This window comes from Lonchura striata, chromosome 3, assembly GCF_046129695.1.
Source record: "Lonchura striata isolate bLonStr1 chromosome 3, bLonStr1.mat, whole genome shotgun sequence".
Lineage (NCBI taxonomy): Eukaryota > Metazoa > Chordata > Aves > Passeriformes > Estrildidae > Lonchura > Lonchura striata.
The window spans coordinates 79,034,793-79,106,881 of record NC_134605.1 but is presented as its reverse complement, the minus strand read 5'-3'; the positions used below and the strand labels follow the sequence as shown (position 1 = coordinate 79,106,881).

General features: G+C 42.0%; 1 protein-coding gene across 1 annotated transcript; it reads left to right on the top strand.

The window, feature by feature from the left end:
• Positions 1 to 35,793: 35,793 nt before the first annotated feature.
• On the top strand, positions 35,794 to 70,344 carry HTR1E (5-hydroxytryptamine receptor 1E). The gene is made up of 2 exons (XM_021546269.3): positions 35,794 to 35,939; positions 68,758 to 70,344. Exon 2 carries the CDS (start codon positions 68,842 to 68,844, stop codon positions 69,934 to 69,936), a length of 1,095 nt encoding a protein of 364 aa, XP_021401944.1. The 5' UTR covers positions 35,794 to 35,939; positions 68,758 to 68,841; the 3' UTR covers positions 69,937 to 70,344.
• The last annotated feature ends 1,745 nt before the right edge of the window (positions 70,345 to 72,089 follow it).

Here is a 72,089-nt window from a genome sequence, read left to right as displayed (position 1 = left end):
GCTCTGATGTATGTGACCCAGAAAATGACATGGAACCACAGAGGTTAGTCTCTTAGTCCTGAAGAGTTAACAACCTAATCCAAGGTAAAGACTTGACAATTCACAGCAGCAAAGCACATAGGAATAAGGATGCCAGGGTTGGCTGTGATAAATAGTTTCAGAAAAAGTTTGTAAAGCTAGAAGTCATTCAAATTTTTTCTTGCTTGTTTTCGGATGTAAATAAATGCAGGCATGTTCCCCTGGCTATGCTGCAACTTTTCTTCACTAACACAGTCAACACGAATCTCAAAGACAGTCATGAAGAAACAAGGGGTGACTTCAGAGCTTAACACGGGGACAGATTTTCGTTTGAAGAAAGCAGAAACAGGAGCAAAGAAATTGTTGCTCTGATGGCAGAAGGAACAGCAAATATGTTATTTGCACACAGCCCCATGTGGGACAGGAGTAGCACAAAAGACAGCAAAATTTTAAACACACAAAATAATTAAGAATCAGAAACTTAGCATACTTTCCCCATTCTTGGTAGGGCTTTCATTCTACACCACACTGAAGCTATGCTTTTTCCCACAATCATTTGTGATTGGTGCTATTGTTTTAGTGGCTGTGAGGAGCTGAGAGCTCCCCTCAAGCTCTGTGCCAGCCACAGTCTCAGAGGCTGAGAACTCTCAGCATATGCACCACTATGGGTGCCCCCAGCGCCCAACCCAAATAGCAATTTGCAAAATAACAGATCAGCCTGGGAAACAGTGCTGGGGGAAAGTTCAAGCTATCCAGAATTATGGCGCTTAACTCCCCCCACAATCAGGATTAATATGTCACTTCAGCACAAATGCAGTCCGATCTGAGAGTGGCACTCCTGAGACATGCCTCTACCTGGGACAATGACCTCTGCTGTCAATCAGCACAAATCTACAGGCAGGACTGAGCTGCATGGTTTATCCAGTCCATGGGTCATCATTTGAATCTATACTCTTGAAAAAAGTGGAGCTGAAGTCAATAATGGCTGTAGTAGATCTCTTAGGTGATTGGATTTTCTAAGTCATTGTTGTGGGGCTGACACAGCAGGGTCTTGGTTTTGGCTGGGGTCTCTGAACATCACCTTAAAAGAGAGAGAAAGTCAGATAGTAATACTTCAAAGTTGTAGGTCTTAGCAGAGAGGGGCTGAGGGTTCTGTGCTTGTTTGCAGTTAGTAGTACAGAAGGCTGTTCTTGCTGTCAGCAACAAAATTATTCAGGCTGAGGGTAAGTGTTGATTCAGAGGATGCCTGGAAGTTAGCTGGAGCAGAGCTCATCATCAGCCATTTCTGCCAGGTAAGGTATTGCCTTTATTTTAATATTTATGAAGAGGCTAGTCAACACAGGGGTATCTGATAGGTGAAACATGCCAAACAAATAACAGGTTACAGCAAATTAAAAAGTGATGTCTCACTTTTATGTTTTAAGGCAGACTGGATTAGACAACAACTGAATAGGAGACTGACACTTTGATGACAGAGCAGAACTCAGGAAAAACAAGTCATCTGGAAACCAGAGAGATGTGAAAGATCTGGTGATGCTGAACATGTGATACTTAGTGAAGCTGCCACAAGGCAAGTTTTGTTGTCTGATGGGGCTTCTCTGCTTACCATCAATTACTTTTCCACAAGAATCTCTGCATGTGCGAATTTATTTAATCCCATGCTATAAGCAAGAACTACCACTGTCAGGGTTGAGCAGTACCACAGCAGCTTTCACTGTGTGACCTTTCAGAGTGATATGGAGGTTAGAAATGTGGCAAAGATTAAAAAAACAAACAAATGTATTTTGTTACTAAATTCATTATTTATATTTTCTGTCTCCCCTCCTAAAATTTTCCAGTAGAAAGTTAACTTATGACTAACACTTGTGGGATTTTTCTTTTTCAAATAAATCCTTTCTTTGGGTATATCATTAAAGGATGTGTTGCTGTCAGGTCTGGTGAAACTGTAATTACAGTGAGTGCAATAAATAAAAGCATAATGGCTCCACTGCATAAATAATGGCTCATTATCCCAGTTTTATTGGTGTTTAGTTTGCCGAGCCAAAAAGTCCTCCTGCATTTGCAAAGAAACTGTTCAGATCTGAACAATTCTGCTACATTAAGTGAAAGAAACAAGGAGACAGTTTTTATATAGAGAGGACATTTGGTCCCACTGGTAGTCCCTTGCATGGGCTTGCACTGCTGCTTCCCAGCTGAAGAGGCATGTCAGCATCCCACCTTGCCATGGTGCTTTTCCACCATGTGTGGTACCAGCACAGCAATGCACTGACTTGACAGGGTGTGCCCAGCCTGCATGGCCCCCCAAAATTCGTTCTGGGATCAGCCTGGGGGATAATGCTTTGGGCCCGGTTCCATTGCTTTGTGCCATGAGTATTGATGGGAGATTTGCCCCAGTCTGAGCCTCAGTCAGCTTTGCCACCACTGTCACTCCACATCCTGTCCTCCCAGCTCCTCTGGGACCCTTTCATGTTTCCATTTACTGAGTCTTTCCCTTCAGTTCTCTTGAATACCTGTTTCAGTAACCTTGAATGAGATTATTAAGACATCAATGCTAGTTTGAAATCTGCCAGCCTTCTCATTCCTCTTGCCTGCTGTGGGGAGGGTGTTAGTGCCTGTGTTTGCACCCTGGTATGTATTGGCATACACCAAATCAGTAAGTCCAAATAAAGCTAATATTTAAGACAGAAATCTGCATGGCAGAGTCTGAAGGTGAGGTTTTCTCAAGCTTCCAGCTCACTTGCCCTGCTCTCCAGAGCAGGTGTGGTTTAGTCCTGTAAGGCAGGCAGAAGCCATGTTCTGAATGTTGGTCCCTCTGTCCTCATGGCAAGACATCAGGCTCTGAAAAGGTTGGAGGTTACTCTGCATTTTTGTCACTTGAATAATAACAAAAAATGATGCAGAAACCTCCAGTTCATTGTTTCAGCATTCAGGCAAGGAAGAATCAGGAAATTCTCATCCGAGATTCGCTTGGATGAGAGCTGGTGCTCATACGGGCTGTTTCTGACATCTGAGTTCATGCCAAGTGTTTGTTCCCTGCATCAAACCCCCCCCATGGGACCACTTACACCACCAGGGGGACAAAACTGTGTTCCAGATGATTATCCATTACTCTTTCAGGCAATGGTCTGCCTGAGGGGACATGTCAATCAGCTCATCTTAAATGCAAGGCATTGAGAGGTAACAGATGCATCTTCAGGCGAGACATGTAACCAAATTACCAAGGCATAATGAGTTACTGGATGTCACCCAAGTCACGGTCACAGCCTGTGCCTGTGCTCCTTTCCCATGGTGAATGGAGCACTTCTCATTTGCCGTGAGTCAGAAGTGCCTGTGGACATTTTCCCTGGCCCAGCCAAGCACAGTGACCCAGTGGCTGCAGCACCTCCATCAGGGCTGAGCCACCTGCTTGCTGAAGGAGGTTACAGACTCTCCATCAAGGGCTGGAGCTTCCACATTTTAGATGCTGGGCCTCCAAATGCCAGATTTACTTAACAATTGACACTTTTCTATAAATGGTGATTCCTTTTACCGACACACTCAGTGATTCTTGCTGACGTGGGTAGCTAGCTTTTCGTTTCAGATAAGGCTTTTCACTGGGTTGCATGCACCCTAATCCTCAAGTCACTGCATGGGCATTAATGAGAGATGAATTATCAGCACAGAGTTGCTCATTGCCCTTCCCTGGTGCCGTGTCTCCATTTCCAGTCATCCCACACTCATACCATGTACTTCTCCCTGGAGCCTGGCAGGTTGGCTCAGTTTAGCATACTGTCAGCACTCTTGTCCTGAGTGGATGGATGGATGGATGTTGCTCACACAGCTGGATCCCTGACTTTCAGGCATTGCCATGGAGAGTGGCACAAAGCCCTTTCTGGCTCCCTTTTGGGTCCTACCTGCTGGCTTGCATCCTGGAGAAGCTGCATAGGAATCAACACGCTTCACCACACTCCTCCTTTCTTTCCTCCTGTGGCATCCAGATTCTTTATTTTCATCCTACCTGTCCAATTGTGGATTCACCTTCCAGAGCTTACTTAAGCTTAAGGGTAATTATTTTCCTTATAATTGCATTTTGCACTGAGGACGTGCCAGTTCTTTCCCAGTGCAAAGCAACTAGGTTTAATACATTGCATTAATTTGTTTTCCAAGTAGTTAGATTTGCTGTAATTGCCTGAATCCCCCTGAATGACCCTCATTTGGGGCTTTAAAGAAGAATTGCTGAAATGCTCTTCTGAACTCTGTGTATTTTCTTTCATGTATGCTCCCTTAATAAGAGTCCCTTCATCTGCAGGGACAGCATTTGTCACCGGTGTTTTACAGAGAAGCCGAAATAATAAATTGCCTTAAACTGTTACTCAGAACATTTATTTTAGATTATATTGTCATGTATCTTAGTAAGTTTTTCACTCAAGTCTGTAAATTATGGTGCAGAGAAAACATAATCCCTATCTTTCAATTATAGTCTATCTCAGAGCTAGAAAAACCCTTTATAGAAGTCTGGGCCACGCCTGGCAAGTCATGTGCACACTGCAAAGTAATATATAAACAAATAATAAATATTGGGCTACAATAACTTCTTTACTCTTGGGAACTACTGTATTCTTGGGCAATTACTGTGTTTCACCGGAGTTTTCAACATGTTGTGAACATTTACATAATTATCTCAAAAGGAACTGTAGATCTTGCCTTCAACACATATATCTGATATATGTATTCCCTAGATTGAAAATTGAGTGCCTTAAGTTGTTTTTTTTTTCCTTTTTTGAACAGAAATACATGTAGCGAAAGAATAAGACTTCTGTTATCATTAAAGCATTTAAAAAGCAGTGCTTATATAACTGCTATTATATAGTTCCATTATAATTTTTTGAATAGCGCATTACCCATAATTGGTTTGAACATTACAGCCATATCTATCTCACATCTGTTATCAAAGCAGATTCACAGAGTGCTGGCAATGTGGAAAGACAAACAGAACTAATTGAATGCATACAGTCTTGTAAACTGAGTTTTCAAGAAATTGACCTAGTGCAAAAGTCAGTTTGACTCTGTCAAACACTGTTCCATTGAACCACCATTCTGGGGTGTAGGTGCCCTGCTGCTGCAGCACAAGGACACAATGAACTTGATTAATGGTAGTTTGCATGACTGAGCACTTGCTCAAAACTAAATAAAAAATGAGCAAGGGCTCAGGAATTATATGTAATGAGTTAATATTTCTGACTGTACAAGATTTTAATGACTGATTATAATTCTCTTCAAATGTATTCCAGTTAAGATTGCTGTCTTTTGAGAAAAATATATGGGGATATTGACATAAACCCAGGACTAACAATCAATGCAGGCTGGTGGTGACCAAGAGAGACAAACAATTCACTATTCTTTTTTCAGTAACAAGCATTAGATGATACTTAGATTCCCTTATGAAGATGTCATTATATGCAAATATTAGTCTGGAGCTTTGTCAGTGTAGCAGACCCAACAGCCTTGAGCCTCCTTCTCAGGATGTGACTTTAAATGCAATAGATTTTAGCTAATTTTGTAAAAGAAGGCTTTAAACCTTTAGGAGGAATAATTTTCTCTTCCTAACTGAGGATTCTTCAGATGACCTTGCTGCTTCCTTGACTGACAGAACAGACACAGGTCCCTGGAGTTTCTGCTCTGCACCACCAGGGCTCCAACATTCTCTGTAGGTACAGTAACAGCAGTGGCAGATCCCAAAAGCTCTTTATCTGCATGCCACATGTTATTCTGAGCCAGTGAAAAATAACCATTAGCATTGTCACCACTGCAAACTAGTTGAATCAATGTGTAGTAGAGGTTTGTTTGCACCATGAGCTTCTTCAAACACAGTTTTTGTGGGGGTAAAACTTCTTTAAACCACAGACAAATTGCTATGGCTCCCTGTGAGGCAGGGAAGCAGCAAGTAAGGTTTGGAGGCCTCTTTGCTGTTTCTTTCCTCCACTGAATCTTACAGAACCGAGCACTACCTTCACTGAAGTAAGAAAATTGTCAGATTTCTATAGCTCATTCCGGACACCAATTGTGGTGTTAACTTCTAACCATCTCACAGACATGCAGTGCCCCTAGCATGGTGATCTAGAATCATAGAATATCCTGGACCCAGGAGGATCATTGAATCCAACTCCTGACAAGGTAACATAAAAATTAAACCTTGTATCTAAGAGCATTGGGCAAACACCTGATGAGCACCAACAAGGTTGACCTTGTCCCTGAGGATCTTGTTCTAGTGCCTGACCACCCCCTCTGTAAAGACCTTTCTCCTAATGTCCAAGCTGAACTTCCTGTGGTGCAGCTGTAAGCCATTCCCTCACATCCTATCAGACACCAGAGAGAAGAGATCAGCACACCCCTCTACACTCCCCTTTAGAGAAAGTTGTAGACAGCCCTGAAGTCATCCTATTTACTCCCCTCTAAGTTAAACAAACAAAATATACTCAGTCATCCCTCATAAGTCATGCCCTCTAGTCCTTTCACCATATTCTTCTCCCTCCTTTGGACATGTCCTAATGTTAAAACATCCTTCTTACACTGTGGAGCCCCAAACTGTGCACAGTACTTGAGGTGAGGCTGCACCAACGCTGAGAATTGTAGGACAACCACTTCTTTATCCAGTTGGCTATGCAGAGCTTAATGCACACCAAGATAATCAAAAACCAGGGATTGATCTGTACCCAAATAGAGATATTGGTACCATTGAAAGTAGGTAAGAGGAATCAAAACCCATCCTGACTTGTTATTTCTTGGTATTATTACTAGAAATGAGAAGAGACAAACACAAAAAAAAGTAAAATTTCACCTCTGACAACAACGTAGCATCTGAGAAAGAAGAAACAAGACCTACACAACTCGCCACCACTACCCTCCTTTGCTATTTCCACATGGTATCTTCAGCCTTCCTCACCTTTGCTGCAGGATTGGGTTTTATACCAGGAGGTGAAGAAGACAATTAAGAGCTGCTGGTGGGACTGCCATGATCACTGCATGCCTAGGCACTATTTTGTGGTGGAGATACTTTCAGTGATATAGAAAAGAGAAGCTACTCAGATTCAATAATGATGAAAAAACTACACTCTGTATTTCCTGGGTCCCTCCAGGATAAGCTGGCACTTCATAATGTCATTTCTAGAAAGGCAACTCCAGGTCCTAAAATTATCTGTTATTAAATAATTGTAAAGTAATTTATAAAAGGGAAGATATTTTAAAAGAGCATTAATAATGCCTTTGCTTCTGCTGAAGTCTCCTGAATGCTACCCTGAGTTACAACTCATTCCTCTAGAGTACTCTGAGCATTATATATTTCTCTCTGGAATATGTATTGCCTTTACTTTAACTAAAATGATATGTAAAGCTAGATATTTTTAGTGTAATTCTCTACACTAATTCATTTTTTTTTTCTTTACTCATTTCTCCTTCATTCCAGGAAAATATGATCCTTCCTTGAGAACATGGTTTTATTAATGGCATTTATTCCTCTGACTGATGAGGCTGATTGTGCTTTTATGTGGGTGAGGAGCATTTACCTGAAATTAGCTACTTGTAAATCTCCATATTAGAGATATTCTTTGCCTCAAGTAAATTTCCTGGAGGAAAGAGTGACTAATGCTTGGAAAGATTAAGGGATAGGAGGAGAGAGAGAGAGAGATAGGAAGAAAATATAAGACCAATATCACACTTAGATTTTTTTCATGAAGCACACATACAGCACTCAGAAAGGGACCCAGTTTGGGCTGCTCATCACAACAGAAGGAGAGAGTTGATTCAGTGCATCCTGGTGCAAAAAGTAAATCTAATGTCTTGAAAACAATAAACATTTTTACTGCCTCAAAGAGAACTTTACATATATTCAGAGTTTTAGTAATGTGCTCTGCATGTAATCAGAGCTGTCTAATCTTGTCAAACATTTGCCCTCTGGGAAACAGGTATTTCCAAGGAGTGCATCTGACAGGCAGTTCCATTTTGGAGACTGGCAGCAGAAACACCTGTAAGAGCTGCACCAGGATCCTCCTTCCAGCAACAGTGACATTTAAGGTGTTTTTGATCCTCAGGCAATTTTGGCTTCCAAGCACAGGGCATTCTTTTCCCCTTCCATTATGGAAAGTAATCATTTGTACCCCTGTGAGTTTTGTAAAACCCAAATCATGTTCACTTTTTGTGGGGATTTTTTTCCTTCCATGAATAACCAATGTGAAGCTACTTTTCCTGTGAGGCATTTTCTTTGCAGTTTCCAAATGCTATCTCACCTGAATAAGCTGTAATTCCTGTACCCCTTGTCACAAGGCTCTTCCATTTACCCTCCAGGAAGTTCCCTCTGCTGAAGAATGCAAAACCCTCCAGCAAAAATGAGACAAACCAGAGAAGATGGAAGCATTTTACATAGCTTGAAGCATCAGGGCCATATCACAGCTGGAAGAGTTATATACTTTTTGCTTATCCCAGTGTGGGCAGATCCTAAAATACACCATGGAAGTCAGAGGAAAGCACACTCCCAGTGAGCTGTCTGAAGTTCAATTCACTGACTCTGTCATGTAACCTCACTTGTGACCTCCTCCTGTGTCCTCCTGGCCTGCCCTCCCTGTTCAGCATCACCACCAGCCTTCACCCCCAATGTCCAGCTGCCAGTGTAAGGAGCTGTAAAGCTCCCTTTCCTGTGTTTTCCCAGGGCTGGGACTGATGCCTCAGACTGGTCCACAGCCCAGCAGCTCTCCCAGAGCCCATCACTCCTTAGGAGCTGCCAGGAAAATTGTCAATTGCTAATGGGCAGACAGCGGGACCGCCGGGAATAGCAGCATCATTAACCAGCACACGCTGGCTTGCGGCCTCAAAAGGAAGATCTGAGCTCTGCCTATTCTCTGCACTCCATAGGCACCGTTTTCCATCACTGTTGACATTCTTTTCCCTCCTACACTCTTTCTGCTTGCTCTGCCAGCTGCTTGCCTTGCCCCAGAGATCCTATGGACAGGGGCCATTCCTGCCCTGTGGCTCGGGAAGGCTCAGACTGGAGCTCAGCCTCTGCAGCTCAGGCCCGTGAACTCACGATGTGGGAGGTAAATAACACACATCATAACTGCCACCTCTGAATAGCACAAAAAAAAATGATTGCACTCGATGCCCACAGGTTATCATTTCTGTGGCAAAGCTGAAAACATGGAACTTATAGATAAAGGAGAGATACACTTATAAAAATTGATGATGTTTTTCTTTAGATCAGCTTGTGACTTCGTAGTCAGCTGTAAAAGAGCCATGGGGGAAAGGTCAAAGGAGGGCAGATTTGGGTGAATTGCCAAGCCAGTTCCTGTCCTTCCCATGCCTCATAAAATGAAATAATGATACAGTAAAGTGCTGTTGCAGCCTCACTAGGAGATGTCATAGCTGCAATAGCCTAATGAGCTTGAAATGACTGAAGAGTGTCAATAGAGAAAATCTATTGTGGGAAAATTGCTAATGCTCAGCACAGCAGGGAAACACTTTCTGAAATCCTAGAACATTCATCAGTGGCATTTCAGACTGTAAATTCATGCAATGTAAAGACATATTCAGTACTCTAATACATAATTAATTAAAACAAGTACTAAACAATGTCATAATGTAAAGAGTTATAAAGGAAAATGTATTCCAGAAAGTTGAATTTTTGAAGGTTTGGGGTTTTTTTTAGCATTCTTCTTTGAAACATAGGATATTAGAATAATTAAGTCCTCAGAAGAGCATCAAGCAACTTCCTCTAATTCAGACACATGGCCAAGCTTTATATGTTAAAACAAACAGTTTTGCTGCTCCTTAAATAAACTGAAAAGCATCCTACATCTCAGTAGCAGTCCTTGTGAATAGGGGTGAAGGAGAAGGTATCATGGCTTGATTTTATTAAAGTTTCTTGTGTCGATTAAATTGCTTTCTCATACAGAATCTAAGGAAAATACATTTAAGACTGTTAAGGGACTAGGTGCAGACCCTGATCCAGGGGGCATGCAATCCAAATGAAGGGTTGGGAATTTACTGTTCTGCCTCTAGCACTGCTGAATTTACTGAGCTGGTAGGAGGCAGGCAGGACACAAGGAACAACTGACAATCTATCACAAGCCCTCTGTCACTTCTTGCTACCATGAAAGACAGTAACATTACTGAATGCACAGACCCAAGTTCAGCACATGAGACTGTCTTAAGCTCTGCTTGGCACTGGTATGGTCCCATTTGATGTATCAGACTGGTATGAGACCCTGTGCCCAGCAAAGGCTTGGGTGGCTTGAAAAAAACCAAGAAGATACCAATGAGTACGGCAGGAAGTCCAGAAACCCTGTTTGTAAAGATTTAGAAAAATGAATTGAAGAAAGATGGGAATTGTACCAAACACAGTTCAGATACCAATAAGAACCCAGGAGGAGGGTAGACAAGCATTGCCAGGGATTGGCATTAATGCAGCTGAACCAGGGTGGAGGCAAAAGTAAGGATCAAGGAGCCCTGATGATCCCCCAAATCTAAGGTACCACAGAGTGGAGTACCACAAAGGGCAGGACATCTGCTTGTTCACAGATCTGTTGGCCAAAAGGCCAGACCAACCCTTGTCCAGAGCTATGAGCAGGTTGTCCCTGATGAGAAGGACAAGGGCATGAGACAGTGGTGCTTTCCAAAGATCAAAGCAAAACCATACCATCCATAGTCTCAGTGCAGAAAAGTCAGTGCCATCCACCTGGGGGCTGGTACTCTGGATTTGCCACTTGATTTTATTGAAACTAAGAGCACAATACAAAGGCACTAAGAAATTACTAAAAACCCATTACTGCTCTTTTGGTGTAAGCAAGGAGAAGAATTCAAATTAGATTCTGAGAACTGGGTCTTTTTAAATATCACAAATACACACAGGTTTCCTTCATATGGCTGCTTCACTTGCAGAGCTGTGTCTGACAAAAAAGCTGGTCTCCTTGACAACAGCATGAAGCCTTTTAGACAGAGTGATCGTGCTGTATGGCTCATCACAACTTCCAAGACACTGCTACTGGACAAAGAGTACTCACTCAAAATAGGCAGATTTCATTTGCATGGTTCGTGGTAACAATTTCCTTTGCAGCTTTCCCTGGGCAGTGATATGTGCTAGAAACCAGGGGAATGTCAGGACAGTGAGTTAAATATTTTTATTCAGGATCAAATAAAGTGCAGTGATGCACTGCTGCTTTTTTTTTTTTTTTTAACCTAAGGTGCTTACCTGTTTTTTGTTCTAACTAGGAGTGAGAAGTTATATAAATACATTGTAAGAATTCTTTCATATTCATCTTTTACTAGCAATGATCTGTGAGATTCAGAATATCATATGACACTGAGGTTCCAGCTCTTGGATTTTTTTCAGGCAGTTAACTCCTTTTTCCTGCTTTTTATTCTGATGTAAAGAACAAGCATAAATCTTGGCAATTGGGAATACAGAAAACTACTGAGAGCTCTAATCTGAATCTTTTAATTTCTGTCACCCGGCTTTGCTATGTGTGTACTACAACAATATTGATATGCAACAGTGGAAGTAGGATAAATTTAATTAACACTTTAACAGTGGAAAAAGAATAAATTAATTAACACTTTTCTAATTTTTGAGTGCAAAAAGCTCTAGAAAGGAATATTGTCATTCGTGAGTTTAATTGCATTATTCAATTTTATTAACATGACAGCGTACTTACACTCAGAAAACTAACTAGGTATTCAACTGTTTCCAAATTTTTCAGCTTTTTCTGAAATGCTTTTATATTAGTGTAAAACAGAACAGAATAATAAAAAAAAATCTGTATTTTGCTGGGTTTGCTCTGAGAAGAAACCAGCTTTATAAGCCATAAGTAATTAGATCTCATTTTTAATAACTTGCTAACTTCAATATAGTCATCACAATTTTTGCCTAATTCTGAAAACTGCATTTGACATCAGGACTCAAAAGGTTTTGGAAACCAGCAACTCCAAGCAGCAACAACCCAGATGGTACAGGCAAGCAGAACATTCAACCTCTGCCTTCAAGGCAGAGACACATATTTAGAAGGCCACAGAAAGGCTGCTCCCATTTGGTCAACCTTGTGCTGCTGCTTAACTCTTTCTTCTGTCATCTCTGGTCTCTCAGGGATGAATAGATATGCAAAACAGAAAAATTGTTTTTAAAACAAGTGTGTCATACATCCTTGTATCAATTCCATCAGGACCGAACATTAGAGACGGGATCAGGGCAACTATTTTCCTTCAGTTACTCTCTGGTCTGGACGTTGTTACTAAAACAGAAATTGGGTCAAAGAAATAGGAGAATTAGCCAGTAGAATAATTTGATGGACTGGGAAATATATGTAAATTAAATGGTTTGTGGAGGAAACAACACATTTAAGAAAAGAGTATCTGAAATTTGCTCAAGGTTAACATCTGCTATGTTGGCTGGTCATTTTCTTCTCCCAAGCCAAGAAGGTGATGAATGCAAAGAGGATAAGAAAACATTTGCGAGATTTAACTTCAAAAGACCTTGTTTTATATTTAAAAAAAAAAAAAAAAATCTTCAAAACTCATCCCTCAATTTCTGCCCTGGTGAGCCTGGGACATGCTTTTAACAATAATTAGTCAGATCCTGTGAATATAATGATTAAGTTCTATCTCATCTCAATCCAAACTCACAGTCAACACTGGAAAGAACTTGATCCTGACAACACAAAGTCCCTCCCAGGTTTCCATGCGCAGCACAATGCAGTGCCTGAAGCAGCCCAGTCAAATAATCACAAATAATCAGCCCATATCAAAGGAGATCCATTCAACACAAACTGACAAAATAATTGCATGCCTCTGTTTTCATCACTGGTGCTCACAGTCTCCCCTGCACTCCATGGGGCTCTTTTAGCCCTGCAGGTCTGCTCTCAGCTCCTTTCCTCTGTGGAACTGTGTGAGACATCCTGTGCTTTACAATAAGCAAACGAGTCTCTAAATGAAGAGGCACTACAGTGATGCTGGAAGCAGTGGTGGCTGGAAGCTCATTTGCTTCAGAAACTTGTGAAGGTGCATTTAAATGTGGTCCAGAGACAGTAAGAAAAAAAATCTCATCATCCAAATTATGGGGAGAAATAGCATACTGCAGTGGAGACAATGAAAGCCTGGCATGTGCACCCAAAACACACAGCCCTACCTTGCCCTGAATCTCCCTTGTGGGGGAATGATCTGTACATACTCCTTTCTTTGATCTGAAGAGTACAGATCCAAGAGCATTCCCATTCTTCCTGCATCCCACTGTTTCTGCTGTCACATCTCTTCTTCTGTCACTGCCCTGAAACTGATACCATGCTGCACTCACTGCAGCAATCACAATTGTTATTTTACTCTGAGAGCTGTATTCATCAAAAGTTAAGAAGTTTCAGCACCGAATGTTCAGCTTGGCAGAGGCAAATAAACCAATATCTCTGTTTCCATGCTTTTAGATAGAGCTCCTGTTAATGAGAATGCAGAAGTACTGTTGTGATTTTCTCCACATCGTTTTGTTGCTAAAGGAGTTGGGTCTTTTTTCTGCCCTCTCTGCTCTCTTGCTTCCCAGAGGAGAGAAAAGCAAATATACAGATTCCACATGCTCCCTATGGGATGGGGAACCCCTGAATAGAGAGCAGAGGAGTCAATGACAGCAGTTTCCAGACACTATGGCCCACGCACAGATGTCAAGCTGGACAGTTTCCCATAGATCTTTCTGCACTTACACTATTTAATCTGTGAGAGAAAAAAACAGTCAAAATGATCCAGAGGATTATTACCTGTCCTCACCAGTACAACATGAATCAGAGTTTGGAAGGCATCACCTGAAGGATAACACTGAAAATCTGAAGCACTAGTGAGCACGTGTCCGAGTACAGCTTCTCCGTGTACTGCAAGGGCTTCAGCAAAAACTTCAAGGCATTTATTTTTATAATCTCAGCACTTACAGACACACCTGAGATATTCAGGCATATGGGATATGACTATGGGCTGGATATCCAGTTGAGAAAGTGGAAGGTGAAAGATGGTGGAGCCACTGGGTGCACCAGGACATAAACACAAAGAGCAGCTCTCAGGAAGACCAGGAACTGACCCCTGCAGAGGGAGGATATAGGAATAGATGTGGTGATGGGGACAGCTTTGTTTTCCATCTCCATGTGCTGGAATCCTTCCTTTCCACTACATCACTCTGTTCCTTCCAGTGGTTTGAAGTATTTCTACTCACTGTTTTCTGGCACCTTTATAATTTGTCTTTTTTTTTCTGTTGTACACAGCATGGATTTTCTTTGTTTCATCTGTTCTTCTCCTTTTTTGGCCCAGCTTTGTTCCCTGCCTGTTCCTGCATAAATTTACCCTGGTGGCTGGCCATTATATAAAATATTGTAGGAACAGGATGTTCCTTTGAAACATAATTAAGGATAGAATGTGAACAGCTGATATTCTGGCATTTCCACCAGGAAGAAAAAAAACGGGGGAAAGCTCTTTCATTGCCTGTCTATTTTAGATGAAAATTGTGCTGGACAGAAGCCAAGTGGTGCAGTGACCCCATGTATCCCGCAAAGACTTCATTCTTCACAGGCTACAACAAGAAGCATTCTCAAAGTCACCTTCTCACATGAGTGAGGGCAGAAATCAGTCTGCTTTAGTAAGGTCTTTCAATCTTTCAGTGAAAAATGACATGCACTGGTGGGTCCACTGCAGCAACCTGGCTTCTTTTGGGATTTAAACTCATTCTCCCACCAATCCTGTAGCCCCCAGGGCAGTTATGGTGTGCATGGGGGAAGCTGTACACACACAGAAATTTCCTATGAGCATGACTTTGACAAAGGTGGGTGGATGGTGGTGTCATCAGCCACCTGCATGTGAAGTCTCAGGATTAGGCAAAACCAAATATGCAACCTTTGGATCTACAGATGGAAAAGAAGGATGAAAAATTGGACCAGGCCCACAATTAATTATGAGCAGTTTGGAAGACATTCCCAGGTTATTAAACAGAGGTTAAGCACTATGTCACAAGCTAATCTTACCTACACAGAGAAGAGAGACTCAAAATAAGCAGCTATTTTTAACCTAATTGCAGTCAAATAGAAAATAAATATTTACAAGTTTATTGCGAAGAGAAGCTAAGCACTACAACATTTTCCTAGTGTTAATGGTGACTGCTCCAGGACCAGTATTTTTTAAGAAGAAATTAAGTGCCTTTCTATGTGCTGCTGAATGTTTCAAACAGTGATTCATCTAGGATTGCTCTTCAGCCTGTGCAGAGCAGCACCATAGGAGAGGTGATCGCTGCAATCCTTTTAGGTTTATAACAGACCACATCTGCTGGAGCTCACCCTAAGTCAGGGTGGCTCCGTGTGGTGGAAAATTTCTCCTCCAGCCCGTGCTTCCAGAGAAAGGCTGAGCAGTCTCTTGTTGTCCGGTCTCAAGGCAGTTTATTGCAAGTTATCTAAAGATTTTCTTCTCGGGCTGCTGTGGTTTGCTCAGCAGCTCAGGCAGATGCACACACACACCCTGACATCCTCTCTGTCTCTTGTCTTCTTCTCCCGTGTTACATGTTTAGAGTTTTTCCCCAATGCCTATTACCTATATTAAATGGTGCCTTTCTACTCAAAACCAATCTGTGAGTGCCAACATCACCAAGAACATGGAGGTAAGGAAGAAGAAAGAGGGAGGACAGGACAGGCCCAAATCCCTCCATCTTAAAACCTCTGATCCCCATGTACAAAACTAAAACCCCCCTGTACAAGACTTAAAACCCCCCTGTACAGCACTAAATAATTCTTCCCTCTACTTTGTGACTACTTCTACTATAATATCTAAACTTTTGTGACTTCTTGTTCTTCCTGCAAGGTTGGTAAATCATTCCATGGTTCAAATCCAAAATCACAGCTGTTTCCAGCTGCCTGCCAGGGTCTCAAATGCTTATGACATGGACCTGGAACATCCAAAAATGTCTGAGGGACATTTTGAGTTCCGAAACACATCTGCTGAATAAAATTATATTCTCAGGCTGCCTGGCACGGGGTTGCACATGGTGGATGTGTCTTCACATGGTGTGCAATATGTCTCTGATTTTCAGTGGGTGGGATCTGAATCAGAAAGAATCTGACTTGGAATTCCTGGGGCTGAGGAACAGTTTGAAAGCCCCCACAGGCATTAACACGTAAAACAGGGGGAAAGGCACAAGAGCCATGGACTGAAACATGCTGCTCAAATGCTTCCCCCAATGGAGCAGTGAGAGCCACTCTGAGGCACCACTGGAGCCAGGCTGGCATTTGGGATCCTAGCAGGCTGAAGCCTCACTGCAATTCACTGCCACTGCTTTGCCCAAGCATCATGTGAGCAACCTGATTAATGGATGGCAAAAAGCAATTAGGCTGGGAGATAAATCGGGTTTTATTCTTTATCAGAGCATTCACACTCTTTGCTGTGTTTCCCTTGACTTGTTAAGTATTTCATACTGTATGTTAAACAGGGATATTAGAAACCAGAGATGCTCTGGTCTATCTTTATAGAAAATATATTAGTCACGAGGAACACAAGCAATTGTCATCATCCACTCCACTCTTGCAAGTTCACCCATTGTGAAAATGTCAGGGTAGGCTAATTTTATGCTGCATAATGTATTTGACCTACTCCTTTCACTCAGATGCACTTGAAACCATTCAGCTGATCCTAAGAAAATCTTGCAATGAGCACTAAATATCCAGTGTTATTGATTTATGGTTTTATTGCTCTATATATGATTATAACTGTTGAACATTGTTCAATAGGTCAAGTACCCTCTTTGCTAAATTAATTTTTGCCATAACCAGTAACCTGAAGGAACGTTGGTAGAAAAAACATATAGAAATATGCGGGCTGCAAATTTCATGGAGCTAAGAAGGTATTTGCACTTCCTTTACATCCTGCATTAATCTCCCATCATATCCTGAGACATATACATTGAATGTCTTCCTTTGGTTGGGGAGATGCACAGAATTGGAATGTTACTAAAAATTTGGTTACTTTGTCAACTACAAATAATCAGTTGTTTAATCATAGATACACACGCACCACACAAGACACTCGTGGTGTCATTCCCTCGGTGCAACCATCTACCCTCCACCTTCAGGCAGCTCTGTTCTCTTTGCCCATGACAGCAGTCAGTCATGCTGTATCCAGCCACGTGCATGCTTCCAAAAATGCAGCATCAGGCTGCAGCTTCAGTGAGGAAGATCTGAGAGATTTTGCCCTAAGTACACACCTGGGCTTCCCTTAAATTAATTTTAACAAATATTGTAGCTTTGACCAGAAGACAATGGATAACACCACAAGCAGGGATCCCATTCCTGAAGCATGGCACCTCTGGCAACAAGGTGTCAAGGTCTGTAACAACTCCTGTGAGTCACATAATGCACCGTGCAATGCCTCACAGAAATAGCAATACCCAGCCCTGTGGGCATGTCTGAAAGAATGGATTATGTACAGACATCAATTTCAGTGTGTTGGAGGATTGATTAGCATCCTGCTGGGGTCCAGTCCCAATAAAGCTGCCCCCATGCTCACACAGACAGGGCTCCACTGGTGGGAAAAGCTGATCCGTGTCAACCCCCTTATGCCAAAAGCAGCGTGCCTCTCAGTGTGCACAGGACAATTTTCACATGGCAAACCCAAAACAGTCAGGTTAACAGTAAACTTATACATCTCTGCTCTTTTGGGAGTTTCTCAAACACAGTTTTTACAGTTTTTTTTGCTCTGTAAGGCTGCAGTGAAATTGCTCCACCAGTGAAAAGTGAAATGGCATCTTTGTTACATTCTGCAGCAGAACACACTTTGCATGCTTGCTGTTATTTATTTTCACAGATAAATTATTGGCTTTTCTATCTCTCAGGCACTATTCAACTTTAACTCTTCTGCTACATTTGCAGTCACCCAGCAAATTCCACTGCATTCTTTTCTTATTTATCCTTACTTGATTCTCCCTTGAATGAATGTTTAACAATTGGCCCTGAGGGGAATACCTTTCTTCTCTTTCTTCCAGAAAGGGAATGGGAATTGAACAACATGGAAGGAAAGAGAAATGTGGAGATATTCCCTTTTGTAGGTAAGGTCACTGTGACATATTGAGATTTGCCTCTTGTTTTATACTCTCCTTGGACAGACAATTCTTGCAAATCTGTAAATCCTCACAAGCTGATGTTTCTTCCTGCACTCTGGCTGTGTTGTTTCAAGCAGATACCACACCATCCCCATAAAAAATATGTTGGTGACTTTCAGCTTCAGGGATTTGCCTGCCAATGGCAAATCCTACAGCAGTTTCTGCAAGTCCCTCTAACCCAGGCTCTTGCACCTACTGTTCCCTCTGCCTGCCATGTCCTGACCATAGTGATGCAGCTAGAGCTATAATGCTGTCCTCCTCCTGCCCTACATGGATTTTTTTCATTTTCTGATGCACAGATCTCAACCTCAAATCCCATTGCCCCTTCTATCCTTGTTCCAGGGTGCCCTCTCTCTACTCAGATCTCTAAGCATCTTGGTTTCCCCTTGCCCCTTCGATTACTCTCCTAAAATGTCCAACCTGCCCAATTTTCTATTCTCTCATGCTGGGAATCTTTTTTTTCACCTTCACCTGTTCCTGAAACATTTCTTTCCTCACATAGGGTCACCTACTTTCTTCTCCCTTGCCCTTCTTTAGCCTGGTTCTGATGGTTGCAGCAGTAAATCTCACATTGATCCTTTGCCTCTCCAGCCATTCTGCATCTTTTATGCTTCTTTTTCTGTATCTGGCATCTCTGCATATTGGAGGCATGGCCCTCCACAGCTTGCTTTCCAATAGATAATAGACTTCAGTCAGTCAACATTTTTCTGTAAATGCTCAGTGCTGCCTCTGAATGAGCCTCTTTATATAACTTAATTCTGACTAATTTCTTCAGAAGATTTCCTTCAAGCAAGTACTTCAGCTTCAGGCTGCATCATGTTTGCTCCTGGTTCATGTCTCAGACAATTTATTTTCAATGAAGATGCTGGATTTCAAGATATTGCATTTCTCAACAGGTCACCAGGCTTTTTTTCACCCTCATATTTTTACTGAATTGAATTGAATTTCTACTGAATTACTGAATTTCTACTGAATAGAATCAACAATTGGTATTGTTGATGTATTAGTCAAAAAAAAGGCATTAATAAAACCTCCTAAGGTAATTATTCTGCAAGAAGCTCGTCCTTGCCATGAGAGGAGTTTGTTGCAACCCTGATATCTTTCTCTGGTCTGTTACAAAATATACATATTATGAAGATCCTGTAATGAACACAAATATTATTTTTTTTTTACTTTGTAACAAACACTTCTTTTTTCTGTAGCTCTTGTATTTCTATGCACCTGTGAGTGACTCTGAGCCCTCATCTACTCCTAACTGCAATGGGCATGTTGTGAAAATACATCAGCATGTGCCTATTAAGGCTGAAAGCAGGAGGTGGCATTTATCCCTGCACTTTCTAACAAAACCAGAACTCTAGCCCAAAAACATCATGTCAGGGAAAAATAACATAGCTCTTCTAGCTGTGTTACTTGTTAAAACTTTTCAGCTAAAGATGCAGCTGTAAACAGACAGAGACTTTGAAAACCTCATGACAAAAAACTTTCTGAAAGTCAAAGGGAAGACTAGATAAAATATCACTAATATTTTAAGACTTTGGAGTCAGTAATACTTGCTACAGTATGTTTACTTCCAGAAAGAAAATGGATATTACTGTGACTTAAATAAAGTTGTTTAATATACTGTTTAAAAGTATAGACAATAAGTCACAGGAAAAAAAAAAAAAACAAAACACCTCAGACTCAGGAAAATATTCAGAGAGCACCAGTTTTCCTATGGCAACAAAGTGTGCACAGGAAGTCAGCAGAGTGTGACCAAAATGTGTAGCTTTGTCTTTACTTTACTAAATGCAGGGGTAGAACAAGTGGAAAATGATGATTCTTGGGGGATAAATTATATTAAAAGAAAGAAAAAAAGAACTCAACTACTTGAGGTTCTTTGGACTTCCAGTTTATTTTATTCTGGCTTTCTCTTGTCCTGAGTGTTATGAGAAAGGTTGGATCCTGTTCAAGCACCAATTGCAGAGAAAAATGCAGAGATCAGGAGAAACTCTTTGAGCAAGACCATGAAGAACACAGGTGCCTGGTCCATGGATATCATTAGGATGCCTGAGTTCTGTCAAAAAGGAAGCAGTGGAAAGGGACCTGCACCCAGCTCTGGAATTTGGAGATTTTCTCATGAGGCTATGAAGTGAAAACCTCCAGTTTTCTGGGTGCTCATTTGCTAGGAGGCCTGGTTTGGTTGAAGGAACAACAAAACACCTTTCCTCGAAACTTTTCAAGGCAGGCCAGCAAAATATTTTATTGCAGAGATTAAGAACTTTTTGGCCACAGGGGACGCCAGATTTTGTCCACCTTTTATTAAGCCTTTGAAAGTCTGACTTCACTTTTCCTGAATGGGCTTTTACCCTGGAGGTACTGCAGCTTCTGCAGGACAGGCTGGAGCACACCCCACAACATTCTGTCTCCCATTGGTCATGGCTCCAGGAAGATTCAAGGGGATGATTACTGGAAATGGGGCTTCAGGGGGCCCACTGGTCCATGTGTCATTGGAGAAGGATGTCCAGGAGTGATGTCCAGGAGTTGGGGCTGCCTGAGCCTTGCTGCTGTTCAGCCACCCAGCACCACAGAGGGTAATCTCCCCACAGATGACAGCAGATGCCATGCTGGCAGTATGCAGAATTGGGGTGATGGAGGATTGTGATGCCTGTGAGTCTGGAAATCAGTCATCACTTTGATCCACACTCATGCAGACAGCACAGCTGCACCAAAGGCTCTGCTGCTCTGCATGTTCAAGAAGCACATGCCATCTTCTGTAGTCCTCTGTTAAAAACTTAAGGACCTATTTGCTAATTAACTTAAAATGCTGTAATCTTTCACCCCATTTAACAAACAGTAATGCAGAGGGACTGGTTTTCTCTGAGTGCCTAGAAACACCAGCTGCTGTATGTCTCAGGTGGCAAGGGGTGCTCCACCTTTGCACTCTATCACTATTAGCAGTGGACAAAGGATGGCACTGCTGAAATGGGAACTCTAAAAAAATCACCAGTATATTAAATGGAGGAAGAGAAAGGACTATGAAGATTGACATATTTTTTTCTATTCTGTTGGGCTTATCCAGAAATATCACAGAAACCACCAAGTAACAATGGTAACTTGTGTCCAATGGCAAGTCCACACCTTCCCACTATGGACAGGAAAAGGGATCAAGGGGGCCAGAACAAACCCAGCATTGGCAGCAGACAGGGAAGTGGTGAGAAAGACTTTACCTACAGGTTGACTGTAGTTCTTTTATTTGATATTTCCCCCCATTTTCCTTCATCTGGCCTCTGATTTTCTCCTCAGTTGGACCTGAAGTGACCTGTCATTTCCAGGCTGCAAAGACAAGAAAATGTACACTGCTTAATCACACTTCTAAATGGACCTTGTCACTTTGCTGAATTGCATGCACTGAAGATGTCTCACCATTGTAGCTAATTCTCTGCACAGCCCAAACAGCTCTGGCCAGCTGGCCAATGTTCATAACTACCTAACATTTATCCCATCTAATTCCCAAAATGCAAGCAACTTTGCAGTTCATGCAGATCACTACCAGTTAATTTCTAGCAGAACAGCTCATCTAAGTGTTAATAGAAGCTGTCTTTGATTACCAGTATAGTCATGGAGATTTAGACTCCAGTTGAAGTAATTATTTCCTTGACTAGCATAGACAAAATGAAATGGTGCTAAAGATTAAAAATGCATGGAAGAATATTTTCATTAAAAACAGAATATAGACATTTACTAATTTTAATTAGAGTGGCATCATTTGCATTGCTCTAGTTAAATCTTTAATGGTATTTCTGGTATAAACAGACTTCCATTTATCATAAAATCTCCATATACATTTGCAGTGGTGAGATAAATCTTGACAGGATGCATTAGCTTGGTTTTAAATTTTTTTTAATGCTAATTTAATACATATTCAGTGTAAGTAGAAATTTAAACCCAGCTTTGTGGGGAATTAAATGTCCCTCCTCTAGAGCTGTTCTGTATTAGAGAATCTTTTTAACATTAACCAAAGGAGTTTCTTGCCCTGAAAAATATTTTCTGAGTTTTTAGGGTTTTCCCTACTTTCTATATTATGATGACATCAAGATCATGCCGAACTTATTGACAAAAACAAATATCAGCAGAAAAATTAGCTTTGCCTTAAACAAGCTGTAAATGCCAGCATCTGATTCTCTCTTTTGATAATGGCAAAAAACATATCTCTGATCCTCTGCATCTGTAGTCCATGGCTCACTACAGTATTTGGGGCTCTGTCCTCAGAACTTCTTGCCCTTGATGACTTCCATACCAATCCCCCCAGGGTCTCTTCTCCAGATATGTGCATAAATTTTGCCTGTGAACCGAGACCTTTTCCTGGCCCATGGGCATTTGCCACCAGCTATAATCCAGCTGCAGCAGCCATAGTCCACTCTCTTCACCAAGGAGCTCTTTACTTCATCACAGTCCTCTGCACACTCCTGGAGGTTCTCACATACACTTTTTGGGGAAACACCTCTCTCCAAGTGACCTTCCAAAGGGATAAACAAATTCCTATGGCACTGTCATTCTGCTTCTTTTTGTTCACTCACACATGCTGTCTTGGCATCTCTTTTACTTTTTACAAGCTCTAACAAGAGGTAGTAACTATTTCTGAGCACTGCTATGCCAGATCGTTTGGCAGTGTCCCAGGCTTCAGTGTGCTTGTGAGCAGAGGCTGTGCAGGTTCACCTATGAACTAAAGACCAAATTTTTTGTGCAAGCATGGTGATGGGCAACCCCATTTCTGCTGCACAAAGCTAGTGGCTGCACAGGTGTTGTCAGCTGCAGGTGGAGAGTAGAAACTGGTCTCCATGGAGTAAAACTACATGTGCCTTGTCTTCACTGAGCTTTGTGCAGAAGGATAGGAAGAGAGCTTGCAGAGAAACTGTCCCAGTGTAGAAACATTTCTGAGCTGAGGAAGGTGATGTTCAAGGAGAGACAGGAGAGAAAGATTGAAGAAGGGCAGGCTGGTCAGAAAAAAATATCTCTTCTTCCTTTCACACATCTTGGCAACCAGTATCTTCTGAGCTTGCATTTAAAGAACACCTTGTTTGAGATTTTTCTATATATTTATTAGGAAAAGAAAAAACTTCAGAATTATGGCAAAAGCTCTCCTTTCATCAGACACCATAGAGTGAATGAAAATATTTTGCTCAGCTCTCCCAGTTTCTTTTCTTTGCCAGTAGTAGTGAAATAACTCTCACAGACTCAAAAGGGATGCCTATGCTCGCCTGAAGATCTGAACCAGTTCCAGAGATTCCACTTAGATTTCATCTAGGTCCTCCCCTTTTTCTTGTAGATGAGAAAAAAGGTGATTAAGTACAGGTTCTGTGTGCACAGAACCCCAAAGGCAAGCAAATTTCACTACTTAGCTGTGTGCATCCCTTTCAGGCAGAGGGATGTTTCTGAATTTTAAAGTTTCTGAACTTTATCTCACTCCAGAGATACAGCTGTGACACTGCCAATACAGAGCAGCTTTCTCTTATCCATACTGTCAGAGAGACAAGCCTCACTTATTATCCATGTCCACACTATGGTTACATATTCCAGCACTAGGTGCTGGAAGATTATTGTGACATATTTTTGATTTCCTAAGTAGTACTGCATTAGTGATCCTAGAAAGTGCCCAATAGATAATTGTGGGACAACTGCCCTTCTGCCACCAACTCCAGGTACTTAAGCTATTTTTGCCTGACTACATTGCCAGACTTGTCAGCCCTGGACATCAGTGTGTCCTTGTGGTGGCAGCTGAATTTTGGGGGCTGCCATTTGCTGAGAATATCACCCAACAGGGGTGCAGGGAGGAGCCAGACAAGGCGGGCTTGGGTGTTGCTCACAATTTGTGACATCCCCCTTCCTTTTTGCTTCCTTAGGACTGACTCAACATCTCAGGAGGACCAAGGTCCTCCCAAAATAACATCTTCACCCACTGCTCAGCACTTTCCCAGAAGTGTTGTACCTGTTGTTCATGAGGCAGTAACAGCTAGACAAACAGCTCCTCTCTTTGTTGAAAAGTTCCCTCCTATGTTGCCATGGATATGATGATCTCTTTGCAAACTCTTTTTTTTTCCCTTTTAATGTGAGATCTCTACTATGATCCCTACATTTAGATCATACTAAATAATTTTTTTAATTAATTAATTACTATTCTGCATGTATCTTGTGATCACCAAACTGTTCTGCAATTTAGTTACTTCTGATTCACCTTCTGCCAGTCTTCCAACCAAATCATCACGTTAAAAGCAAGGAGAAGGAAAAGCTGATTTGGCTGAGTGGGTTTTTCACTTGTTTCCTGTTTCCTTGAGAGATATTTTGGGCTACAACAACAGAGTTGAAATGTATGTTGTGAACATAATTTACAAACATGTTCCCACATGCAAGTAAAAGAGATTCAGAACTTCATCAGCAATGCTGGAGAAAACGATCCATGTTAACTCTCCAACTTATTTATTCATCATCTGTGCTTGCTTACACAATGTATGGAAGGAACAAATTCTGAGAGCAATAAAAAATACATTCAGGTAAGAAAATGAAGCCTGAATTCCAAGTATCTAAGAAGAAGTCATTATGTGAGGGGATTATTTCTACTTTTTTGATGACTATGATAGGTGTGTATGTACAGACCTCCTTTAGATATTTTTCCTTTAGAAAATATCATCTAAGAGCAGTGTTCTCTCTCTGTTATTTGTTCTTGAGAGTCACTTTTCTCTGACAGACAGCTGCTTTTTAGGCAAGCAATATGTAACATCTGTGGGTGGATCTGAAGATTGAGCACATCTGCATTAGTGTCAGAGTGGCCAAAGACCACAGCAGAGCCACACTCACTTCTGCCTCTGTTGTGCTGCAGTCCCTGAAATGTTCTGCTTTGCTCTCACCCAAGGACTTGCTCCATTTCAAACTTTGCCTTTAAGATGCACCACACTGCAGTGGCAAACACCTTTACTCGTGACGTAAGGAGTAATTTGTTCACCATCTTCCTAGATAGAAGACTAAAGCTGGATTCCCTATTGTTCCTATCTGGTTGAGCAGGGAGAGAAGATAAACTTGGGTTTACAATACCTTTGTCATCAACAGGGAAGATGAGGAGAGACATATTTTATTTTAGAAATAGTTTGTGGGTTTGTACCCCAGATGCCGCCATCCACTCCCCCTGGGCTTTGGCACCAGGAGGAAACACCCCAGCCCGGCAGTCCTGTTGCTCTCCATGCAGGACAGGGCATCCAGAGGACATGGTGAGGGTCATTTGGCTCCAAACAAACACCAGGACATGGGAAGTCTGAGCTGAGCAGTCAGATGACTCAAATTGGTGTTTCTGTAACAAAAAACTGAACAAAGAGCAGAAGTGTGTGTGGGGGGGCAAGGGAGGGGGGCAGTTTTTAAAATACTGCTGTAACTTAAAAGAAAGTAAATGGTTACGGCGCTTTGTGCACTGCTATTTGCAGCATCATTAAACCTCCCCTGAAGCCTTGCTATTGGAAACTAAATTTAGCCAGGGCCCATTATGAACTCAGACAACTGTACAAAATTGCCTGCTTTTTTCATATAATGATGCCTAAAATATATAGACCTAGGTGCCTCAAATCAGGCATCTCCCTATTTACATTCCTAAATTAGAGTCCATGTGTTATTCATGGCTTGCTTACCTGTGACAAATAGATTAGGTTGTTCATACAACCCATCTTGTCCTTTCTCAAAGGAATTTATTGTCATTAAATATTCCTAATTCCCTTGCAGCACACTGAACTTTCTGGAATGTAAATCCATTCCAGAGGTTTTGACATTTCTACTTGTCTATCTCAGGTGGCACCTAAATATGAGAAAGGCAATAGCAAGAGTTGAGTTTTAAAAGTCCTACTAAATATTTATCCAAATTTAATCAATTGCTTTTCATGTTTCTATAAAAACTCAATATTGGAATCAGTAGGTGGTGTTAGCAGAAGGTCAAGTTATGAGTTTGCTGAGGGATTACCTGACTGCATCCAAAGAGCACAGTAAAGGAAAATGGGAAACATGTAAAAGTATTGGAAACACAGTGCAAGTATTTAAAATATATTTCAGAGATGAGGTGCCAGGATTTCTCCCTGCTACAGTCAGTCACCACTGAAAATGCACCTATAGCAAAATTTGATCTGCTTCAGCCACTTTGTTGGTAACTAAATTTTTGTTGTTCACTAAATAATGATGTAGCTTTGAGGTAGGAATACATGTTTTTTGGAAGAGAGGATATATTCTATCTTCCATGGTTTCTGGTGCTCCCCACTGTCCTGTGTGTCCCGGAGAACTCAGGTGAGCCATGCTGGTGGTCATCTGGATGCTTTTCCTTCACACCAGCATGGCTAAACAATGCACAACTGGGAAATGCATCTTTGGGCCCCCAGAGATAATAAGGGATGGAGGCTTTGCAGGGATAGCTCTACTGTGCTGCTTCTGGGATCTGCAAATTCCCTCCTTTGTGTTTGGATAGAATAAAATCCTTCCTAAATCTCAGTATTTCTTCCCTGACCTGTGATGTTGGACATTGGGACACAGATATGCTGATCATAAGGTCATGACCAGCTCCTATTGCTAGGGGCTTCCTGCCAGGTACATCTCTCCCTCTTTTTGGGATGGGATGTCTGCGTGCATTCTGTTCTGCAGGACTGGGGAAGCCTTCCATCTCCTCCCGGATGGACAACCCTATCTGAATTTCCTCCTCCCCATCAGTCCTCTCATTGCAACATCCATACCCAAATCTAGTATTTCTGATACAGTTGATGTAGGCAAGCTCAGCTTTATATACACTTACTGGTGGTGTGACTGAGGTGCTGTAGGGCTTCCAAGGCTGTGCTCCCAAAAAGTCCCCAGAATTCTCCTTTCACTTACCTGAGAATTTCAACCACTTCCCAGGTAATTCTCATCTCAACCACCTGCAAAACCCAGCCTTCTCTTGGGGCATCATCTGTGACTTGAGTCAGGTGCCTGTGCCACATCCACCATGTTCTCTGCCATTCCCAGCAGTGTCCCCAGTGCTGTTCACTCAGCCAGGACTGAGCTGGAACCCCATGGCTCCCTGCAGCACTGCAGGGAGAGGGTTAGATCTGTTCTTCCTTCCAGTTGGAGCAGGGCAGCAAAGCTTAGGGTGGGAAGGAAAAAAGAGATCATATAAATCCAGAAAAACATTACTATTCCATAAAATGAATGACACATTCCTTCACTTGCAACAGCTGACAGCAGCAGTTTGCACAGCAGGAGCAACTCCAGGCTGCAGCACACGACCAAACATAGAGGGCCAGTTGTTTCTCTTCTTGGTCAAGTACATGCTACTCTTCATACAGGAGGCTTGTTCTCCCCTCTTTGCAGCTACACACTGCTGAAACAGAAAGTATGGGCTTATAAATATTGTGTAATTGAACCTTACTCTGTGTACTGTATGCTGTCAGTGGCCTTTTCTCCCAGCCACACATCTTTCAGCACTTGCTGCTGTGATTCCACATTAATACCTCCAACTGCTGCTGGAATGTGCACTCACATCGGCAGCGCCTTCCAGCAATAGCACTATTAAAAATAATGAAATGTCAGGTTGTGCTACTGTGCATCTAGATCCATTATGGAAATGTGCTGCAGGACAGCAGCAGCCTGAGTTAGTCTTCCATTCAGCTTTCAGAGGGGAAGATTCAGAGAAAGACATCTGTGGTTTTAAACAGTGCCTGGTTCCTGTCCATGGCTGACCTTGCCTGAGCAGTGTTTCTCCCAAAAGATGTACAGGGCAACACTTTAGTGAAAGAGGTGCCAAACAAATCTTGCTTTTCTTACAGTCCTTCTGTTCTGTTGGTAGACAGAACCCCTGCTATTTTTATCCACCAGAAGTGTGTGAATTAAAATGAAATGAGAGGTTGTAGGCTCTAGAAGGAGCAGACTGGCATAAGATTTCAGGAGATTGGGATAAACAGAACTAATAATGTAGGAAATTAAAATGTAATGGACACTGTACAGTCAGTTTTAACTACTATTCACTATACTGCCAAACAGATCAATAATATTCTGTCATTACTGTTTTCCACTGCAGATAGATGGATTGTTGGGGAAGAAGCAACTAAATTATGTAAAAAATGCAAGGAGCACGAAGAGCCAGGTATCTGGAATTTCCATGCAACATATGTGCTTGAATTCTCTTAAAACAGACTAGCCTGATTGCACAGACAAGTTCATTTCCATCTATATTAATCCTCCCACTGGGAATTCTCCACCTGCTTCCTCTAAATAATCACAAGCTAAATGAGATGAGCCTCAAGGAATGCAGACTAGGCAAAGGAAACGCTGCTTGGTAGTGACGGGGTGTGAAATATCTCCAGAATTACATGCAGAAATGTTCTACCCATCCCATTTGATTTGAGTCGGTGCTGGTGTCACATGGAAAACAAACCTGGCTGTCCCTCTGCTATCCCGCAGCATCTCTTGTGACAAGGATGCCTGGGCTGTGTCACTTACCTGTGTGTTGCATCAATTACTCACACACACACACAGGTGGACAATAGGACCTAGCAGTGGCATATAAAAGACATAAATGGCATAAACAGTGGCACATAAAGTTATTTCTGAGCAATCTGGGATTCCAAAGAGAACCACCTTCAGATGTTTTTGTAGCTCCAGGACCATGACCCCCTTACTGAATAGGGCTGACTCATTGCCCATTCACTATGTCTGTGTGTGCAGAAGCAGAACATCAGAGCTGCATTGCTCTGCAAACACACTCTGTATTCCCTAGCCATAGCCATGAGCAAAACAAACTGATCACATGAGGGCCATGAGAAGGAAGCAAAGCTGTCAACTTGTCAGGGATTTTGACTGAGCAACGGCCCTCAGCAGCTGGGATGCACCTGGTAGCCCATGCAGATAATCAGGCAACCACCAGCAACAAACACAGCGCAAAGCAAACGTTCCCTGTGTGCTTGAGAAACTCGTGATCCATAAAAAGCCCCATTCCCAACAGTGATGTAGCTAAGCTGGGCTCTGTCATGTCAGAAAGTTTATAGAGGAGTCAGCTCAGCTAAGGGGGTCAGTGCTGTCATAAAGAACAGCAGAATTGCAGCAGGTAAGTAACTTCTTGCATTATCTGATGGTGATGGGAGTACTTATTTGCCCAACCCCACCTGGAAACATGAGAAGGATATAATTTCTTGATTACTTGCAGCTGCTGTTCTGAAAACAATTAGTACATATGTGTTCTCAAAAACTCTGTATATCTCCTTGGCCATACATTTTTCTACACTGTCAGGTCCTAATATATCTTCAAGTTTTGGTGACGAAACCCTGAAATACAGTAACCCTCTAACTGGGCATTGCCACCTTTGTTATGTTTTAGGTAATGTGAAACATTACATAAATATTTGTTACAGAAAAGACAGGAATAGAACACATGATGCCTGAATGGAAATGGTCTTTGCACAACTTGTTCCAAGTGTGTGATCCACAACCCCTCAAACTAAGCAAGTTTTTTTAAAAATTTCAGCAGGCTTTGGGTGCAACTTGCCATAAAAGCACATGAAATTAAATTAATTCAACTCAGGCAACTATATCAGATGTCAGATTGAAACATAATTATAGCCATTGAATGCCACCTTCATTTTATCTTTTAAACACATAGTGAAATACATCCCTATTGGAGGATCATATTATCCCTTCCTCTATGTATCACCCCTCAACATCACCAGTTAATCCTTTGATACTGGCAGTTTTCAAACAGCATCCCAAATCCCCATTACAATCAGCCTAAGAACCATGCAACATCCCTAGCTAACAGCAACCTAAGCTAAAGTTACAGCACCGACACAAAAACACACTGTCATAAAATTTACAGTGATCACAGGCACACCCCCAGGAAGCAGGATAGATATAATTAAAGAACTGCTGTGGGATATGATAGCAAAAATAAGTCAAAATTTGGGGAAGTTCTCTGGGGAAAGAGTAACACAATGACTTTACTCATAAGGATTTTATCAACAATAGCTATTGCCTGCAGACAACTTGAAATATGAGCTGCTTTGTGTTCTGAGTGTGAAACTGATTTTGCTTTTCACCACTTCAGACACATTTTTTCTTTTCTGTGTAATTTCTATGTGTTCCTATTTTGAATCATAACAGAATACTATTATTTGCTTGATGTCTCCACAAATATTTGTTATTTCCAAGGTTTTAAGATACTGTTTCAGTTATTTCTTATCTAGAAATATGAAAATGATTTATGTGCATTTCTTTGTGGTTTGTCAGAATAACACTAAATTACAGAAAAATAAAAGCAGGGGAGATCATCCAGTCACTGTACAATAAGGGACTAAATTGCATATTTCAGTGCACTCCTGTTTTAGCAGGGAAATTCTGAGTGTGTTCAGATATACTGACTGCTGTACTGGACTCTCCCCATACATACAAAATCACTAAATAACTGATAAATTTGAATGAATTCTTAACAAACTTGGAGTTTAAATATTGACTGGATAGTCATAAGCAAAGGGTTTGTCGGAGACATCCTCTTCTGTTCACTCTATTGTAAATAAAAAAAAAGATCCCGTAATTAATTTTGGGTGGCATCTAAACAAGAAGTACTTAGTTCTCTGTCAAGAACAGTCTGTGGTTTGTGTTTGATCACAGTTTAATCAACACTGGGGTCTTTTATCCAGTCCAAACAGGAGCCCACACAACTCCCGTGCCAATAGTGAGTATAATATTGAAAATCAAAATTACAGGTACATTTTATGAAAGTTTGAAACCCCTTTACCATATTTACATGTTTTAACATCTTCTTCCAAATATATATATGCCAGAAAAACTTACATAATGGTTCACCAACTTCCCATCTCTTTTAAGAAACACTCTAAAACAAACAGCAGAAGTGAACGCATCTTCACGCAGCCTCTTTGGGTAATCTGAACCCTCTGCCCTGTGAAAGAAGTGGGGTCCTCAGGCAGTGCCTGGCAAAGAGGCACTGCAGCACCATTGCCCCAGGGAAGCTGGGCTGAGGCAAGTTGTGACAGACGGCTTGCAGAGACCACATCTCAGAAGTGAGATTCAGGGGAGTTGAAGCTTGCATGCTGTAGAGCACAATACCAACCAGACAGGCTCTAATCAAGTCAAAAGCCTGTGACAAACACCAGCCTTGGTGGAGCATTGGTTGGGTTATATCATACTAAGATGCCGCTAAAGCATTAAGCAAAGCAGATTCCATACAAGCTGTGAGCAGTAAGAGAACTGCCTGTACAGGAACGAGCTACTGAAGTTTGGGAGGTGCTACAAGACAGCATCCTGCTAAATATGCCTGCAAAATAACCAAGGGAGAGTGATGGAGTAAGTGGGGCATTTGCTGAACACTTACTAGTGCCACTGAGAGAGATGGCAAGAACATACCCTAAGTAAGGCACACACATAGGATAATAGATTATTATTTTGAGCATTGTACAAATAAAAAAGTCACAAACAGACTTTGCTCCAGCACAGCAGAGCCAGAACGTGCTGTGCCCGTAGCATGCCACAGACATTAACACTTTGTCTGCTGGATGTGAGTGGGTTGGTGCTCTGTCCTCTGGCCTGTGCTCCCAGACTGGCCTTTGCTGCTGAGCTGAGGCTGCAGTTGCTCCGCTTGGAGCAAGAAGACATCACTGACAGCACCAAGCAGCACATCACAGCTCCAGGGTGTCTGAGGCTGCAGTACTGACATGTAGACAAGGAAGGACCAGAGAAAAACAGCAAACTAACGATCAATTGACACTTTCTCGCTGAGGAGTATGATTCTGCCAAGTTCTGAATTTCAGTAGATTCATTAGGACAGCATTTCTGAAAGGGCAGCTCTGCTTTTCCCTACAGAAATAGTATCTGTTTATACCTCAGGCTCCTACTAACAGCCAGGGACCACCCAAGAATAACATAAGCCTGAGAATATTTCTGAGAAGTTTAAATATAAAATTACACATTATTTACACTAGTATTTTTGGTATCATCTGTCAACTGTTAACTGCAGAAATTAATCCAAATAAATGAGGATGCTGTTTTGTTAATTTGCTTATGAGAAGTAATTGCAGTGCAGTGGATTACTGGTTACTGACAGCACAACAGATCATCTTTTCAGAGGGAATTATCTCCTTAGGAAGGCAACAGGGTGTCATGCAGGGCTCAGAAAAAGGCAGTTTTGAGAAAAGGACTAAAAATGACTATGGTGAATCTGCTGAGTCTCTCTTAGAGTATCTCATCATACCCAGCACAAGGTGCTTCAGAGAGAGCTGCAAGAGCCCTTAAAATTGGATTTGAATCACTCTAGTGCTGAACAAGAACCTGTTTTAGAGTGGTTCTGTTGACACCTGTTTCTGAGCAGTCAGCCACCACATAAAGATGGACAAGTGGGTGGGAGCAGCCACCTGCCAGTACAAAACAGCACCTCTGGAACCTGCTTGAACAACATTTCTCTATTCCCTCCTAGATTAGCATCATTCTGCTGCCCTGGGATTAAGCACTGCGTTTGTTTGCTAGAAAACTGCAAAACAACTCAGATTTGCCCCCAGCTAGGGTTGTATAGGTTAGGCAGGAAAGTCTCAAGAGGTTCTTGATCTCCACTAGGTCATGGCTACCAGAATTACTCAAAAGAAGTGAGATTCATTTCACTTCACTGTACATATCTAAACGTTAATCATCTTTACCTAAGCAAGTCACCCTGGGCTCCCTTCTGACTCAGTGGAGAGAAATGGGCCCCTCCAAAAGGCAGCTCATTTCATCTTCCCCTAGAGGATGCCTAAGATGGATGAGATGAGTTGCCTTCTGGAGGTGTCTATTTCTCTCCATTAGCTATACAGAAAGCCTGAGGTGGTGTGCTTGCACTCTGATGATTAACTCACAATGTCAGAAGCTAAAGGCAGATGAATCCCACGTGCACTGCATCAGCATTTGAGCAGCCAGCCCTGCAGACAGAAGGGATGGGGTTACAGAGCACACTGTTGATAGCCACTCTGGTGGCTCCTTCCAGCCCTGCAGAGACATGCCTGGTGACATGTCCAATGACCACCTAGGAAGGAAATAGCAACCTAAATGCAAAGAATGGATCAGGAAATGAGAAGGGCAATATATTAAAGAAAGAAAAAGACATGTGCAGATAGCAAACAGTCCGTTATTCCCTGCTGGGTGTCTCCTATCCAAAACATCATGGCTCAGCATGACCAGTTATATCTGAATGATCCAGAACTGAAGTATGACTGTCTTGTGGTTAGCCCACAAGATGGTCCACACTACTTTTCCCAGTACATCCACAGTTCTGCCATGATGGAAATTTGGTAGACTGAACAGATGTATGCACACATACCTCAATGCATATTGTCTTGTCTGAAAGGCACATTTCTTTCCATGGCAAGACATTTGTGATATCTGATAGGAAGCAACTCAGCAGGCTTTACATCTACCTAGAAACACACCCAAGAAATCACTGATCAGGTTGGAGGAGTATTGCTGGGATGCAGTAAGAGATGGTCCAGTTATGGTGATTTCTCCCCACCATGCAAGCTGAGTACTTGTCCCCAGTACCACTTAGTAGAAATTAAAGAGTCCTCTTATCACTGCTCAGAGCTGGGCAGATAAGACACAAAACTCTCTTGAGTACCAGCCTGGTGCCATAATTACTGACTAATGCTGTCTCTGTAGCCTGTCACAAGAACAGTTTTTGGCAGTCATTTCAGCTCCTTTCACAGTCACATGAAATTAATTTAATTAGTTTTTAAAATCTAAGGAATAATGGGATTTAATTGACTTAATGTGAAACTTTCTGGGCTGTCACTCCACCCAGCTTCCGATCAACTTGAAATCATTCAGCTGTGAGTGACTGATGTTTGTGCTTTTCATTGAGAACACTTTGTTTCAGTTAAAATCCTTCATTCCATGCTTAATTTTTGCATAAAATTATTTTTATTTTGCAGTCTGTGTTTTCATTGTCTGGTACCGTGGATGAAGGGCTCTCCATGTGGTATTGATACAGCCAGCTCCTACTGCTGGAAGTTTGTTTTACCAGTAGCTGCAGTATTTTAGGGGAAGATGGGTGAGATGTAGAGTTGCTGCCTGTGACACATGTCAGAGCAAGTTGTTTTACAGAACCATGCACATATCTAAATACATCCTAATCATGATGATGGCCCTGCTGAAGATTATGGCCCTGCTATGGCTGATGTATGAACACATATCAGCCTTATCATCCTCCTCTGACGCCCAAATAGAAGAGATGTCAGAAACTTTCTGAAAAGTCTGAGACAGAAACTTTATTCAGCACTGATGACCATAAAAAATGCTTGGGAATCTCATTCCTTTGTTGTTCAAAATTTGAGAAGCGTATTAGCACATCATTGATGAGATCCAGAGATTGCTCTTTATCTATGTCATCTTCCATTCTCATTTTAGATCATGGAGCCCTCCAGCAGTCTTGAATGCACTTCACGAGAAAGCACCAGTACAGAGTTCTTTAATTTTTCTGTCCCATTGGTAAAGTGGGAGAGACAGGAACAGAGAGTTAGATTTTTAAACCACCACTCCACATAAAAACACAGGTTTCTAAAGCTATACATAATAATACCATTTCTGATTAGGGACAATCTCATTAGAATAAAGCAGAGGTTCTTTTACTTCTTGTTTTCCTAGCGTCCCATGCATCCTTCCTTCCTTAGAAAAGCAGAAGCTTTTTAAGACTCTCCTGTGGGATTTTTATACTAATTATTTGGTATGTGAGGAAGCTTCCATCCTACCTATTTTGGTGGAAAATATAGCATCGAAGTTGCATCTGACAAAGTTAACATTACTAGTAGAAATTATGTCATTCTCAGAGGGAGCTACTTGATTTTTAGTCATTGATAACCTCTAAACTCTCTCTGTGGTACTTTCATAGGATATGCTTCGCTCTGTACAGCGTATACATGGCAAAACTGAGCCACTCCACTCCCGTGTGCTCAGACAGCGTGGACGCAGCGCTACAATCCCAAAACACGCTCGCAAGTCCACATGGTTCTCACTCCAGCTCCGCCTGTCCCAGGAGCCGTCTCCTGCATTGGTCAGCACCGGGTGATCAGGGACGGGCTGTGAAGAGCGGGCAAGCCCCAAGCAGGCTCTCCCGGTTCCCAGACAGTCCCCGCACCAGGTACCAGCCCTGGAAGCGCGCTGCCGCTGGCGCAGCTCTCTCCGTGCGGCTGAGCTCCAGCCAGGAGCGGGCTGAGCCACGCCGCAGCTGGGCTCCAGCCGGGGCGGCAGCCGCGGCCGCCCCCGCCCCGACAGGGCAGCGGCAGCGCCCCCGGCCCGGGCCGGGCGGCGGCCGCGGCCGTGCCTGGGCAGCGGCAGCAGCCGCGCCGGGCGGGAGCAGCGCCGGCGGCTTGGCCGCGGCGGCGGCACCGGGGCCGCTCGCTCCGCACGCCTCGGTGCCCGGAGGTGCCTCGGCGGGCGCGGCGGGGAGGGGCGGTGCCGTGTTGCCGCTGCCGCGGAACAGAACGGAGCTGCTGCGTCCTCATCCTCATCCTCATCCTCATCCCCATCCTCACCTCCCCTCCCCTCCCTCGGCGCGACCCCGCCGGCTCCCCCCGCCCAGGGGGGCGGGAAGGCAGCGGGCGCTGCCCGCGGTCGCGGCGCGCCCCGAAGCGGCTCCGCACGGCGTTTCCCCCACCCCGCCCGCTGCCGCCGATAAATCCCAGCGCCGGGAGCAGCGCGGCACTCGGCGGCTGCCGCGCTGCGGGGAGGCGGCGGAGCTCGGCCCCCTCCCCGCGGCGGACACCCCCAACAGGGGAGCAGGAGCCGCGGCATCGGAGCCCAGGTGAGCGCCCGGGGCCGGGGGCGGAGGAACGGGACGGCGCGGGGCTCGTAGGAGCTGCGGGAGTGTGCGGGGCGCTTCGTCTGATATTCCCCGCTGCTGCCTCGAGGCGACCGGCTGCGAGGGGAAACCCCGCTAGCACAGCGGCGGGCGGGCAGCAGGATGCTGCCCTTTGCTTTCTCTGTGAACCGTGAAGTTTTCCTTCGTGAGCTTTGAGGCGGGGTCCCGGAGGGCTCCTTGAGGGCTGTGGTACCGCGGGAAGCTCGGAGAGGGGTTCAGCGGCGGGCGTACCCCACCTAGAGCGGCTCCGCCGCGGCGCCCGGTGCTCCCGCGGTCCCGGTGAGCAGCGCGCTCTCTGGGGCTGTCCGGGCATCCCCAGTCTCTATTTGTGCTGCTGTGAGGTCCACTCTCAAGTACCCCTCAATAGGTACTTTCTTTCTCACATCGAAGTGGGGGCTGAATGGTGAAATGATGCACAGGATGTAAAAATAGTTATTCTCAGTACTGTACGAGGTAGATTATATTCCTTGCTTCAGGAATGGACCTCCGGGGGCATGAAATGCAGGTGTTGAACTGTTCATCAAGGACCTGAAAGTCCTTGTAACTCAAAACGAGCAGCAGGTGGAATCGAGACCTTCATTTGGCTACAGGCTGTACGGTCCTTCAGTATCTAGACAGGTGGCGAGCAGAGGGCTGGTTGATTTCATTGCTTGTAACAAACCTTACTAGTCAAGTTTGAGTCCACGGTGACTAAATGGCATGCTATTAACAGCATAAGGCATTTAATCTGTGTTTAGTTATTTCCTGGTGGCTGGGAATCTTACAGAAAAAATTCTGAAATGTCCCATTTCAAAGGATTGGAATTCCTTTCAAAAACTGGGGCTCTAATTTTAAAAAGGAAAAAAAAAAAAAAAAGGAAAAACACATCGAATCTGCTCCTCTAATGATGCACTAATTTTCTATAGAGAGACCTGTAAAAACAACATCAACCCAGCAAAGTACTTGTTAAATTCAAGTGAGGGCTTACATACGATGAGCTTCAGTGGAATTACTCAGAAGCTAAAGGCAAGGCTGAAGGCAAACGTGCTTCTTTGATTCCCCAAACCAGGGCTTAAGTACTGTTCATTGAAGTATTCAGTTGCATGAATCACAGTCTTTCAAAAGTTCAAGGCAAATCAGGGAAAACATGGACTGAACAGCATTGTCAGCCTCTCTGCACAAGAACAAAGTAATCACCAGCCATGTGGATTTTTCCCGGGTTTTTTTAGGCAGTCTCTAAGTATAGAGTGAGCAGCTCTAGACTGTCTTGAAATGCGGATTACAATCTCCTAGGAGCCAGTAGCCCTCCATAATCATGGATTTGCTTCAACCTACCTTTGCATTTCAGTCATGTCTCAAACTTTGAGACTTGGAAGGGCACCTTTTATAGCATCTACCCAATTTTAAATATACAAGCACACAGAAAAGCTTTCTTAAAACCATGATCTCAAATTCATTTATAAGCACCAAAAGCATAGATTGTCGGGCACCAGATACATAGATAATTTTTGGGAACCAGAGCACTTGCCACCATGAAAAAAGGACAACATTATGTAATTAAGATGTCCGAAGAGTAAAATTTATTTCTAAATATCTTCATTCTTCTGTGAGATACTCTTGGATTCCTATGAAATTAGAGAAAATTGTACTTAACTGTTCCCTGTTTGTCCTCTATTGACAAAGTCCCGTGCATGCTGAAATAATCTGTATCCTTGGATATCTTCCCATTCCTTTCAGGATGCAGATAAACATGCCTGTCTTAAGAACTTTAATAAATTTAAGATGTATGTTTGCTTGTATTGTTATTTAACAACTTCAGGAGTGTACAGACAGAGGCAGTGTTGGTTTTGCTGTTCTGAGCTTCGGCCTGTTGCTGTTGATAATGTGCCTTTGTTACTGTTGGGGGCAGTTTTGGGGTTTCCTTTTCCTTTTTATTTTCTCTGTAAAACCCACCATCTTCACCAAATGGCCACCTAAAGACAGTTGATGTCAGCTTTAAAATTTGTGTTTCCCTGAACCTGGTATTTCTGCTGAAATCCTGGTGCCCCTTTCTGGCAATTGCATTAGTAAGTAAAGAGGAAAGTGGCAGCAGCCCCTTTCTGACTGAGGGGTTTGGATTTAGCATAACATCCCTGTAAGAATTATATGTTTAGGACGTAAGGGTCTCTTCCAGGACACAAAGGAAGCAGTCTCATATCTTAAAAAGGGAGAAAAAAAATCCCAACACAAACAGCAAGAAAAGCCTTATATCAGTTGAAAGTTGTTTGGAGAGTCATTGGTAAAACACATGGAGTACACCAGGAAAAAGAAAAAGGTCACCAGGCCAAACTCAACTCCATCTAATTAAGTCTGTCAAACTAATTCCTGGCACAACTTGACTGAAAATATTTCTCTGGATCTCCTTTGTAAAGTGACTAGTGTATTAAAAAGACAAGCACCTATTTCTCCACATGCTCATGTAAATATATCTGTCTACGAACAGCCCTGTCAACAGCATTTAGCCTGTGTAAAATGAAACACCTGCCCAAGATTTTACTTCTGCAAACAGCTGGTGGATTAGCCCTTCTAAACCTTTTTACACAGATGATTTTGTGCTCTTGACAGTCCTGGCAGTAATAAATGTGGGGTCTGTGGAGGTCACTATGGTGGGAAGTTCAGCAGGTACAGATGAGGTCAGAATTTTAATGTAGCTGAGGTGAAGTAGAGATGTGATCTGCAGAAGTGAGTTCAGGAAGGCCAGGTAGGGAGCATCATGCTGAGCTGGGAATTATCTGCTACACAAATGTAATATGGGAAGCAGCTTGCCTGGTAACACTTCTACTAGTAAAAAAAAGCAGTGCTGAGAGAAAGCCAGACCTTTAACAATGCTGCACAAGGAGGATTGCACCCTACAAAATATGTGGTGGGATTTGGTCCCACAGCTTGATGTTGATGGGGTCTTGGCTGAAGGAGTCCATCCACCACTTGGGACACAGCTGTCAATTACCTGGTGGGGGTGCAGGGAAGGACTTAAAAACATGGTCTGAGGGAGATTAATCAGGCTCTTTAACCTCAAGAGTGAACTGAAGCAGGACATGCTTGTAGGCCCAAGATTTATAAGTTTGCTCCAAAAGGAAGGGAGCTACCTGCTCCCTGTGCAGCCAATATGGACTCAAGCCCCTCTGTAACCATGGTGTTGGACCTGCTGAGAAACTTCCCATAGGGAAGCAGCAGCTGTACTCCTCTCCAGGCAAGGAAGCGCCCTGAAAGAGTGACAGGGTATATCCTTAGATCTGCTGGGCTTGGGTAGCACTTGGCAAAAGTGTGTTTGTAACAGGGAGCTATTCCTAAAAAGGGTTATTTTTCTTTAGTCCCACAGACAGCAAAGGCATCTTGGGCAAAACAAAGTTTGGGCCTCTACATTATTTAGAAACCGAATAAGCAAACTTGTCAGTCCCAACATCTAACTCCTCTGCTCATGTGGAACTATCCTTTTCCTTATTGTTTCCTCAAATCCAGAATGGGAACAAGGAGCCAAAATGCTGAAAGTAATGCTGTTGAAGACAAGGCTTAATCTTACAAATGGCAGTTGCCAAGGCTGTGGCTGATGCACAGGGCTTTCTAAATGCCAGTTTTCCCTCTGCTGTCTTTGCTGGCTGGATCCTTTTGCCCAGCTGGCAGACTCTTGGCAATACATCATCTGCCTGCTCTCCCTGGAACTGCAGGGAAACACCTCACCACATGACTGCTGGGGGCAGGGGACATGTCCTGCCTCTGCTCTGGACACCATCCACATTGCCAGAGCTTCCTTCTCCATGAACCCTAAGCACCCATTGCTGGGCATTTCCCTTCCCACAGGGCCTGTGGGACATGGGGTACAGCTTCTTCCTGCCCAGCCCCATTGCTGCAGAAAGACACAAAGGGACATCTCTTTTGGGAGCAGGCAAAGCAAGTATTTGTTGCAGAAGCTTATAACAAAATTGCCTTTCAGGGTCACCCGTGCTCTCCCAGGGGTCTGTTTGGGATCCTAAAAATTGAGTTTTTGGTAGCACCCAAACCATTATTCAGTCTCCCCGATAACTATCAAAATATATGCAGCGGTACCATATCAGCAGCTCATCAAATGCAATTTAAAATGTTTGGAGAGCAGTGTATTGCAAGTTCCCAGTATTGTCACTGGGTTGCTACCACTGGAAATCCTGTTCCTTTACACTTCTGGCCAAATGCCAAGGCTTCAGCCTGGCAGGGAACAGGATGCACTGAGACCTTTATCACTGCACTTGCCGAATTATCCCTTTTTCCCTGCAAGACTTTCCAAGTGCAGATATCCTGGAGGAATATCATGCTGACAGCTTCTAATTATGCTACTGGTTGATTTAACAATTTATGCTCTTTTAAGAGCTAGAAGTCAAGGAAGGCCAGGAATGATCCCTTCCCTGAGCCCACATCTCAGATGAAGTGGCATCTCTCTGGCAGAGCCTTTCAGGGGAGGGGAGTAACACACATCCTGTTCTCCAGGATGGATAGCCCCCAGTCCCAGCATGGGCTACATGAGCCTTTGGCTGTTTTCTGTCCCTCCAGATACCCTCTTTTTGCCTCTGGGTGGTTTTGCAGCTATCTCTGCTGTGGCAGTATCTCACAATTTGTGACAGGGCCTAAATACACTGACGAGCTCCAGATCCACCTCTTTTTTAATCTGCTTGAAAAGGTTTTGGTTTATATTTGTAGCATAAGCAGCACAAAAAGGCAAGATAGTTATAGACCGACACATTTATTTACTTTAATGTATTCCTCCCCACAAGCTAAATTAGACAGATTCTCCTATTAAGGTTTACTGGTTCTAGTTTACTTTGTTTCTTTTTTATAATCAAGCAGGCCACTATCTGCTACCCCAGACAGCGATTGTTACCTGCCCTGCTGTTCTGCTCTTTCCATTTTTTCTTTTATTTTTTTAAATACCATTACAAATACTCATAAATACCCATTTCAAACTAGGATAAGACTGTACAAATGGGGTCCCACATAGCAAAATACTCTCATGAACTGTGTCCCATGAGCTGGACCCTGTGCTGCTTCTGTCTTCCAGTGTCTTTCATGTAGGAGGCAAATTTGAAGCCAAGCATAAAAACTGAAAAGCACCATTCAGAAAGATTTATGATCCTGTTTCATTAGAGATGCATATGTGGAATTATTCCCTGCCTGAAAGCACTGACTCAGAGCTCACGTGTAAATTGCCAGGATAATTCCACTATTCTGTGTTTCACAGAATTGAATGTTCCATGCCTTGCTTCAAGTGTTTTGTTGATGAAAATCTTCCATTTTCTCTTGAGAGAGCTTTGTAGACCGTTGAGCTGTAAGTATATTGTCCTGACTCAAACACACAATGACTGCCAGTCAAATTAGTATCTTAATTTTAAACTGGACAGCTTTCTATCAACATCACTCTGATCTTGCAGTAATGCTTTTGAGTAGTAGCATTTCTCAGATGTGTGAAGTTCTGCATGAGGGGAAATACCTGGAACTTAGCAAAGCTGTGTCCATGCTGTGTCGTAGCTTCATATCCCAAAATATCCAAAGGTGCAAAACCTAAGTTGGCTGCCAAGCAAGAACCTGTCATGAAGTGTGGGTGATCATAATACCCAGGCACGACTCACATGTTTATACAGCAAATAACTTAATTTTGATCTATTTACAATGACATTTCATTAAAGGACATTAAAACAAAGTGCTTTTTAAATTGCTGAAATAGGTTAATAGTTAGCATCCAGTTTGGAAAGTGAGTGAGGTCTGAAATGGGTTACAAGCAGACACACAATATGTCTTATTTATTAGATATTTGCCAACTGATTATGCTAAACTTGTTAGGATCAGAACAGTCTGACCAGAGTGAAGTGGCCAACCTGGGTACATGCTGCACCCAGCTCTGTTTGACACAGCTTGCTGTGTTAGCTGTCTCTGCTGAGGTGGTTTTCCATACAATTCATCTTTCCCCGAGTTGTGACAGTTAAGTATCCACTTTTCCTGGTGAGATTAATGCCTTTCTAGCTGTTGTATTTCATAGGCCAGCATAAAGCAGGCATATGGTCTGGCAGAGCAGTAAATATTTGATAAAACTGCTTTGCACGGTGTGAGTGTGAACTTCACAGTGTGGAGACAGCTGAAAATCAAATTGTTCTGTGCACGATCTTCTTGAATTAAGAGCCCAGAGTATCACTGGTTTTGTTCACTGGACTGAAACAAAGGTCTGAAATTCCTGAATAATTGGACAAATTATACATTTGGGCTGGTATAAATAGGAACACTCACCTGAATTACAATTGAACTTTCCTGCTGCATGTGTATCTGAGCCTTTCTCTGGCTGAATCTCACACAGTAGCTGTTTGCTGAGCCTTACGAGAGTTTTCAAGGATATTAAAGCATACTGTGTTCCTCTGAAAACCAGCAATCATCCTGTCCATACTGGAATTACTCCCATGGGTCCTCGAAAAACTCAACCATTGAACACAAGGAAGGCCTGGGGGAGTTCTCATTAGCTAATTGAGCCTTTTGCTATTAGGGGGTCTCTGGTCTCCTTCTTTGGATATTTTCCAGTTGTCAGATAACACATGGACATAGAAGAAAAAGCCATCTCTTACAGGGGAGAACAAAACAAAGTTAGCAAGAAATAATAAACTCTTATTATAGTATGAGATATAGTATAGTGCTTCTTAGTTAGCTATCTAAGATCCTTACAATTTGTGCTTGAAGAAGACTTTCTGTGATGGGACTGTGCTGCCTGGCTGTACCTCTGTGGGATCTGTGGAGTCCAAAATGCTGTTTGGGCATAAGGACTACAGTCCTAGCTGCTCCTACTTGTGGAGAAGTTTGGAACAAGAAAGCAGAGAAATTCTTCACAGAATTTCTAGTATTATTATTGTTAAAGAAGTGAAGTCAGCCCTGTATTTAACCTTTTAGTTATGTTGATCTCTGTCCCATGGAGTTTGAAGCAGACATATACTTCCTCTTCTCCCTGGCAGCTGCAGAAGTGTCTGTGAAAGACACACAAAATGGAGAAATCTTCCATGAACAGCAATTGTGTCAAATATGCTCTGGAGCCTTCTCATATTAAATGGAAATTGACACTTCTTAATGACTTAATGTAGTCCAGTTGTCTCTTAGAAAAGGCTACAGTATTTAGCATCAAAATACCAGTTTTCAATCACTGTTGGTTTTAGGCTCTGACTTCTGATTAAACATACATACTAAGCTGCTAAGAGTAAACACATATCGTACAAAAGTAAAGCTTGCTTGTTCTCCAAGTGTTTGATAATAGAAGAAGTGTTTGCAGACACTTCACTAAAGAAAAAAACACACACACACAAAAAGAAAAAAGGGGAATACTTGTCATATTTCATAGAGTAGGAAAAAACATATAAAGAAAACTAGATACACTAGAGACTTGAGCACAGCTTGCTTTGAGACAAGTTTGATATGTGGGTGGGTGATAAATATACTGGGATTTACTGGTGGAGGTATTTGTAACTGTTTTCACTTGCTGTTAAAAAGCACAGCATGGATGTTTGGAAACTTACAATCCTGCAGTTTTTGCAAACTGTTCCTGTTAATAAGTGCTAGCAGAGAACTCTGCCCAGTGCTCATGAAGAGCAGCCAGAAGAACAAATGAGAACATCCTGGACGAGCCTTAGGGACATCCAAGCTCAGGGAGAGAGATGACCTTGAGGCTCGTGCTAAGGCACCACTTCACATTACCAGGAAAGCTTAAATCTAGAGCATGGGCAGGTCCAGACACCAGGGCCAGGGGAGGAGTAAGGACTTGGCCCAGTCACAGCAGTGTATTGGAAGAAAAAAATTGTGCCAATTTTCTTGAGTCCCTGCTATCTCTACAAACTCACTGCACATGCTTTGGAGTTTTGTCCATTCTACTGCAGCCAATAGAGGTCTGGGAACTGGTGAGCATGTAAAGGAATTTTTAATGTATATTCAGATAGGGAAGAAAAAGTTCCTTAAATGTCTTCCACAGCCTATTAAAACATTTAACTTTTCTTAAGCTCATTTACTTTATTCTTTGGTTGTGGAGGAAGTTTTCTAAGGTAAAATTCTATTGCCCTGGCTCCTTTATAGTTTAGGGAATTCAGAAGGTGTGACTAGATTCAAGCACAGGATCTTCCCCAAGATATTAATATGTGAAAGAGCTTTTGCATTACCTGTATATGAGATCCAGGCTTAAAATGATCCTGTAGCTTTTCATCATGGACAGAGTGAGCTGACAATCATCACCATCTGCTGGCCACACTCCACACCATTCAGTAAGGCTTGTGACCAGGGGACAAGTATCTCATTGTTCCCTGTCTGTATTCACCCTGGCCATCCCTTGGCAGTAATTCTGCTTGGGCATTAGAGGAGGATTGGGAAAAAAAATACAGATTGAAAGGGTGGTTCCAGAGAAGCCAGAATCAAGAGATGGAGTGAACCATGAGAGTTTGCCACCTTAACTAAAGCAGTTTCCAACAAGTGAATGACATTGAGTTGCATCCATCTCCCATGCTTTAGGAGTGCTCCAGGTGTGACCAGCTCCTGTGTCACTGATCAGCCCCATACAGGAATGTTCCTTTAAACACATGCAGGCATGTCCCTTAAAAGGCTCCTGGCTCTCCCTGCTGTGCAGCTGTGCCCTGGGACCTCCAGGTGCACCACGGCCAGAAGCAAGCAGTAGAGCTGTTACCACACAGGCTTTGTGTGGCAGCAGCTCTCTGGCCACAGAGAGCAGGCACAGACTTTCCCAGGCATTTTCCGGGGAAGGCTGTGAGAAGATCAGAGAAAAGAATGAGAAACAATTCTTATCTCCACTTGTTGCTCCTGCTGTTGTGCACAGGTGGAATATGTCATGGAGATTTGTTTACCAAAGGGAGATTACTTAATTGGACACTGGATGGTGTTTGGATGGATTGACCAATTAGGTCAAAGCTGTATCGGACTGGCTGTAAGGGTTACTGAGTTTCCTAATAAGTATAGTATAATATACTATAAGATGCTATAATAAAGCAATTGATCAGCCTTCTGCAATCATGGAGTCAGTGCTAATTTTTACCTGGCTGGGGGCCTATAGCAACAGCTTTGGAGCTTGAACTTAGAATGAAAAATGTAAAAGTAGGTTAAAAATGCAGAGGCTAGCATTTGTCTCATCTTGTACTTTAATTTTTACAGCACAGCTTAATTTGATGTTCTTTTTTTCATGTATAGCACATTCTAGTCAGCTGTTTAATAAGAAATTCACCTAACATTAAGAGCCACAGTAATATAGTCCTTATTTACTGATAGAGTTATAGCCCAGAACCTTGCAGACAGAGCTTTGTCAGCTATGGGATGATTTTAATGTGCAGGCAGCATTTTCATGGATAAAATTTCCATTATTCCATAACCAAGCTATTGCTTTCTAACCAGGCACACAATGGGCATTATTCAAGGGGCGGGGAGAAAATATCTTTCTTTCAGAAATTATGTTTTGGATGCATGTAATGTCTCTCTTCTCTGTGTGTTTAATTCATTATACTGACAATACCATGGTTTATTTTCAGAAATGTTTTTTCTCTGAAATTAGATTATAAAATAATGTTTTTTAAATATTGTCTTCATCAGAAAAGCATAGTAAATTCATTTTTAGTATTTTAGGCATTAAAAAATTTTGATTCAGCAACAAATAGCTTGATGGAATTTTTAATGTAACAACCTTTAAACAATTTCACTATCCAGTACAACAGTACCAACACTGATCTAATTTTAGGCCATTTTAGATAGTGTACTTTTAAGCTGTTCCATGAGGCATGAAATCCTGCATGTGTAGTTCAAACTGTGCAGAACAAGGCTGAGTGATTCTGCGTGATCATGAAAATCATTCTGAAAATCAACCAGTCTGAATTTTCACTTTTGCTAGAACAGTTTCTGGCAGATAAAGGGCGGGCGGAGGGGGAGAAATAAAAGGATGTTAGAGTTAAAGGCCACCTGAAGTGCACAATGCATGTAAAAGTAGACCTTGGGCAGTGATTAGCAGCCAGATGATGGTAAGAAAACCATCAACAGGTTATGTCCACTGATAATTGCCACATTCTGGTGATCTAGCAATGCCTAAAATAATGGAGTTAAATGATCAAAAATTCCTTGGCGTTTCCTTGCATTCCTGCACTGAACTGTCAATGGACAGAGATCTAAGTAGTCATTGGAAAGATCTAGATGGTCAGTGCTTCTTATGGAATCAACATTGCCTTCGGAAATGTCCCTGGACAACTGATTATTTATAGGTCTCAAAAATGATGTCTCTTTACCTAATACCATCATTCCCTCAAAAATTATATTCAATTTCTCTCACAAACCTGTCAGATGTGCTAAAAAATAGTGCCCTAAATTGCTGATTTTGTCAGCTTATTTAGGCATAAATTTCCCTTGAAGCCATTTCCAGTACACTTTCTATCCTTCAAATTCAATTTAAGCAGATGTGTTGATGCATCACCTACTTCCAGTTACCCTCCAGTGTTAACCTTTTTGTGTCAGCGTTTCTGCGTGGTTGCATTATCCTTTGCACTGAATTCACAAGTGTGCACATTCACATGTGGATGTAGCCAGCATCTTTGGAAAGAGTCAGAATATCTCTGATTATGTAGAGATCTCTACACATTCACCTGTAGACTCTTTTTTTAAATCAAAGTCATCCAGGCAAAGAAAACTACTTCCTATGACTCAAAAAACCCTTATGGTTTTCTGACATTTTGTGTTCCAAATATAACCTAGATAAGAAAAAAAACATGACTTATGGTTTAATGGGGGATGAAAAGTGAGTTCTATTCTTTTAATGGCCCCTGCAAACTCTGTTAATGTCCTCAGAAGTGAGTTATATTTAATACCAGCTATTTTTTTTAATGGCTGTTCCTTCAATTACTAGAAAGTATTGCTGTTGTTTATACTGCTTCTGGGATTACAAAAAGAAAAGGACTTCTGTTTGGTTGAAGGAGAAATTCTGCTGGTGTACTTCAGTTGGACTGATCCTCTGGTTCTACTTTTCTTGAGGTTTCTCAATGCATCACCTTTCCAGGATGCTCAGATAGATGGCAGGGAGCTCAACTCTGATTTTCTTCATCCTTTCCAGAATTCTGACTTTATTGGGACTTTCAACCACACCAGTATTCCTTAAATGTTGTTTTGGATTTTTTTGGGCTTTTTTTTTTTTTTTTTTTTCAATTTCCCTTAGTCCTGTGATGCCTGGTCATGCTTTGCAGACAATCAGCAACACCACTCATCCCCCAGGGGGAGGGAAGTGGTCCTGACAGCCCAGCCATGGTGAGAGGAGACACAAATAGCATTCTGACTGAAAACTGCTCATTCACTTTCTCTCTCGTTCTTTGCAACATAGCCAGGGAATACGCATACTACCTCAAAGAAACACTTGGGAATAGGGTAAAAATCCAGTGAGGGAATGTTGCTGGAACACTTCAGAGGTGCTGTAGTTGTGTAGATGATGTGCTAATGCCCTTCATTTCTAGCTGATGCTTTCTCTTGAAACACAAGGTGATATTACTGTTGATGTGCTCTCTCCAAGGCAGAGCATATGCACCTCTCTTGGACTTAACAGGCTGAGACACTCAAGGGAGGCAGTCAACTGCTTTCCTTTAGTCTTGGAGCCAGGACCAAACAGAAACATGGATAGAAGCCATATGAAGCTGGAGGGAGAGCACATTGCCCCAGTCATGAGCTAGAGACAGTGAGACAGGAGGGGAGAGAAATTTCCCACTAGCAAGCAGAGTCTCTGGGTTCCCCGTTTTTAGCCCAATGCATTTCCCCAGAGTCCCACACAGGAGTGTTGGGATAGGATCCCTTGTTCCCTGTCCCAGCAGTGAATAGCCGAACCAGCTACCACCATTATTCACCAGCTTCATGGATGCTTGCTTTCTTCATCCTGCGTGCTCCTTAGAACGAGCTATTAAAGACTGTGTAGAATGGTTTTACATACTCTTCTGATTTAAGGGCATCAAATTCAGCCACTGTTGCTTAGGTAGTGCTGGTTGTGCTATTTCCCAGCAGAAATTAGGCAGAGGATCTGGGATTCAGATGTTTGAGATTAATGGGATTGCTCAGTTGAAGCTGTGACAAAATAGAAAGTTATTCCTAGTAGAAAATGTAATTAGTCCCTTTCAGATCTTCAGTTTGACAGTAGCACTAACATCAATTATTCTCTGTTGGGAATATTCCATTTTAACAAGGTTCACTGTAATATCATCCTTTCTCAGTAGTAATCGGAAGAAAGAAGGCCTTTTCAAATCATTGTCTTGCTACCTTGAGATTTTTCACATCTAAGCCTCCCACTTATCAGCTGATGCCTTGCATTGACTTCAGCACCTGAACAATTCCAATACTCTCAAGTGTCTGGAAATGAACTCTTATTTTCCTCCCTCTTTTTTTTCTGGCAAGAGTCTGCAGAGAAAATCAACAGTGTTTCCAAGCTAAAAGGTATTGTCGAAAGTAAAGTTAAAATCCTCAGGGTGGAGAAAATATGTCAAAATAATCTGGCAAATTTATGAGTCTTGGTCTCAGGGAGAAAAGGTAGCTCTACTGTATTGGTTTCAGCTTAATCATGAAGCTCTGGGTCTCAACTCTGTTCCTGCAGGAGAGAGCAGTTCTTTCAAGCAGAGCATGCCATCTCCACTTTCTTCCAAAGGTATTAAATTATCAAACTCTGAGCTCCTAAGGTGCAAAATATGCTTTTTTAAGAGTGGCACTGCTGTCCTAGTGCACACATCTTGGGGAGTTTCACAGAGCCTGATGCAGTGTGTGCTGTTTGGTTTTCTCAGGCCAAGGAGATCCTTCCTGCAAGCCAGTATTCCTGATGAAACCTCGCAGCCCTATGCAGAAGCCACACTTTCACTTAGTTTCTAACCTTGGTGCTCCCTTTCCCATTTCACCATTCCTAATCCAAAAATCCCATCTCCAATTTAGCATCATGTATTTGAGACTGTGGAAACATGCTTAAGGAGATTTAAATGCACAGCTGTGTGACTCAATCCCCTAGATATGTTTTATAATGAGCCTTTATGCATAGCTCCAAGTTATTTTGAATAGAGGACTGCTGAAAATAACCAGAAAAAAATTAAAGAAATTAAATGATCTCTTTTCCCACACCTCCAGATTGAGATACTCTCTGGTTAAATATCTCTGAATAAAGCTGTTCTAAATTAAATACTGGCTTTGGTGGTGTATAAGATGAAGCTGGCAATAAAATGTACATAATATCCCATCAAGATATCAAGATGTTGAAGTCTTAATCCAGAACACAGTGGGAGCAGTGTGCACTGCTGCCAGCACACCTGGCCATGGTAGCTGTCTCACAGAGCGCTGTACCCTGATGTGGCCCATTTCTGCCTACCTGGATTTGCTGTTCAGATGTCCAGGGCAGATTGCCAGCTCCTTGCCCAAATGACACCTTGGGAGGCTGTGGGAAAAAATGAAATAATTTTTGTGACTCAAAAAAGAGCAGTGAGGGCATGATGAAACCAGTGAAAGGTCTGGAGCAAAAGAGTCTCATTAAAGGTCTTTTGTGGAGCAGTTGAGGGAGCTGGGGGTGTTTAGCCTGGAAAAGGGAAGGCTCAGGGGAGACCTTTTCAGGTCAGTTAGTACAACTAACTGAAAGGGGAACCTGAAAGGAAGGGAATGTCAGTTCCTTCTCCCAAGGAATAAGCTAGAGAAAAAGAGGAAAAAGGCCTCACATTTCATCAGGAGAAATTTAGATTGGATGCTGGGAACAATTTCTTGACTGAAAGGGTTGTCAAGCATTGGAATGGGCTGCCCAGGGAAGTTGTGGAATTACTGTCCCTTGAAGTGCTTAAAAGACATATAGATGTGGCACTTAGGGACATGGTTGAGTGTTGGACTTGGCAGTGATGGGTTAATTGTTGAAATGGATGACCTTAAAGGGCTTTTCTGTTTTCCAAGGGCTAAACCTTTCTGGGATTCTGTGACTGCCACAACTGGACAATATTCAGCTTCAGTCCCTGGGGTCTCCAGAAGGGTTACAAAGTTGGGTGTTCTTTAAGGGTTCCCAAAAACCTTTGGGTTCACTGGGGAAGCTGTTCTGCCTCTGGAAAAGCAGAGGGCTCCTGCAGAGATGTTTGCTCCTGGCTGCTATAGTGTGGAGGCAGTCCAGTTGTCCTAGGGCCTTAGATGAAAATGAATATGCATATTTGAATCCAGTTGTGCTGAATACTTCAACTTGATAATTTGAAACATTTATATGATTCTATTGAAACCCTCATTTTAGTTGATGGGGTTGCTTTTGCAAATTGTTACCAACTTCAGGTCACTTTTGAGATGGAAACATCTTAGAATTTGTTGTAAAAGCATTTTAGAAGTAATTTGTGTCTTATTTACTCTGTCACCAGATCATTTAATGTGCTAATGCACTGGGAATGTCAAGCTGTGCTAATAAGAGCAGTTTTCCTTCTATTTGTTGTAACTCCTATGTAAATATAATTAAGGCAAGAAGTGTCTGAGGGGTGCCTGATCACATGCATTAAGTCAGCTTCCTTTTTGGCTCCTAAGGCAAACACATGCAGAGCTGCAATGTCTCTGGGAAAGACCCAGGGCTTAGGGCAGCACCTTACCTGCTACCCCTGAGCCCATATCTGGTTCTATGCAGGAAATATTGAAGGGTGATAATCTGGGAATTAAATATGTGTCTCAACCTCAGCATGGCAACAGATCCAGCAACTGCCTTTGGAAGTACTATCACGTTTCACGTTAGGCTTTTGATGAAGGTTTGTGTTGCAGCAAGACTCCAGCAACCATGGAGTCTTGGGAAAGCTGGGATTGGAAGATTTGAGAGTGAGCATTCCAAAATTTGTGTGAAAATTGACATTTTCCCACTATCTGCCAAGAACTTTGTGTTAGTCTCATGAAAGAAAGGTATGGAGTGATATCAAAAGCACATGTCTGCATATCTGGAGAACATGAGCCAACACAACAGCAAAGCTTCCATGTAGTACAATGGTTAAGTATGGAAGAGCACACTGAAGACATCCAAGATGCAGAGGAGGACAATCTTTGAACACAATTATATCTTAAGGGTAAACTTTGAAATTTGCTCATCATTCTCTAAAGCACCATAGGGAACTTGCTGTATTCAGTGGGATTCTGGCTGGGCATGAGGCATCCCAAAGGTAACTTCATCCATCTGCTGGAGGCTTCAGTATGTCAGAGGCCAGGCACACAAAAGGGTGGCTTGAGCCCAGCCTACCAAGCAAGCAGTCATTTGAGGCACTCTCACCATACAGAGTCATTTAGGCACCAGTCTATGCATGCTGATGACCCCTAAAAATCAGACTGATTTTGATTAAGTACTCAAGAGTAGTTTCAGATGCCTGATATAAGACCTTTTTAGATAAGGAGCCTAGTGTGACTTGGGCAAACCACTCCATCACTACACCATATAATTTGAAGCATATAATTTGACGCTGTGTAATCCATCAGAGTTCATCTATCTCAACTAAAATTACTTTTGTACATGAATATATGAAACCCTAATGCTGTCCCATTTTCCACTTCCCATAAATTAAATGTGTTCAGTAGAAGATGGAGAATATATAAGTGAAAGGATCAACTCTCTGCCCTTTTACACTGGCAAAAGGTTGTAGCAGACTACAATTAAAAAGTAGTCATAACTTGTGCCACAAAAGAACCTTGGGTGAACACAATTAGAAAAAGAAATGATGGTATGTTGCCTCCATATGATGGAACTGCAGATGGACAGTGAAGTGTCAATAACTTGAAATGAGAGTGGCTGCTGTTGTTGCTATTTTTTTCTTCAAGCTACTCCAACATCCTGTGCCAAATAATTTCAACAGCTTCTAGCTATGAGGAAATACATAGGCAAAATTTATTGCTGTAAGCATATATTCAAGAGGAGGATGGAGTGATTCTCTGTGCTAATCACTGTGCTGTCAGCACACTGCTGAGTTGTGAGTGTTTACTGGATGATGAACATAGTGTTAGGGAAAAAAAAATTGGTTTTTTGTTTACATAGCTTTTTTTTTGTACTAGTTTCACCATCTTAACAAAATGTCAGATATAGTTGCCTTACATTGGTTTCAGCAGAGAGATCAACTGGAATAACCTGTCAGTACAATAATGCTCACAAAGATACAGGGATGAAGATAAGACAAACCATAGTAAGATTGGTAGCATAGCAGCATCGTTAACCTTTTTTTTTTCCCCTGCACTAAATTTTCCACAGACAAGAGCGTTAGTAATTTTAACTTTGATTGAGAACTGCTATTACCCACTCACAGCATGTGGGAGCAAACAGGCACTTGGATAAATCACAAAAAAGAAAACCACTTAGCATGTTGCTTCCCTCAACAACACCTTTTTGTGAAGGTGCAAGGCTGAGTGCTGCAGTGAGAGCACGTGTGAAGACAGAAAGCAAGGCTGCAACAGCCCCCTGAAGCTTGCTCAAGGTCAGCCCCTCTCAAAGAGCAGAAGGTGACACTTGACTTAAAAGGTATTCTGATATGCTTAAAAAATCTAAGTAATTAAATAATTCAGTGAATGAAAGCCATCAGGGTTCTAATGCAGTGTTAATGGGGGTCTTTCAGAAATCATGAAGATAAGTTTCATGAGTGACACAACTGGAGCCATTAGCAAACTCATCCAAGAGGAATCATTCATTAGAGATGAGTGCCTGCACCATCTCAGTGCAGAGGAGCATGAGGAGCAGCACAAGCATTCCTGTTTGTGACCACTGCAGAGAGACACCTACAAATAACTTCTGAACTGCCTCACTTTCCTCCTGCAGGCACTCAGCCCTCGGGTGTGTTTGTCACCTTCAGCAACAGATGAAGCAGACAGTGACTCCACCAGCATGAGTATACAGGAAGTCATCTTCTCTACAACCAGTGCTGCTCCAGCCGATCGCAAGGTGAGAAACAAATCAAACTGATTTGAAACATGGAGTACTTCACACATAGTCATTCAGAAGAACACAACTTGTTGGACAGTCTCCACAGAACTTCAACACTCTTTTGGAATGGAGTTTCCTAGCAAGTGTGCCAACTGTGTCAGCGTGTCAAAAGACAACTAGTCATAAGGGCTAAAGCTGCTCCTTTGACATGGTTGGGACAGCCTCTAGAATGAACTTTTAGCTCCTACTGGCTCTTACTGGATGTATCTTTGATGCCCAGGCCTCTGTAAAGCAACGAAATCAGAGGATGTTTGGAACTTTATCTGTGCTGTGTAGAATCCAGCAATAAATTATTCCAATACAAAGGTCTAATAGAGTTAATAGAACATATAAAACTGTCTACTGTGTTTCATCATATTTAATTTGCTGCAATAACCTGGAGATGTTCAGGTTTCAGCCTCTCTTTTGCAACCATCGGGTGCTCTGAGAATTGCTGTGCCAGCTGAGGAGTCTCTGTGTCACCAGCACCTCTGTATCAACAGGCAGTACAATGCTTCCAGAACATTTGGCTGCTTCTGATCTTCCATTGTGGTCCCAAGTGAAGCAGTGCCCTCACTACTATGGGGAGAGCCACAAGGAACCTATGGCCTGATCATCCTCACAAAGAGTGGGTGTGCAAGAGGGAAGACCCAGCCTTTGGCCACCCACAGATACAACCTCTTCTGGGGCACAAGCTTTGGGGTTGCTCAGGCTGCACGGAAGTTTGGTGCATCTCGCCAGGAATTTAGCCAGAGTTATCTCCCTGTTGTGTTTTGTAATTTGTGAGGAATATGATGCACTATCCAGTCCTGCTGCCTGTGCCCTGTAGTAGTGATTAGCCAGAGAACATCGTGGGTCCCCCAGCCCACAGGATGGTGGGACCTAGCTTCTCACAGGAGCTAGGGCATCACAGGATGCAGTCCATGTCTCTCAGTCTTTGGTCAGGTGGGCTTACGTGCCACTGCACATAGCAGGCAGCTGTGGCAAAACAGGCATATTGGGATGTAGGGAACAGACATATGTAGCTGAAGCTTACCTAAGAAAAGCCAATCACTTTGGCAGATGCTGCCCAGATGAGGTGTGGTACTGTTGTTATTAATTTAACATTATTCATTCTTGTCTAAAAAAAAATTCCTAGGTAGATATGCATTTTTATTTAAAGTAGAGTATGATTAGATGGCTGGTTCCCTCTTGTATTTTCTTGTGATAAGTGTGGCAGTGGCTGTAATCATAAAAGTCATGTAGGCTGGACCTCCAGAGGTCATGTAGTCCAACCTCCTTCTCCAAATGTAAAAGACAAGTTAGTCACCTGAAAGTATGTTGTGCCATGTGAAGAAATCACATAAAATGATTTTTTTGGAGATGAAAGGTCTCTTGGGAAGGGGCAGCTGAGACATTACCCCATCTCCTCATTGGGCAGGAGTGTTGATCTGCTGCAGGGTAGGAAGGGTCTGCAGCAGGATCTGGAGAGGCTGGATCACAAGGCCAAATACAGTTATAGGATATTCAACAAGGTCATGTGCCAGGTCCTGCCATTCAGATGCAACAACCCCACGCAGTGCTACAGGCTGGGCTAAGAGTGGATGGAAGCTTCCCAGTGGAAAAGAACCTTGGGGTGCTGGTCAATAGCAGCTGAACATGAATCAGTGTGTGCTCAGGTAGTCAAGAAAATCAATGGCACCTGGCCTGGATCAGCAAAAGTGTGGCCAGCAGGACCAGGACAGTGGCCATCCTCCATCCCCTGCACTCAGAACTGGTGAGGCTGCACCTCAACTGCTGTGTCCAGTTCTGGGTCCCTCACCTTAAAAAGAACATCTTGGTACTGGAGCAAGGTGGTGAAGGGTTGAGTCCTATAAGGAACAGCTGAGGGAGTAGGGTTATTCACCTTGGAGAAAAGGAGGCTCAGGGATGACCTTATCACTCTCTATAACCTCCTTTCAGGAAGCTGTAGCCTGGTGGGTTTTTGCTTTTTTTCCTAGGACAGGAGGATATAATCTCAAGCTGTTCTAGGAATGGTTCAGATTGGACATTAGAAGGAATTTCTTCACTGAAAGGGTTGTCAACTTTGGAACAGGCTTCCTAGGAAAGTGGTGGAGTCATTGTCTCTGGAACTGCTTAAGGAAAGACTGGACATGGCACTTCATTCCATGGTCTAGTTGATATGGTCTAGTCAAAAGTTGGACTTGATCTCAAAAGTCTCTTCTAACCTAATTATTTTGTGATTCAATGCCACCAAGGATGCTGCAGCTAGAGACAAAGGATAATAGGAGACAGCCACTACAAGTCAGAGTCTGCCTCTGAATCTCGCATCTCCTTCCTCAGTGTGTGAAGGTGGTGCAGGGCCTAAACCACCTCCCAGCAGAAAGTGCCTTGGACTCACTGATGAAGTCCTCAGCAGGACAGGACAAACAGAATGCCCTGAGCTCTGGAGCAGGTATGCTGATGAGATGTTCCAGCTGGGGTAGAGCACTCCTGCAAAGGCCAGTCAGAGTTCCACATTCCTTTGTACATATTTTCTGTTTTGGTGACTTCTGAATTCTAAATTCCATTTCATAAGTGGTACCACATACACCCAGAAATAAAGCAGTGACACAGAATCACAGCAGTTCCTTTTCTTAACCCATAGTCTGCTCTGTTTCATTAGTACAATGCCCTACAGACTTTGCTATGTAAAGGAAGAATACTTACTTTGCACAAGTTTTGACAGAGGAGATTTTTTTTTTGTCTGGTAGGGTCTTCAGGACCATCCTGTTCAGAATCCAATTCTGTCCAGTTAATGTTACCCAGGTTGGTATATGTTTGCTTCAGAGACAGAGAAGAAGTGCTGCCTAGTGAGGAATGTGCACATTTAACAAAGCAGGAGGGGTGTTGGGCCTGGCAGCCTGTTCAAAAAGGATTAGAGCCATTGTCTGTGTGGATGCTGCCCAGCATCTCTCACTGCAAGTAATGCTGGGCTGGGTATCAGCTGCAAAGTTGACAGAATCTAGGAAGTGAGACAGCGACTCTTCCTACATGGGATGAAGAAGTCTCAAATGCCGTGTAAGTGTTGTTCCAGCTCTTTCTGGGGTCAAGAGAGATCATGCAATGTTAGCTCCTTTCCTTTTGTTACCTGGGGGACAGATCAGTCAGCACAGCTGTGGCATTCATGATTAGAATTCAAATTCTCAAATTGATGAGGTTCTTCAGGTCCATGGACTTTCATTAAGTATTTAAGGAATAACATACTGGTTGTACAACCTCACAGTAATAGTGTATGTACAAAGCATATGCAATGCACACATTTTTAGTGCCTCTATGAGTTAGAGAATGTATGCTTCTTTAATTTTATAGAACTGATGAATTTTAAAACAATTTGCTGTATTTACCTTTGATTCCACAGTAAGTCCAAGCCTGTATCTACCCAAGCTTCCTGAAGCAGATGTCTGGTAAAGCAAAAGAGACAAACATCTATCTTTTCATCTTCCCCTTCATTTCTGAGGCAGAATAAATCAAGGCTTTGCTTGTGCTGCTGATTAAAGTATTCTGGTTTATTACAGAAATTAATATCCTTCTTAGTGAGAAAAAATATATTTGAAATTACACAGTAGGTGTGAAATATATTATGCCCTTAAAATTAGTCTTCTACCACTGAGAGAAGCACCTGGGGGAGCATTAAGGGGGAATTCTAGTTAATTCCTTTTTCCCATGACTCTGTCCCTGTTAGCATGATATTAATACAGCTTAATTGTTTTGAGTATGAACTGCTGCAGCAAAATCCAACCCAGGACAGGACAAATAGTCACATAAGCATCTTTTGGGTTAAAAAGGCTATGATGCGCTAGTCATCATAGAAAGTTATTAGCATGAACCACATTCTTCTGTATTCAGTATAATCAATTTACTACAGAAGGGGAGAGTATATGCAGTTTGTAGCTGAAGAACAGGGGCATTGCCCTTTTTCTTTCTGCATGACACACACCAACTCCTGCTATTTTAATGTATACTATTTTCAAGAGACTTTGATTAATCATATTTTATTGCACCTGCTAAAGGATAACAGTCTTTGTAGTCTTTTGTAATTACTCCATATGTGTGTTGTATCTGTGGGTTAATTTTAGTGTGCCTATGGTTTTGACAGCAAATTATCACTAATTCATATAATGACATGTCTGAAACAGTTGATACTGAATAGTTTTCTTTTTTTTTTTTTTTTTGCTTATTCTGTATTTACATGATGCTCCAGATAAGTAATTAAAGTGCCAGTCATGTGAGCTTATTTGCAACTAAAAGTCTCCAAAAGCAGACACATAATTTAGTTATTTCAAGCAATGCACAAAAGTAACCATTTTAGTGGTGTGCATTATAAGGTTTTCAGGGGAAAAGTATATCTTCATATGAAAGCTACAGTTAGACATAGCTATTGCTAAGGCCCTGAATAATACAACTGCAGTGGCTATTTTATTTGGGAAACCAAAAAATTGTTTGCATGTGCTATCAGCTCAGCTCATGGCTTCCACTACCAACAGCAAAGTTCTCAAAATAAAAGCAGGAACTCTTTTTCATGGGATTTTTCAGGATCTATTGACCACATTTAGGTGGAGAGTTTTGTTCAAATCATGGCTCAGGACCCAACCCCTGGAACATTTGCCCTAAGAATGTAATGGTAACGTGAGTTCTGTTCAAATACAAACTTATATTGCCATAAATGTACAGCAACAACTTTGGACCCTCTTCAACCAGAAAACTGAGAGTGCATTAGGCCATTATGGAAGTCAGAGAACTCAGGCAGTGTAATATCTGAATGCCTCTGCCTCAGCAGGATTTGCACCTAGGGCTTGTACAGGAAGTGTTTTCTCATTCTAAACAGGAATCTGTCCTTGACCTTTATGTTGCTGTACACCACATGTCAGTAATTAATTTCTCCTGTGCTTGCAGCAAGCACACTGCCCAGATGGAAATCCCACGCTCACAGTCCCAGGCAGCAGGCTCATGCCATCAGCCCTGTGCTTCTCACCAACATGAGACATGATTAAGGACCACAGCACCTTCTGCTACAGTAAAACTATGTGTTCAGTCACATAGAGTTTTCCTTTCAAAGCAGTCTAGAGCCATTGTGTGAGTCATCTCCTTTATTTTATCAGTGTGAAATAGGGTGTATATTCACTTCACTAAGATTTCACTTAATCTGAAATCTTTTTGTTTGCTGTCGTAACATTTCCATTGATTTCAAAGGATCTCAGATGAAGCTTCAAGAATTACTACATTTTAGTCTATCAGATTTCTTCATCTCAGGCCTTTATGAATTGCAGAGCAGTTGTGTACAGAACCAAGTCATGTGGAGATTAAACAAACTCCATTGACATCAGTCTCCTGACAGAGAATAGCAGCAAGAAACAAATATTGACTAGAAAAACAACGCATGTACAGTGACATTTAGCTTGTATAAAGTCATAGTCTCCACATAAATGCAAATAGCACCATTTCCCCAGAGCTGAATAAACGATATTCATCAGTAAATATTTGTGTGTCTTTGACATGTCTCTAAGCAGCAAGCTGAGAAATTGAGATGGAAAATACATTTGCAGGTGAGAATTCAGTGCAAATTTTTCTTGAAGTTTTTCTCTCAATGCATTTGGGAGACCTTGAAAAGCAGATGCTTCCCTTTCTAGTTAGTCACTTAAATGCAAAGTATCAGAACTACAACAGACCATAACACACTCAGCTCCTGTCAGTAGTTTCCCAACCCTGCCACTCATGCTGTGCTACATGGCAGGGGTCCAAGCCTGAGAATACTCCTCAGAAAGAAACCCTAAAGCAGCTAATTAATTTAGGAGCCTCATACCAATACTCAGAAGGGATTTATGCACCAGGAATCTAGAGTTTAACTATCTTTATATGAGTTGGAAATTTTATGGACCAGGGTTTCAGTGACCTAAGCATCTTTAATAATGTAACACCTGTATAAAGTATGTGCAGAGGCTTTTTCCTCTGTATGAGGAGCAACAGCACAGTTCATCAATATGAGAAATGAGTGCTCAGGCTCTTCCATTAAGAGAGAGAAGACTGGGAGCCCAAATCATTACAATAGAGGTCTTTAGAGCCACCAGTGACACAGGAAAGGTGGCTAGGTAGTAGCTCTTCACCATAGGGAACCCATGTTTCCTACAAAGTTACACTTTTAGAATCATATTTAGGTTTGCTTCAAACCATAAAACAATGAAGATTAAATAGGATTTCAGGCGTGTGCCTTCATGGGCACCTTACAGTGCTGCTGAATTTCTGGAACTGACTCAGCATTCAGGCAGCAGGAGCTGCAAAAAAAGTGAATCCCATTATCTCTACATGGTATCCCAGTAACAAATTGCATTTCCCTCCCTGGAGGTGCTAGCAAATGAGACAGTGAACTATGCTCCTGCCAGGCCTGTGTACAGTATGCGAAGTATTAGACTTGCAAACTGTTGGAATCTTCAACTCAATGAAGTAAAAATGAAGATTATCAGCATGTAAGAAAACCCAACTGTTTCCACAGCAACTCTTTCAAGTTATATTGGACATAGTCCTCTTATTCTTCTCCTCCTCAATTTTTAAGATGTTCCAGTGAGGTACTTTAATCGTTTGCAAATGAAACAGATTTCTTTCTAATGAAAGATTCTTTTTAAAAAATAGTTTTCCCACGTGGGATTTTGCTCCAGTAAAATAGTCATGGTTTACAACAATTTCACAAGCTCTGCATGATTTTTTTTTCCAAAAGACCATGGGAGAAGAGTCACTGCAAGACACTTTTGTTTCTAATTACAAAACAAACAGAACATCATTAGTTCAAAGGATACTAAACCTCAAAATAATTCATATTCTTTTTAAAGTTACACAGAGGTCTATGGACCTCGAATTACCTGGAGGTCTGGAGGTCTGTGGACATTTCTTCCATTCTCCACATAAATGCAACCAGGGGAAGCTAAGAAATTTTTTTAGGAGTAAACATTATTCAAAATGAGCTTCAATAATGGGTTTTCTCTTTATAAGCCTATTCAAAAGGAGAAACAAATATTTTTTACTTAGAGAGATTACACTGTTAGTGACCAAGGGGACACTGAAACATTTTTTCCCTGGTTCCAGTTCTTAAAGACTTTTTTCAGAAGAAATAGAGTGAACCCCTTTCTTTATGAGTCCTCCAGCACCTTTTCTGTGATTCTGTATTTCCTTCAAACACCAAGATGCCATCTCTACTCTTCCTAGCTAAGAAACAGGGGGTCACTTCAGCACCAGTCTTCCAGTGCCATGGCAGCATGGTTTCTACAGTTGGAATTACTGTGGGTTTTTTGGGGGTTTTTTAAGGTGAATGTGGCTGCCGTTTATTTTGCTTTGGCAAAATGTTTCTGGGAGCTGTTATGGATGGATCTTCATTTTAGTTGCTGCCTGGCAGACTGAGTTGTGGCTGCAGGAAGAATTGCAGGTTTTGGGGATGGACTTGCCAGCTCAGGACCTTTCAGATGTTGTGTGCCTTCGTTTTACCATTAAGCCATACCAACCAGCTTAATGAATATCTGTCCCTGGGCTGCTCATCAGTGAAGCACCATCCCAAGTGCTGCTTTTCTAGGAGGGCTGTAAGTGCTGGTGATGGCACACTTCTCTGCCCTCTCCCCTTAGGAATTACAAGGAGCGATCTCACACAGCTAAGCTGCCAATGTCTGATAGCATATCTCATTATCCAAGCTGTCCTCCCACCTGTATTATCTGATTGCAGGTTTTAGTCATACAGTCAATGAATAGTCTGAATGGAAGGTTGAGCAGTAGGAGGAAGGATTTTGAAGGGCTGCAGGACCTGCCAATATCCAGCGTCTATGCCCTTTGCTTTTGTGCCTGTGTGCCCCTTGCTGAACCATTCAGTGGAGCAAAAGGGAAGAGCAGAGCAAAACAGCCAGGCCAAAAGCAGCAGTGGGTACTGGCAGCAGCACAAAACCCCAGACAACTGCCTTCCCTTGCCGTAACTCCCTGTTCCTTAGCCAGTGATTTGGGTCTGTCACCAGGTCTTTGAAATTTTCATGTTTTCCTGATGCATGAAAACATCCATAGCAGGGAATTGGTGACATGGTCAACTTCATAAGACAACATAGGCTAAAAAAAATGTTAAAGCTTAAAAAATTTGCTGAGGAGAGGGATTTTTGGTGACAGAGCATGTTGTAATGATGCATGTACAAAGTGAGGTAGGACCTAAAATACAGAGGAAAAGTCTTTAGTCATGAAAAACATTTAGAAATAGGAAGAAACACGATCTTAACCAGAAGTTTTCTGAAACAAAAGATTCATCAGAGAAAAATGTCTCTGTGAGAATGCTAAGCATGAAAGTTGCAAGGGTCAGTAACAGGTACAGATTTGTATTTTTATTTCCAGATAAGAGGTTAAGTGTGTAGGTTGCATGTCCTCTGGTACTGGCTATTTACTAAACTAGGATATCACTGGGGATTGACAGCATCTTTGCACTGAGAAAAGATCAGGTGAGAAGCACAGCTCTGGAGTTGTTAAATGCTGCTCTGGGGTAATCAAACAAGCTTGCTGCCTCTGTTAATATAGATGTCATGAGCGTGCCAGGGGAGAGCATGTCAGCTAACTTTAATCAGGTTAACTCAGGTAACAAGGCTGTCTAGCTGTGGGAATCAGGAACTCCATGACTGAGAATTTACAGATTCTTGGCTGGGTGAATTAACCCATTCAGTACTCCATGCTAATGTAACATGATGTTTCTGTGCACAAGCTAGCTCATTTCAGCACTTCTACAAATGCCATCTGCAAAACCAAATGGAGAGAAATCGAAACATCTTTTCATTTTCTGTTCTCTCAGGCACAGATTTATAGTGAAAGAAGGTTTTTATCTCCATAAATAATCTCTGGAGGAAGAATAGGTACAGGGAGAAGTTATTTCTGCTACAACATGGTGGAAAAGGCAGCACTTACATGTTTTGACAGTGTAGGGTTATACAACTGATTACTACAAATTCTACCCCAAAAGATTTTGCAAGATCCAGATGCCCATGTCTCTTGGCTCTAAGGTATGGGAAATTAGGGCCTCTGGTGTCCATAAGTTAAATATCTCAGGATATAAGGTAGGGCATGAAAAGGGTATAGTGAAATGAACTACCAGGAATGAGCTGAAGTTTACATGGGTGTTTTGTGTAGTGTAAAACAAGAGACTTTTTACAAGTATGGTGCTAAGGGTCTAAAGGGATGTGATGATGAGTTTTAAAGTTATTTTTTCATTTGATTGTCTCTTGAAAGCAAATTATTATAAATTTAGAGTGTTATTTATTACAAAATATTGCTACTAGAGTAGGGTGCTACTGTAGTTTCGCTACCCCAGAGAATTTTATTTATGTCTGACGAAAACCGGGATTCAATCCGTATTGAGTCCTAGTTTGTATCAGATTGCAGTTCAACAGTATCTTGTGAGCTTTCAAAGCCTAAGATTTACTAACTTTCATATTGAAAATAGATAAAAATGAGTAATCATCTGTGAATGATAATTACACCACTGCTTGTGGGAGGGAGCATGGTTTGAAGATCATCACTAATTATTGTTTATCATTTGCATGTGCCAAGATCTGCACCACAAAAGTTTACCTCTATAGTATAATGCTGGTGGAATTATTTTTTTAAAAACCTGCAAAGCTGCTCCAAGGGTTTTTGGAGGCAGCACTTCCCCTCTCCCATCAGTTTTCCCTGAGGCTTCTAACTTGGGAAGCAAATCCTCCAGGCTGGCAAGGTTCACTGGGAAGGAAGGTAGAGTCTTCCTGATATGCAAGCAGACATCCCCTTTCTGATGCTGAGGGAGTTGAAACATCATGGTCACTCTGGCATTTATCCTGGACTCTTCAGCAAAAGAGACAGAGGGTAACATCACAATGTACAGTGACAAGACACAAATAACAGTGCCTAAGCACTGCTTTGCAGCATGACATTTTAGCAACCTCCTAGACATAATTTGGTTTTCAATGGAAAATAAGCAGAGCCATGAGGGTTCCTGCACACACACACAGCTGGCCTACATGAACAATGGGCTTTGCTCTTGCAAGAGGACAAGAGGACACAGACTCACCTCTTTGCCCTGAGGAGGTGATGGGTAGCTTCCAAAACCATCAGCCACCAACACAGCAGCACCAGAGTGCTGTGTCCCTCTGTCCCCTGGGTTTTATGAAATAACCCAGACCTCCCAGCTTCCCAACAATGGTGTCAGGTTTGACTCATGCTCTGGTCTGAGCAAAAAGTTGGGTTATTGTCCTGATTTTGGCTGAGCAAGGCATACTCACTTTTTCCCTTGTTATCTCTTGTTCCACTTCTTGTCCTTTTCACCGGACTTGACACTCCCTTTCTCCATCTCAGCTTCCTCCCAGGAGAACAATTCTGGACAAATCAACTCCTCCCCATCAGTCCCAGTTTTGCAGCAACCAGTGAAATCTGGTTTCTGATAGATTTGATATAGGCATACTCAGCTTTATATGTGATTACTGTTGGAGCGACTGGAGTTCTGGGGGTTTTGTAAGCCTGTGCTCCCAAAAAGTCCCAGTGCTTCCCTCAACTATTCTGTGAATTTCAACCACTTCTCATGTAACTCCACCTGCAAAACCCAGCCATCCCTCAGGGCTTCATCATCACCAGACTTGTGTCTGGTACCTGTCACACCCAGCCTGTTCTCTGTTGTGCCCAGCAGTGTCCCCAGTGCTGTCCACTCAGCCCATCCTCTCTGGCCAGGACTGAGTTGAAGCACAGATATCCCTGTATCCCTAGAAATCTATATTACACAAAGATAGGCTGCAGGCCACTATATCCTTGATTACAACATACTGTGCTTTGGCTATTTATGGTAGGGTCACTACATGTATGAGTGTTAGTAGGATGCCCACAGATGCACACAGCTATGCCTCCACACACTTTGCTTGCTGCTGAGTGATTCCAACCTACCTTTCCATCATGCTGCTTGTTTCAGTGATGTGCACAGGGTGAATCTTAACTTGAAGGTCAATTTTATAGGTCAGCTTGTACAAATTTCAAAGTAATTTCACTCCTGGCCTCATTCAGTCTGTGTAGGAAAAGGTTGCATCCCTAAATCTATGGTCCCATAATGCAGCTACAAATTCCTCAGACATGTTCTTGTAAAATTTTGGGTTTCACACAAAAATAGTGATTTCCATTATTGTGCTACCCCAGTTTAGGCTTCTCTCAGGCAACCCCAATGCACCTTCTAATAGTTTGCTTTCATTTTGCCTACAACCAGCATCAAAATCTCATGCTGTGAATGTGAATATGAGCTGCCTGGTGACAACAAGATTTTGTTTTGCTGACAATTTTGCCATAGGTTGGTGTGATTCTGACCATCTCCACTTTCTCAGCTTTTGTATGCTGCTTTTCCAAATACGACATGTTACAAACAGCATCTGTGCCTATATAAATCCATAACGTGACCTCTGCGGACTGACATCCTTAGAAACCCAAAGCAATACCAGAGTACAAACTTAGTATTTGGAAACCTATAATCTTCAGTTAAACTCATCTGCATTATTTGATTACCAAGGAGCCAAGAAGTCCAGGGTTTTTTGACTTTACAAAAGCAACACTAGAAAGTTGTGAAAGGCCTGAATTTCAGGGCTTTGTACATAAAGTTGGAAGAGAAAACCTCTTTGAAGGAAGAGGAAGAGCACTGAAAGTTTAGCTTCTTTTTGTAGCTTGAAATATTAGCATTATCATAGATTGCTAAGTCATATTTTCCATAAACTGTCTCACAAATCATGGCACAGATTCTTGCCCTTCAGAGCTCCAATCTTGAAAATATTGAAAGTGAAAAGCACTCAGACCAATTCAGAGTTTAACAGAATCAAACTGATTTATTGCTATCAAGGGCACAAAGATCTAGCAGTCATACAGTGCAATAATTGCTTAGAGGAAATGTAAAACCATGGATGTAAAGGAACTAATCTGCCCTGTACATACATATTTGCAATGCCAGTTCAACTTCTTTGCTCCAAGTGATATTATTCCATTTGTTATGAAATGGTTCAATGGCCAAGGAGTGGGAGTCAATCTGTTCAACAGAAATCCAGAGTACTCTGCTACGCGTGGTCCTCTGCTGAGGAGACATGGACATTGCCATTTCATAGCCTCAAGTTGTCCAGTTCCTTTTAAAGAACAATTAATCAAACTCTTTCCCCTTTCTTCCTCCTAAACAGCACTCAAAGCCATTACCAATAATCAGCTAATATGAAACATGATTGATTCCCATTTGGAGGAAGCCAAATGAGTTTCTTGCACCAAATGTGGGAAATTAGTCTGTGTGTGTAAAATCCTCTCTGTAGGAAATGACTGACAGCCTGAAGCGATACAGCTGCAAAACATAAACACAGCAGTGCTTTTAGTGAGAGCACTTTAAATAAATGTTATTAATGTCCCTTCCAAGATGTTACTTAGAAAACCACAATCAATTACTATAGTGATAGCAATACTATATATAGGAATTGTATGCAAGTGATGGAGATGCTGGAAACCAGCTATTATTGCTTCAATATAGTAAAATTCTCCTTGTTAACTCTCATGTTATGTCCACAAACACACCTGCATTTTTAAAAGATTGATGATAAGTAGCATTTAAATTCTGCCCTCTATTAATAAGCAAGGTCAATCACTGGCATCTCTTTGTAAATCACTTCCCAGTTTAAAACATAATTTCTTTCCTGGGCCAAAGTACTCTCTGTCTGTGTCTTCTAAAGTAGAGAGAAGACAGTTGGACAAGCAAGGACAATGGGAGAGTGGCGGGGCAGGAGGCACTGCAGGAGAGTGGACATGAGTCCTGGAGGCAGTGCTGAGATGGCACCAGCAGCTCAGGAGAATCTCAGGCTTGGAGGTGAGATGGGAGGTGAACAGCCAGGGCTACAGTCAACTAATTATAACTCACTAGTTCTAATGGCAGTGTGTATCCTCATCATGTGGGTAAGGGAGGACAAGAGGCACAAACTTAAGCTGTAGAAGAAACCTTCAGCTCTCAAAAGCTGAAATTACTTTTCAGCATTTAAATATATTTCCTTAATAATACTGGCTTAGTGCTCTTATGTGGTGTTTATATTGTCTGAATTGTGAAGCGCTCACTTCCTATAAGGAACACAGGAATTAAAACTGAATTAACTCTCCAGTGATGGGTTTGGATTACAATGGGCTTGCAGGGTCTGAGGTGCCTGCAGGCAGGAATGATGGTGTGTTTATATTTTCCTTGTCTTCAATTATTGCACTGCTTTCCAGGCAAAAAAATTGTTGGCCCTCCTCAGCAGACTCGTAAAGCCCAACTCCCCTGTGTAATATGTTCTATCCTTTGTCCTAAAGGAAATTTGATGTTTGGATCTGATTAAGTTTATTTAAATACAAGATAATTAAGGAAAGCAAGAATTTATTTTTCATAGTATCCTTGAGGTACAGGGAACAGGTAGAGCTCAGAAAGGATTTTCCTTGGGATACATCAGTGTAGGCCATCTTGGGGGAGAACCACAGCAATTCAGGTCTTACTGCATTAAACATGTATATAGAGAATGCTCAGCAGAGAAAATGGTGGGGACGACACAGGGTGCGAATAATGAAACTTCTGGGCCCCAGAGGAGTGAAGGACAAGCAGGAAGGAGTGATGCTCACACCAAGAAGCATCACAAGACTTCCTGTGTGGGCAATGGACCAGCAAGTGTTTGTGGAGGAGATGTGAATTCCACAGTGTCTTCCACTCATCTTGAGTGTGCTTCTGGACTGGGGTACACTCACTAAATAATAGTGCTGAAGAAAGGCTATGAATTACAATAGCTTTTGGTCTGTGCTCCAGCAGTGCAGAGAGGGAGAGAAAGCCTCTTTGTTTTATCCTCTGATCAAAGCAGCAGACATAATAAGAGTACAAACTAAGGAAATCAGAATCTGGCTTGACAGAAAAGACTCTCATGAACAATTTCTGAAGATTTGAGCTGATATTTTGGCTTTAGCCCTAAACAATCAAATTGACACTTCCATGTGTGGTAACCACATGAAGACTGATGGGTGAATTTCCATCTGACTTCTCCAGTCAATATTCAATAAGCAGGCCTAATTTTTCCTCCAAGGCTCTTTGTAGTTTAAAGCTGCTTAAAGTAGTTTCTTAAGAGTAGAATATGCTTTGGGAGAAAGGCAGTTCTGCTATTCCTTGAGCAGAATTAAAACTCACATTTTGCTAACCCAGAGACTACAGCAGTCCGGATCTGCTTTCCTAGAGCCTATCCACAAATAGAAGTTTTTATCTAAAGTTTCTAATTTTAATTTTTCCTCATTCAGCTCATTCTGAAATGGCACTCCAGTTTCTGAAGAAGAGCATATGTACACAGAGCCAAGCAGTCAACTAGCTTTAAATGCATAATTCCTCATTCAATTTCTTAATTCCTCATTAGCTTGCATGTGCAAACCCAGAGCCTAATCCAAATCCCACTGGTGTCAGTGAGAATGGGTTTCACCTCTCAGATTTAGCCATCTAAAAATCAGGCATGTATTCTAAATGCAACTGTGGAGGAACCACTTGTAGTGAAAATAGAGAAAGATCAGCATTTCCAGGATATTATTCATAGCATCTTCCTCAAGGGCTTGTTTTGAGAGGGGACGAGTGTATTTCCAGCAGCCGCTATCTTTTTCCTCTGCTTGCAAAAGGAGCCTGTACAACTAACCTAGAAGCCTCCTTACTCTGATAAATGAAGTCAGGGGAAGGAATATTTCTGTTTATTTCAGTGGATAAGGATTCTGACTTTCAGTTTTCCACATCCTTTATGCCAAGATAAATTACAAATGGGTAAGCAAGGTCCCAGAGGTCATCCCAAGCTGCTTCTCATGGACTGTTAACTCTGGCTTCAGTTAACATTTGGGATGTAGACATGTGAACTTCTGAAATAAAACTAAACTTTTTTTAATTATTGTTCCTTGCATCACACCGGACTGCCTGACAGGGAACATAATTACATGAAAATCTCAAAGCAATGGCAGAAGCTTTTTGTCTGTCTCCTCTAAAGACACTCACAGTGGGATATGTGAAATGTCACGAATAATTAGACAAAACTATATGAGCTCCTAGCAACAATGATGTACTGTGTAAAACCAAGCATTTGCCATAAAGCTTTAAACATTGTTGAAAACCTGCATGACAAAAGTAACGAGTAATTTTTAAGTACCGTTTCTAATATATTAATACAGACATGGATATGAAAAAGCAGAATACAAAGGTATGAAATGCTGGCATGCCTTTGCTCAGATAGGCTGCTCTGCTGCTTTTTTTACAAAGATGATATATAAAAGTAATTGATGCCTCTCATATAGGCATTAAAATGAAGAGGCAAATTCCCTCAGCTCTTCATCTGCTGGAGAGTATTTTAACAAGCAGGAAAAGGGCTAGCTCCTGGTATCAGTATCACAAAGATCATAGACATGTTTGTGAAAAGGGACCTGTGGAGGTCCATTAGTCCAGCCTCCTGCTTTAAGTAAAATCTCCAAAATAAAGAGGAATAACCATGTCACATCAGCAGGAAATCTGGCCCAAATTGCCCTTTAGAGAAGAAAAAAATGAATGATGAATGCAGAGAAAAGGGGAGAGAAAAGGCAAGAGAAGAGAAAGGAAAACAGACCAACATTTTATTTGAGATTATAAAATTAGAAATGCAAAACTTTTTTACCAAAAGGGGGAATTATCCTAGTTTGACTAACAGATGTGTTTTTATCTTCTAGGAAAACAATGAACAATGAATTTCTTCTTTCCAGAAAGAAACCTGGAAGTTTTTTTTCTGCTCTGTTGAATATGGGATTATATTTTTTTTTTTTTAGTTGCATATAGAGCATCTCTTTCAAATGGATAACTTCTGAACCTGGAACTCTTCATTACCAACTTCTTGCATCCTGGAGGGGAAAATGAATTTCACAAATTGCACCACTGAAGCCAGTGAGGCTGCAAAGCCAAAGACAGTAACTGAGAAGATGCTCGTTACCCTGACCTTGGCCACAATCACAACCTTGACTATGCTGCTGAATTCTGCTGTAATTGCAGCAATCTCCACAACCAAGAAGCTCCACCAGCCGGCAAATTATCTCATATGTTCACTGGCTGTGACAGATCTCCTTGTTGCTGTTCTCGTCATGCCCTTGAGCATCACTTACATAATGATAGATAAATGGACTTTGGGGTACTTCATCTGTGAGATCTGGCTCAGCGTCGACATGACCTGTTGCACGTGTTCGATCCTTCATCTGTGCGTCATTGCGCTGGACAGGTACTGGGCCATCACAGACGCCATCGAATACGCCAGGAAAAGAACGGCAAAAAGGGCTGGGCTGATGATAGTCACTGTGTGGACTATCTCTGTTTTCATATCAATGCCCCCCTTGTTTTGGAGAAATCACCACAGCATCAGTATTCCCAGTGAGTGTCGCATTCAGCATGACCATGTCATCTACACTATTTATTCCACATTCGGGGCATTTTACATCCCCTTGACTTTGATCCTGATCCTGTACTACAGAATTTACCATGCTGCAAAGAGCCTTTACCAAAAGCGGGGTTCAAGCCGCCACCTCAGCAACAGGAGCACCGACAGCCAGAACTCTTTTGCCAGCTGCAAGCTCACACAGACATTCTGTGTCTCAGACTTCTCCACGTCTGACCCAACTACAGAGTTTGATAAAATCAACGCATCCGTGAGGATCCCTCCTTTCGAGAATGACTTGGACCCAGCTGGTGACCGGCAGCAGATCTCCACGACACGAGAACGAAAGGCTGCTCGCATTTTGGGGCTGATTTTAGGTGCTTTCATTTTGTCCTGGTTGCCCTTTTTCATCAAGGAACTGCTTGTGGGTCTCCATATTTGCACTGTCTCTCCAGAAGTAGCAGACTTCTTGACCTGGCTTGGGTATGTCAACTCGCTCATCAACCCTTTGCTGTACACGAGCTTTAATGAGGATTTCAAGCTGGCCTTTAGAAAGCTCATCAGGTGTCGAGAACATACTTAAAAGTACTGAGAGAAGATGCTGGCATGACTCCTGGCCTTAAAAATGAGCAAAACTATTTGACTCTGCCACTGTTTCCCTTGATAAAGGGGATTTTTGTGTTTGCCTATTTGCTTGACTGTTCTTCAGCCTGTAATTCATTATGCCATTTTTTTAATCTCTAGTGTTATTCATAGTAAAGGGTTTGAAATTTATTCTACAAAGGAAAAGATTTTTTAGCAATGAAACAACAAAAAAATATTATTAGTATTAGGTACTCATGTCTAAGACATTTGTGTAATTGACGATTCAAGAAGCAACAATATTCACTTTTATACTTTTTCCATTTAAGATTCAAACATCTAAATTATGTACTGTATAAACTAAACCTAATAAATACATATTTAAAAATTAATAAACAGTTCATGGCCATGACAGCTAAACAGCACCTCTTTACTATGGCATGGTGAAAAAGCTGTAACAGCCATTTAGGAGGAAAATTACCACCACTTCCATCTTGGGTTGAGGCAGAATAAACTATTCCTTTCTTCAAGAATACACTCCCAAAATAGAAAGCAAAGTTCAGTTTATTGTATCTAGAAATGATCCCATTTCACAACCCAAAGGAATTGTTTAAGTGGCTCTCTCTGTGTAATATTCCAGATTTACATTCAAGGCGTTGGGTAGACACCTGTGCAGGTTGTTTGGCAATTGAGAGGATGCAGCTGGCAAGTATCATACTTGTAAAACTAACTGCACATCTGAGTGGTCACACTTTTGATACCCCTCACCCTATTTCTTCAGGCCTTGTGCCTTAGTCAGTTATGGGGTGGTATTTTTCACTTGTGCCACACTTCACCTGCATGTTGTGGTGCACAACCCCAAGGATATGCGGATCCTACCCACACCAACTCAGACAACTGTATATCTTCTCAGCAGGCCAGCTATATATAGAAATTAAAAAACATCAATTAAACCTAATTATTTCTGAATATCAGGGAAAAAAATCAGTAAAATAATTTATTTTAAATAGCAGTCTGCATATATGCCTTGTTGTCATCTCACAATTTGCAATGGCAATCTTGCCCATTTAACATATGGTCAGATGCTCTGGTAGGATTTCTTGCTCTGGGAGTCCTTCACAGGCCTACTTCCCCTGTCCTGAGAGACAAAAAGTCCTTTGTACCCTACCTTTTGTGCTTATGGAGAAGTTAAAATTTTCTAATTCAAATACAGTGGAAATCAGTCTGGGAAGGGGTAAAATCAAACCCAAGAATTTGGTATTGTCCATTAGAAACTCCTAAGCACCATTTAAATATTTATTACCGCCTTGCACCCTAATTTTCTTCCCTGTCCATTTTTCTGGACAAATTCTTTTTGAATTACACCAATACACAACAAAGGTAACAGCACATATGTCAACCTGACATCCAATAACTGTGAAAACTATAGTATGGTGGCTCAAATCCATCAAAACAAATACTAAAGGTAGCAAAAGTGATGTAACAGCACTGGAAGCCATCTCTTAAAAATGTTTTGAAAATTTACAAGATGACAATCATTTTTCTTATCAAGAGTCAAGGAAGTGTAAGTAATATGTGAGTAATAAACTGCAAATGGAACTGAGAAATGACATGCTTATTGGTGAGAGAAAGCATTTGGCTGGAAAGATGCAGTGCCACAAGCTGAGCGTAAACCAAGTCTGAAGGTGACAAAAGCATGACCTGCTGCTTACCCACATGCACTGGGATTCTTCTTTCAGGACTCCCTGCCTGAGTTTGGGAGGTTCATCTCCAGCTGTGCTTCTGAATCTACTGTTGCAGTTGCCTCCACCAGATACCTTTAGATTCCCTGCTAGCAAATATTAATACCTAAAAAGAGAGGAAAATTACCTCAGCCACTGAAAATTTCTTTTAGTGAGGAAGCACAGACATCCATTATGGTTTTTCCTTTTTGCAGCTTGTTGGAGGTGGAAATTGTTCATTGAAAGCAAGGAAGTGTATCCTGACTCTGCCTATCAACAAAGCTTCCAAAGCAGCTCCCCACAGTTAATGTGCTATTAAGGAAAAAAACCAAAAATCCAACACAAAAATGAACTGGAAATTAAAATTAAAATGTGGTATTTGTAAGAAGTGCTGCAGAATATTTTTTTTCTTTCAGAAAATGCAACAGAATTT

Bases quoted from the DNA above. Each gene is read 5' to 3' on its own strand.
- HTR1E (XM_021546269.3), top strand. From the start codon at position 68,842: ATGAATTTCACAAATTGCACCACTGAAGCCAGTGAGGCTGCAAAGCCA.